Source organism: Caloenas nicobarica, chromosome 18 (genome assembly GCF_036013445.1).
Source record: "Caloenas nicobarica isolate bCalNic1 chromosome 18, bCalNic1.hap1, whole genome shotgun sequence".
NCBI classification, from domain to species: domain Eukaryota; kingdom Metazoa; phylum Chordata; class Aves; order Columbiformes; family Columbidae; genus Caloenas; species Caloenas nicobarica.
The window spans coordinates 7,682,898-7,735,568 of record NC_088262.1 but is presented as its reverse complement, the minus strand read 5'-3'; the positions used below and the strand labels follow the sequence as shown (position 1 = coordinate 7,735,568).

The 52,671-nt window shown below is 42.4% G+C and overlaps 1 protein-coding gene across 1 annotated transcript; it reads left to right on the top strand.

The window, feature by feature from the left end:
- Positions 1 to 5,655: 5,655 nt before the first annotated feature.
- Positions 5,656 to 48,133, top strand: SEC14L1 (SEC14 like lipid binding 1). The gene is made up of 17 exons (XM_065647816.1): positions 5,656 to 5,759; positions 7,381 to 7,471; positions 30,178 to 30,327; positions 30,418 to 30,549; positions 32,619 to 32,747; positions 32,992 to 33,226; positions 33,970 to 34,079; positions 34,721 to 34,910; positions 37,922 to 38,010; positions 38,970 to 39,040; positions 40,638 to 40,809; positions 41,113 to 41,247; positions 42,887 to 43,021; positions 43,478 to 43,729; positions 44,751 to 44,929; positions 45,501 to 45,602; positions 47,642 to 48,133. Exons 2-17 carry the CDS (start codon positions 7,409 to 7,411, stop codon positions 47,655 to 47,657), a joined length of 2,160 nt encoding a protein of 719 aa, XP_065503888.1. The 5' UTR covers positions 5,656 to 5,759; positions 7,381 to 7,408; the 3' UTR covers positions 47,658 to 48,133.
- The last annotated feature ends 4,538 nt before the right edge of the window (positions 48,134 to 52,671 follow it).

The window sequence follows — 52,671 nt, the reverse complement described above, 5'->3', positions numbered from 1 at the left end:
TTATTTTGAGATTGCTATTTGATTCTGCCCCCAGAAAAAAACTCCTCCACATCCCACTTGCACAGGGGTTGCAGAGCCAGTGCTTGGCTCAAAAGGCATCTCCACCTCTTCCTTCTCTGCTCAGGCTCCCCCTGCTCCGTGTTGACAGCTGTGAGAGCCGGGAGGTGTTCAATACATCATGTCTCATCCCAAGAGAGATGGAGCCGAACTCTCGGTGGGTATCCCTTCAGTGGAGCTCTGCTACCGGTCCACTTACGCAGGGACAGAGGATGCTATCAACCCCTGTTCAGTCTTGCCTAGCAAAGAGATTGCTTTCCATCATGCGGTACATTAGCCAAATTGATTCCAGGAGGGAGAGTCAGCCCGTGGTTCTCGAAGCCGAGACAGATTAATGCTGCGGCCATGACAAAATCAGCAGAGCAGCTGCTTGCAGCATGCCAGCTCCCGGGGTGCAGCCAGCCCTCCGCTCAGTGGTGATGCTCTCCGTCTCACGCTTTCCAGGAGCACTGAACTCCCTGGAATCAGTGGCACAGACAATTCAATCGGAAGGAACATCTGTCTCTAAACTGCGCTCCCCGTTCAGGCTGCCGTGGCTGCAAGTGGGTGACATTTTTAATGCGTCTTGCTTGCCTTCTTTAATCTCCCAGCCACAGGCACGCCTGTGGAGCACAGGAAGGTTCCTGCCCTGTGACGAGGAAAAAGAAATTAGCAAGCAGATTGAGCGTGGATAGCAAATAATGAGATTGCCTTGGATAACAGGACCAGAATTCATGCAAAGAATTCTGCTGATCAGATAAGCAGCATTTCTATGGCCTGCAAGTAGCCTCAAGAGACTTCTGTTTCTCAAATGTTTTCTAAGAGATCCTTGGATGAAGGCAGCCAGCACAGGTCCGATCCACAGATTTAAAAAATAAACCCTGAAATAGCTATCCTGGTAGTTATTTTGGTGTGCAAGTGCCTTGTAATGATACGCCTTATTTTCCTTCAGGCACAGGAATAAGCTGTACAGAAACACACGTTTTTCTGCTGGCAGAGCAGCCACAAAGGCGGCTTGTCCTGACGGAGCTCCGGGGAAAGGGTCCAGCGTTTGCCCACAGGGCACAGACCTAGGACTGGTGTGTACTTTAAAAGGAGCTGGATTCGTAGAATATTTTTAATACTAAGCAATTGGTGTGGGTTTTTTTTTATTCCTCTGCTAATATTAAAAAAAGAAAATCAACATTTTGCAGGCAAATAGGGACAAAGTCTATACCTCGTGAGCAAACCAACAGCTTGATGCAATGCTTGTTGAAGTAGATGAGAGTATTTGTACTGTCAGACTCATTAGAAAGAGGGATAGTAAACAGCCTTTGTTTTTATTTTCATAGGAAATTTACTCATCATTTCATTTGCTATGCCTCTTGGCTGAGACTGATATTTTGCTGAGGATTAAAAAGTGTCAACGACAAGCTGATTGGATCCGGGCAGCGCTTAAAATCACCTGCGGAGAGGACGGGTACAGGTTGTTTGCAGGTACCAGGCGGCTCCCAGGCAGCGCACAGGGGCACAAGGGGCATTTCCAAAGGCAATTGGGAAAGCTGAGCATTCCCAGCAGCCCAGTAAACCCTTCCTTGCTTGCAACTCCACCTCCCTGTATTATGAGTGTGACATTTCCAGCAACAGTAAACCACCCCAGTAAATAAGTTACCATCCAAGGGCTTTTCTCTTTATACTGGAAAAAAGCTGGTGGTGGGAGTTCCCTTTGACATTTTGCGCACCCCCTGCCCCCCGCCCCCATGCCACCTTCTGATGTCTGAGGGATAAAATAATTTCATGGGAGCCGCAAAGGGTGTTTCTCTCTCCTCATGCTCCCTCAAGAAGACTGTGCTATCAACCCCTTGGGTGTTACAAATATCCAACATGGGTATTGGGATGAGTATCGGATTTGCAGCTTCATCCAGAATATACACTGTGCTAGCTCCTCACGCTTTAATTATTTCTGTACCAGCAGCACCCCCTGCACCCTCTTTTGCTTTAGTACTGCACTGCTTGTGAGCGGTGACACCAAATTCAACACAAGAAGCCTCGTACGGTTACGGGCTCTGCAACGAGAGGATGCGAATAAGGGCTGGGATGCTTTCTGCATGCTCATCCCGCGTCACGTATTTTATGAATCGGGACTTGGTCCTATTTGCTAATGGTTGTCTACGTAACCTTTGCTATGTCAATGGTGCTCTGATGTCAGCTGCTGGAGTCCAGGCCCTGGCAGCTGGTGTCTCTGGCCAGCTCCCAACCTACAATTCAATTTTCCCATCAGTCTCTTGAAGAGAAGGGAAAAAAACACGTTCCTGACTGTTTGTGGCATCAAAACAGAAAGGGATCCAGGCTATAAGGTCATTTAAGGCTTTTCTACACTGTGACATACTGGACAGTTCAAATAAATAATAGTATAAAGTTAATAAAACTTGACTTATATTGTGCTAAACTGTGGCCAGTTTAATCCCGAATAAGAATCTCAGCCCACGAGTTTTATGCTTTCTAGGTTTTGTATGGTAATATCACTTCTCTGCAGATGGCCATTCTGGAGATGTTTTACCCTGTTCCCAAATCCTCGAATGGTGGAAAATTATTGCAGAGCTGCAAGGCAGCAGAGTTTGGGATCAGGGGATCGCCCTGGTCTGCTCTCTCATACTGACTTACTGTGTGACTTTCCCTACAGCCTTTTGTGAGCCTCAATATTTATATCTGCCTGTTGGGATTATTAGTATCTTCGCCTGCCATTACAAAGGGCTTTGAGATCTCCAGAGGTACATGGAGAGACGTCTCCTCCTGTGCACCATTTCCCCAGCATGGGCTGTACAGGGAGATTTTAAAAATATGTACAGCTGTTATAGACAAGCACATTCTGGTATGTGCCTGGAGGACTCAACTTGGGTGTCACAGCTACTTTGGTTTTAAGAGTAAAGAAATTCACACCACCTCATATCCAGCACCACCAGGTACTGGCTCCCTAGACTGACAAGGGAAAGGAAAAGTTGTGACATCTACTTAAGTAACTATAATGTGTTTAATAAGAACTGTGTGTAAACTGGAATCATATGTCCCCAGGGCACAGCCCTGTCTTCTTAGTAGTTTGTCAGTCATCATGTTTATTTTAGCTGGAAATGTTATCATTTGGAAACTTTTTTGTAGTTTTAAAGGTTTAGAAAGCGGGCGTTTATTTCAATGTATCCAGTGGTACATTAAAAATTCCACTGACTCAGACAGGACTGATTTATTAGGGAACGGCTCTTGAAGGACTTCAGTATATCTGAACTCAGGATTTCATCACTCTTTCACATACTGTTAATAAACATATAGCTTAGCAGCAAGACCTTGAACAAATGTGTGTTCTTTCTTTTTTGAGAACTCCTAAAAATCTCCTTAGTACAAAAGCTGTGAAGATGAGACCTGCTGGACATTAAGAAGCCAGGACCACTTCACTTTTATTCACTGCCTGGGATGCAAACGAAAGAAACCGGAGCAAGTCCCTGCCTGCTGGAATTCCATGGGCTTGCACTGAATTACAGCAAATCCTGGAGGCGTTTTGAATCTTTTCTTGTATACCTGCTCCCAGGCAATCGTGCCTTAAGTTAGTTATTATTAATAATAAAGGGTTGGCTACCAATAGTTCTCATTAATTTTCATGGCAATATTGCCTGAAACATGATAAATGGCTGGGTTGTGTAACCAAAGTTTGTAACGTGAAGGAATGCAATCCAGGAAAAGTGCTCACATGGTGGGGAGTGACCGACCTTGCATAACCTCCCTACGGCTCAACTTCCCATCGTATCGAGCAAGCCGCATTCCTAATTTTCTGAAAATACTGAATGGTTTGCACTTTCAGCCTCTGTCCTCCGGGCTCCAGTTTTCAGCATGCCTCACAGCATTTCTTCAACATTTCACCCACCCATTTATTCATGTATACTCATGTATATTCCCAATGCACTGTTGGAGCTTCCATAAGAGAAGATGTAACAGAAATCTAAACAATAATAGAAAAATTTTAAAACATACTACTTTCCTCCTCTGTGTCTATCTTGTTAATATTATTGTTTCTGCAGGAAACATGTAAGACACTTACCACCATTTATTTAGGCATTAAATTATGGACTTTCACCTTAATGCTTGCACTTTATCGATAAACTCCAAATACCCTTGAAAGTCCAAATAAAGCTTTTCTGCGTATACGGACATTTGTTTCAGTAGCACAGTGGCAGTCAGCAAGAATTAAAACATTTCTCAGAATCTGAAGAGAGAAATGTTATGAACAAAGAGGAATCCGAGTGGGCGTAAATTCCTCACCCTGCTATGCTGGTAGGATTGTATCTCGGGCTTTCAGAGCAGGGAAAGGATGTTACTGGCATAATGGCAGGGAATATCAATCAGATAACTAAATGTAATTACCGAGTTACTAGATTAACCAGTTAACTTCAGCTACATGAAAGCAACCGGCCAAGTTCCACAACAGAAATCAGATTTAGAGAAACACTGTCTCACACATTAAACAAATTCTTGTAAGGACTAGTTTTAGATTAGACAACAGACTATTCTCGACTTACTTTAAAAGACACATGGTTTGTGTAGGAAAGAACTGTAGCTGAACCATTCATTAACAGTAACCACAAATTCGGCTTTCTTAGAGAAAGAATTGCACCTAAAGGACAGGATAACAACCCTAAGTTTTAGTAGAAAGATTTCTTTTCTGAGGGAGTAAGCTGGTAATAAAGCATGTTCTGGGTGAAAGAATTGCCTTAATAGAGTCACTGAAGGGAACAAAGGCATGGGCCCCTCATTTTCAGGTCCTTATTTTAACACAGTTTGTGATACACTGGTGCTGTACAAAACATAATTGCATTTCTTGGGTTTAGTACATCATAGTTAAACCATGCTAGACATGGACTAAGACAGAATTCTTTCAGAATTCTTTCAACTCTCGCCACCCCTCCATGGTGTCCAGCCTGGGTGCCTCAGACCCAGCATTGCCACCCAACCTTGTCCCCTCTTTCCGACTGTACCCAACACCCCCTCAGAGCCCCTGGGACCCGAGGGAATGGCAGGAGGTTGTGTCAGGGGAGGTTCAAGTTGGACATGAGGAAAAGGTTCTTCACCCAGAGGGTGCTGGACACTGGAACAGGCTCCCCAGGGAGGTGTCACGGCCCCAAGCCTGACAGTGTTCAGGAAACATTTGGACAATGTCCTCAGACACACAGTGTGAATTTTGGGGTTGTCCTGTGCAGTGACAGGAGTTGGACTCCATGATCGTTGTGGGCCCAATTCAGGACAATCTATGACTTTCTATCCGCTGAACCCCGTCAGTGAGGGGAGCAACGAGGGGTTTATGGTCAAAGCGCTGCTCAAGGCGGCTGAGCGAAGGGCAGACGCCCACACAGGGGTGACCCCTCCCGCACTTGGGGTACCTGTGCCCGTGTGTGAGGGGGACGCGAGCACCCCCCCGGCGCTGCCCCGGGCTTCCCGCTCCCCACACCGCGCATGCGCGCCTCCGCCGGCCAGTGCGCAGGCGCAGGAGCAGCGCGGGGCGAACGCGCCCACAACCCCTCCGCCTCCCCACTGCGCCGTTACGCATGCGCGACGCCAGGCCGGTTGCCAGGCCCCGCCCCCGCCCTGTCACTACTAACAACAGGCGGCGGCGGCTGCTCGGTGCCTCCTCCCCGCCGGAACCGGCGCTGCCCCGCGCCGGCATGAGGCCAGAGCCCGGCCGGCCGTCGTGACGGGAGGCGGTAAGAGTCCCGCGCGGTGCTCGCCCGCGGCTTTCCCCTGCCCCCGGCTTTCCCCTGCCCCACACCCCCCGCCGCCCCCTTAGCCCCGCCGCTGCTGCCCCTCGAGGCGAGTTCCCCTCGGCCGCCCGCCCGCCCTCCGCCGGCTCCCCTCAGCGCTAGCGGCCCCCGCGGGGAGCGGTCCCCGTGAGGTGGTGCTGGGGCGGGGGTACCGGCTCTCGGGCGGGTCACGGCGGCGCAGCAGCCGCTGGGCTCTCGTGTCCCCCGGGGCGGGCGGCCCTGCCCGGGCCGGCCCCCCCCCCCAGCGCGGGGCTGTCACAGGTGTCCCGGCCCCTCCCGGAGTGTCCGCCGGCTCCCGGCCCCTCCCCGGAGCGTCCCCGGGCTGGCCCGACCCCACCGGGAAGGGGCTCGGCGGAGCGAAGCGTTGAGTTTATTTCTTGTGTAACTCTTTTTGTCCAAAGATTAGTAAGGTTTGTGGCTTTTTTTTTTTCATTTTAGCTGATTCAGGTAATTTTTTTTTTTTTTTTTTTAATTTTTGTAAAATGCAGGGTAGTTAGTCATGGGTAAATTCCTCTCTTGAATAGGATGTCGGGTGAACTTTCTTGTGACTCTTGAATTTATTGTTGGCAGCTTCTCGTGTCTGCGGTGCCCATCTGCCGTGCTCCGTGGCTGGAGTTGATAACGCTTTCCAGAAGCGCTGTAAATAATGCGAGAACACATTTTAAAAAGAAAAAAAAAAAACGAACTTATTGTGATAAAACAATTTCTCACTACAATGAGTCTGGCAAGCAGCCCGTCGTGTCATCGGCAAGTGCCGCTGCCAGGATTTTTTCAATAAACGTAATTGCATTCACGAGAGTTCGGGTCAAACACTTCGCTGTGGAAAGCAGATACAAAGCCATTGGAATAGCTCCTGTCTGCTTTTCTAGTGTTTGTTTTGGTGTGTTTGTGGGTTTTTTTGTGGTTGTTTTGGTTTTGTTTTGTTTTTCTGGCATTATGTTGGAATGTCTGCATTTTCTCCAAGTTTTTCCCCCCAGCTCTCTTTTAAGTTTCTCTCTCAAAGGTCTTAATTTGATTTGGCAATGATAAAGGCATATGTTATATTGGTGTGCTGCAGTGATCCATTTTTATCTATCTTTCTGAAAACAAGGATTTTTAACGCTTTGTATCTTTTTTTTTAACCTTTTTGTTTTGGTTTGTTTTTTTTAAACCAGTCCCAATTCAGCTTTAGCTATAAGTGAAGCAGCCTGCTTATGGTGCTTGGGGCCTGAGTGGTGCTTTTCTGCCTTTAGCTGGTATGTGTCAATGTTTAGTTCTCGGCAGCAGCACAGGAAGTCTCACCAGCCTGATGAAAGAGTCATAAAGTGTGTTGGCGATTTGTTACTAAAACTGGGCTGAAAAATGTGCTAATTTTGTGTCACCTTTGGAAGAAATGAGAAGTCATTTCTGACAAAAATATGCTTAGCTTTGCAGGGCCTTATTGCGTTTCTCCAAAAAAAATCATCAAGGAATTGCGAAGGATTTCCTGTAGAATTGCTAGCATGATATCACGCACAGAATAATTGTAAAAGATTGAAAATGGCTTCCTGCATCTGACAGATGGTTTTAAAAATGTCTTTTTCAGGTTTGAGTTGATCTTACAAACTGCAGCCATGGTGCAGAAGTATCAGTCGCCCGTACGGGTGTATAAACACCCTTTTGAGTTAATTATGGCTGTAAGTATTCGTTTTTGCTGTAATTTTCGTCCTTGATGGTCCCTTGTATTGCTATGTTGTTACTGGGCTCCACTTGATAGGTACTTTAGAACGTACAAATCTGAAACAATATACAAAATATGAGAGGTATGTGTTTTGATGGTTTCTTCTCTACCCAGAGTATGTTTTTACACAATGTGTTCTGCCAAAGTTAAGATAGAATTCATAGATTTATTTTAAAGTTAGAGCAAAAGTGGGCTCAAAGCATGTTTCCCAGTTAATTATTGAGAGCAATCTATTCTAGCATGGGAGAAGGTTTCAAGCACATTGATTACAAAAATTGTTCTGGTTGCTTCTTCGTCAGTATAGAGTTTATAGGACTAGAGAGTGCAGAGAAAGCCGTGCAAGCAAGGATAGGTCTGAACCAAAGAGGAGAAAGCATTCTGAGCATTGGTAATACTTTGGGGGATGAGGGTAGGGAAGAAAAAAGTTATGGAGACCAGAGAGAAGAACAAAAGGTCTTTTGGTGCATGGTTGCTAATTTGTGTGCTCATGTTACACATAGTAAACAAACAAACAAAAAGAAAATCCTAATTAGGTTCCCACTTTCTCTCTCCCCTTCTCCTTCGATGTTAGAAAACAGAAAGGAAGTTGATATTTGACATTTTTAAGTATGTTCAGCCAAAATCACAGCTGTGTGGTTCTCATGCGTTACAGAGAGCAGTCAGGTCAGCTTCTACCTGATAAGAACAGTTAAAACTAAATAATAATCTAAACAGTAATTGTTTTGTTTCACTTGCTGAAAATACTGTGTTTAATGGCTTCAGAGGAGAGTTTTAATAGTGTTCATAGTGTAAATATTTAGGTAGTTCATGTGGTTTGGAGTGCAGACTTCCTTACAGAAGTGATCCTTCGCCAGTCACAGGGCAAAAAAGGATTAGATCCCTCGAAGGGGAATCCTTCAGTTTCTTTTTATCTTATTCCTGACACTGCCTCATGTACTACACATGCGTGTCTTGCTCTTGCAAACCACTCAAGGCAGAGAGTGGTTATTTTCGTGAGTGGTGAAGAATCTGACTGATATGCTGAAGGTCTTTTAGGACCTTACTACTCTTACTGACAGCTGTGCTTCAGCTGATTTCTAATTTGAGTTTGATTGTGAGTGTAACTTTGGCCTTCTGTGTAGTGTACTGCTTCTTAGATCAGCCAACAAAAATGGGTTTCTTGGGCAAAATTCTTTGGCTGCTTGCTGAACTGATGAGTCTTTACTTTGCTGTTGAATTGAAGGCAAAAATTCTCTTAAGTTACTTCTTTGAGGATATTTTGCGTTAAAATGCTGACATCAGGATTTTTCACAATGCTTTATTAGGTGTAATTAGAAACACTTCTGACTGCTAATATTAACTTTGAGTTCCCAAACTGTTCTGTGGCTTGGGGGTAACATTTGAAGAATAATCTTTAACAAATATTAAGTCTTTTCTTACATGAAAGCTTTGCTCTCTTTTGGAAATAAAGAGCCATGCTACATATGCAACTAGGAGAAAACAATAGCTGAAAAAATAGAACAGTGAACTAAGAGGAGAGGAATGTTTATAAAAAGAAAGTCAGCTGAACAAGATGCTTTCTGAGACTAGAGGTTTAGATTAGCGATAATATGGTTTATTTTATCTATGTTAGTGCAGTGAGTTACCACCGGAACTTGTACAGAATGTGGTCATGGGATGAACATCCTTCTCCTGCCATGTTGCTTCTGTTATGTTACTGTTTTTTAAAGCATGTAAAGTTCCTGGTGGTGATCTATCAAAACTGGTCACACGTTTTCTGAAGTACATAGAGGAATGCCTCCATGAGCCAAATTCTTTAAAGAATATATACAGTATAAGATAACTTCGCGCCTTTTCTTACTGTTGTCCCTTGGTTGATGCATAAGTTGATGAAATATTTCTGGAAGGAATAGTCCTGTCAAGTTTTACGCTCGCTAAAGTGGAAGTACTATGTTGCATTTTCTCAACAAGAAAAGTGCTATAGTGTTATTTTAACTGTATCAGCAGCTGTTGTAAAATGAGGAATGCATCCTGGTATGTACCAAAGCTGAATTTAAGGCACCCAGCAAACAATTTTAACAATATGGGGTTTATGTTTTTTTTTTTTCTTCTCTGTCCCTCTCTTTTGTATGCGCCAAACCTTTGAGAGAATGTGTCCTCAAGTAGAGGTATAAACCCCCACACTGCTCAGCTCCCAGTGAAAAGTGTCTTGAAGAAACCTTTGGTCAAAGTGGCAGCAGTGTTCTTTATGCTGAGTTGTCTAATAAAAATCACTGTTTCTAGCTTGGGTGTTGTTGTGTGGGATCTCATTTTTGTCCTAAGGTGCTGAGTACTTTTAAAAAATGTATTTGGAAAGTTGTCTTCCATCCCCTGAGAGTGTCATGGAACTGAAGAGGTAATTAATTGTTTAGAGTAATAATGAAGATCACAAGTCTCAGCGAAGCCCATGTGGACTGTAATGATTTCCTGGATGATATATGTTCCAGATACAAATTGGAACTCATTAAGTCAAACTAGTATTTAGCTTTCAGATGGAGCAATCAGAATTAAATTCTTCTTTTCCAAAAGCAACCAAGTGAATGCCATTTGCAGAATGGGTCATTTACGCTACAGACTTCCTATTTGCCCACTTTGCCTTTCCTGGGTTTCAAAGAGGTACTTGAGGGAGAATAAAGTACAATCAGCATTCCATTTGTGCTGCTCCAGTGTGTTCTGAGAGAACTTTGCTCCATCTATGAAGGGTGAGTGCAACTATATTAAGACAAAAAAATGGGTTTAGTGTTTTGCAGATAATTATGAAGTTTTTAAAAATAGATGCAGTGAAAACTCTCTTTCTTACTAAGTTGAATTGGTGTTGAAAAGAAGTTTCTCTCTTATGCTTCTCCACTGAAATCTAAAAATCATCTATTGAATCCTGATGTATCTTTGTGACAAAATACTTCAAGGCACAATCACTTATCTCAATCTGCAAGAGAACTGGTGAAGTACTGTTGTAGGTAACGAGCTGGGAGATCCATTGCTGTGTGCTGCTTGCCTCCCTTTATCATTAAAGGCAAGCTACATAAAATCTAATATAAGGTAGTTCCCCTGAAGATTTCCTTTTACTGGTGAATTGTATGGTTCCAAATAATATCTGAGTTGCTTCGAAAACACTGAGAACTGGATGCAAATCTTTTAATGAAACAATCTCCTGAACGTGAAAAGATTCAAGGATTGTAGGCTAGAAATTATCATGTTTTAGTCTGACATGCTTAGCATGGGCGATATGATTTCACTCGATGGTTGCCAGTGCTGACATGATGACTTTTGGCTGCTTCGTGGCGTATCTGTCATAATCAACTTATTGAAAATTCTCTGTGTGTATATATATTTAAAAAAAAAACCCCACTGAAAACAACTTGCACAGCTGTTCATCAGGCTGAATAGAATCTCGCCTTGTTTTTCCTCCTGTTCATGTTGAAGTTTACGTAATGCTAGAAGCAGCTGAAATGTGGAAAAATGACTGTTTACTTAAACTCACTTGTCAAGTTACCAAGGCTAAATATATTGGAGAAAAACTGAGAAGCAGCTTTTATAAAACTTTTAAAGATTGCAGATTCAATTTTTCATATTAGCTTAAAGAGGTTTACATTTAAAGTAATATAGGGACTTGCTGAGTAAGTAGTTCTTAATGTTAAAAGGCAGTTAAGAACTTGAATCTTGAAGCTTTCTTAATGCACATGAGGCTAAAATTAACTTTGTAGATTCATAGCTCATTTTCAGTCTGACGTGCATTAGATAATTCCCCTTGAGTTTAATTTCCTAAGCAAATTTAAATAATGAATAATCAGCTAACATGGCATTCCAAGGATGGAATTTATGCAAATGGAAAATAAGATTTTTGAAAGAACTACATTGAATTGAACCATTGACCAGAGGGGTGTGTGTGTTAGCTTCTGGTAGCTCTGTGGAAAATGTATTGCTCTTCAGCCATTTTAGAAAATGTCCTATTTACAGCCACAAATTACTTGGTTTCAGTAATAAATATGAATAGTATCACAAGTGAACATGGCAGGTGTGCTCTAAACCTGTCAAACTAACATAGATTTTAAAAACTTGTGGCTTTGTGAAAACTAAGATTTTCAAATCTGCCTGTGAGGGGAGACAGACTTTCAGAGGTATTTTGCAGTTTTTTGGATACCTAAAATAGCGTTTCCACTTTGTTAAAGTTCCTGGCACTTATCAGCTTCCACTGGTGCCAAACAATGAACAGAAGTCTGTAGGTAAAGTAGCCATTGATGGCAGGAGCTTACAGTTGTGGAAATGGGGCATTTGATTTTTATTTTAAAATTAAAATAGCAATTAATCTTGGACTGCCTCGAGGCTGAAAACCACTTCCTTCCAAACTACATATTCTCATTGAAATCCTTTAAAAAAACCCTGGTCTCATGTTTTTCCTTCGTTCTGATAGAATATCTGAAGTATCTAAAGCATTGAATCTTTCTTCATAAGTATAATGTGTAGTGCCCTTTTGATTGTAATTTTGATGGTTTATTGCTTTTGGGCAACAGGCTGGCTGGCTTTCTTTGACTTTATAGATCCGAAAAAAGTGTTTAAGGTAAATCTTCCAGTAATTTAGGGATACTTTGAATCATGAAAGTAATAAGACTGTAGATGGCATAAATATGCTTCAATGGTAGAGTAGATTAGAAGAAAAAATGTTGTTTTGGGGTTTTTTGTTTTCAGATTGACAAATCGAAGTATAATCCTTTGATCTAGGTTGTAATGAGTTTCCTGATAAGGCAGTACATCATCTCTTCACTTTAAAGGTTACTACTTTAAAATGTCATTTTAAAAAATAACTGTGTATCAAGTAAAGCACCACACCTGCTCATAAATCCTCACCATTTTCATTCCTTCTAGTCTCATTTTCTTTTTCTTGGAAAAAAATCATTCCACACATCACGTGAAGAGGTGCTGAGAGGCCAGTGAGAAAAAGGAAGCTGTTTTCCAAGTGCTTTTGAAAGCACAAAGTAGGCTTTAAATGCATAGAGAAGTAATTTATTCCCCCGATGCGGGTGAACCTTCTTGAGGATTTGTCTTGGATGGTTAAAGCCTGGGGAAGGGAACAAACGGAGAGTTTGCCCTGAAACGGCTCACTGGTTTTCCCTTCTGTTGTATGACCCCCAGACTCTCATCTACGTCGTTTCCTGTCTTTGTTGAAAATTCAGGTTTATTTACTGTTGGAAGTGTGTTAGTAAAGCTGTGGTGGAACAGTGCCTTGTATGGATTGTCTTATTTTTGAATAAGTGTCTGCAGTTAAACTGCTGGTTTATGTTGTTGTTGATGAACTCTTGTGTTTGCAAGAACAAATGAATTTTTGGCCACTTGTTTGGAATGAGACATGGTTACCAAATGTAAAAGTTAAGTTGAGCATTAGGGAAAAATACCGACTTAGCAGCCTGCTTGCTGTGCAATTTTTGTGTTATTTCATGGTGTGCTTAGATATTTCCGTGGCTAGCTGTTTCCTATTTTTTGTGGGCAAACACATGACCTAACTGTAGCTGACAGCTGCAGTTCTCTTGTTCACCAAATGCTTTTAGTCAGTTTTTTTTAACGAGTCTTTTAGACTTTAAAAGCTAGACCACCACTACTTTCAAACTCTGAAAGGTGTCAATAGAAGAAAAATATGTATCAAAACATGTTCTTGTTGCATTGTTCTGAAAGCACTCCAAGCTTTTCACCCTTTGCAGGTATTTTAGCTCTGAGACTGGTGTGAAGTGCTGCTCTAGGATCAGCTAGGATCAGCCGAGTGATGTTGCCTTTGAGTTAAAAATCTCAAAGTTAAAACGTGTGGGAACCCGGCAGAAAGGAAGTGGTTACTGCGTTCCACAGAGTCCTAGACACCCCGATACTGCACTTACCATCTGGAAAAGGTATAGCCTCATGCTCGTAATTTAATGAGTGGTTAGCCATTGAGGATGTGTAAAAACCTTCAAAACCTCATGGGAAGGAGATATAGTATTTTTTTTGTTAATTCTAAAAGATGTGTCCAATGAGGAGCCAGAGGTTGCTTAGAGATTGGAGAGGGCTGCAGACGTAGACGGTGTTTCTGTGCGGTATGGCCAGTGACGTGCACCTCCAGCATGAGCAATCTGTTTCCTGTTCCTGGGGAGCTATTTCTGCCGCTTTACAGCAGAATATTTCAGCTGCTCTGCTTTTGGGAAACAAGCACACCATGGAAGAGGGAGCAGAAGGAGAGCCTGAGGGGTTGGGAGCAACCCCTGAGGTCTCTCTGTAAAGCTCATTCAATCAGAGTCCAGACTTTGGAACATAGAATTGAGGGGTATTCATTGTGATTTCTGTAACCAAGATCGGTTTTGCTTTGCCCTTGGTTTGAATTCAATCTGTTTCTGGAAGGAGGGCAGTGATGTGATCTTAAAACTGTCGTGTTCTGAACATAGAGTGAATCTTCTGATAATTTGCAAGGGAATTTGTTAATTAACTCAAGTTAAAATTAAAGGTTAGTCTTAAATGGTCTATTTTCTCACAAGTGAATTTGTCTTCAAATTTTTCCTGTAGTTTAAAATTACTGTGTATGTATTCTAAGTGAAAAACTAGGCTGCTAAGCTGAATTATTAACTCTTTTAATCTTATTTTTATGGTACAGTTGGGCCGGGTTAGCAGCTCAGGTAAAACTTAAGTAGGGCCTGTTACAGGTAATTTAATAATTTGGCTTTGTCCCAGCTGATTCGCATACAGCTCGTTTTGGTTGTAATCAGTCAGTGATGTTTGAGTCATGCCAAGAGCTTGTGCTGGTGGAAGATGAGGTGGCGACGTGGCTGGAAGGGCTGGCTGGCATCTGCGGGGCTCCTCTGCGGTGTGGGGCAGCACGGCCAAAAGAGTGCAGTGAGCAATGAGACACCAACATTGGAGATCAGGTCCCAGGGTCTTGGCTTTTCTCTGTTGCTTTTGCTCAAGCAATGCTGATTTTGGCCTAGTCCACAGAGGTTTTCAGCTTGTGGGCTCTCCCTTCTGAGGGTCGGAGAAACATAACTGAATACGTGTTTTCCCATTAAAGCGAAGCCTGTGTTCCAGCTTGCTCCTGTTGCTTTCTTGCAAAGACACGTTCATCAGCAAGCCAGTTTAGGGAGGTAGGCTGATCAAAAGCTGTCTTGGAAAAAAGAAAAATAAATAGCTCGTCAACCTGATTTCCTCACCAGGCTCATTGCAGGCTGATGAGCACCCTGCGGGAGCAGGTCCCTGTCCCCTCCGCACCGTGTGCCGATGGCAGCTGGCCACAAGAAAGAGCAAGTCAGGACATCTGTCAGTACAGGTTGCACTGCAGGAGCTCTCGATTCCATGGGAAAATAATTAGGGATCTGCAGTTTGAAATTGCTGAAGCCCGTTGCTGTAACACTAAATGAAGAGGCCATAAGAAACTTGATTCGGCGCTCTTCAGGCCTGGTGTTATTTAGCAGTTCAGTATTTGGAAATGGTGCTTAATGGCTTGGAGTTGTGGATTCTGAGTTGCTTTGGCATAAAAGGGATTCTGTCCTTATCTTAGAAAAACAAAATTAAAAAAAAAGCTATTTCATGATCTAATGGAGTAACGTACAAGCTGACTGGTTGGCTTTCTTGCTTTGTATTCCTGTATGAAACTTCAGATTTGAACATTTTCTGTCTTGAATTCCTCTTCAGTTTTGCTTTGTGATAGTTGGGTTTGGGGACTGCATATCAGTAAATTTGAAAATAAAAATATCACAGGTCTGTTGGAACCTAACAGCTTTAACTCTGGTGACAGCAGAGGGATCGTGGGAGGGAGCAAAGAGAAGTTACCCTTTTGTATTAAAAATGAATTTTTATTTAAACTGCTTTAATTCTTAATTAAAATGTTTGAGTTCTCTTAAATTAATATTTCAAGACTTTGTCATGGTCAGATTTATGATACTAAATCTCTAAATCTGTGGGGTTATGTACGTTTTGGATTCCTTGTTGGATAACTATACCTGTTTTCATTCTGACATTATTTATATTCTCAAAACTTGACTATAGATGCTTTTTGGAATATATGCAGATCAATCTGTGTAACTGAAAACTACGTTGCAAACCTGTTAACATTTCAGCCTCCCTGTGACTGATAACTATCTGCCTGCTGCTGCTGTAATATTATATCATATTACTTTGATAATAATAGATCTCATTTTATGAAAATGAATATTTCTCTGGTGATAGGATGACGGTGTGCTGTTAATGTTTGTTTATGCCACAACAGGAGGGGAACAGCTCATTTCCTGATGAGAACACTTCCTTTCTCCAGTGCATTGTGTCTCCTCATCTAGTGTGAAATGTGAATCCCATCGACATTAAGTCCAGTTCAGGAACATCAATCAGCAGAATCCTTTCCAGAGGACATTTTTCTGGCTATTTCCTTCAGTGTGTAAATTATACTACTTAATTTGCAAAACTCTTTCTTTGGTGTGTAATTCATTGGCCTGTGGATAAATACTTCATTACTGAATTCATGGCTCTATGAAATTACTTATTTCCATTGAAGTGGTTCATGGTCTGCATGGTGCAGCCACTGATGTTGTAATGAGCAGGATTTAAAGCAATTTCACTTCAACTTGTTTGTTCTGTGCTGACTAAAGTGATTCTTCATTTTGTTTGTCTGCCTATCTTTGCTGTAAAGGTGGGTAAAGAACAAATAACTGTCTATAGTCTATGATTTTAATAGCTCTTTAGAAAAAAATCAAAGGAGTCTTGACTGTTCTTTTTTTAATTGGTTTATCTTTTGAAGCTAGGTGATAGCTTTCTGTTTGTATTTTGAGGAGCAGATTCAGGAGGTGCAGAAGTTGTACCGCCTTAACCTGCCAGTGATGGCACCTAGCAGTGGTATTACCTGGTTGTTGATGTCTTAATGATGTATTTGGATGTAGGGAAAAGGGCTGTACTCTGTCTCTTAAGGAGAGCCACAGCACTGAATTGCACCACAAGGCCTATCTAGCTAGTGTGCTGTGTATCTGGCAGTGGCCAAGGGCAGTATCTGCCTCTAGAGAAGAGAGTAAGAGTGAGAAAAACATATGGTAACACTCTTGGGATGTTCTTCCATCCTGCAGTGATGTGTCATGACAGCCCTTCTGGTCCAGAATGTGCCCGTTGTCTATAATAGCACTGTATGTGCTTGCTTTCGTGTGCCTGCCCAATTCCTTTCTGGAGCCAAGTGAACTCTATCGTGACACGCTCCAGGAGGAGTTTGTGCTTCATGCCACGCTCTGTCAAGAGGTGTATCCTTCATCTAGAGCCTGGCTCCTGCTCGCTCAGCTTCACACCCACCTGCTCCTTATGTTGGAGGAGGCAGTAAAACCCTACTCATGTTCTTCATGCTGCGTGCCCTCTTAGATCTGTGAGATATCTCCCTCAGTTTTTAAATTATTCTCTTTCATGGTGATGAGTCTTAGTCTGTTTAATAGTATGATTCCATATGAGGAGCCACTGTTGTGTACTGTTAATCTTTCACCATAATCTTCTAAGCTTTTTGAGGCATCTCCTGGTACATCAGACATGTAAGGTTAAGATTTTTTTTAAATGTTAAGATTTTTTGAAATGCTTCATTAAACTTCCTAGCTTAAGAGGTAAATTGTCTGCAGGCTCTAGACTCTATCATGCCCTATTTTGATGACATTCCATTGACATTAGCAAATGGTCAAGATTTAATTGATGTACTTGAAGAATTTTAATTGGTTTGCTTAATAGAGCACAGCTGCTCTCTACCGGGAAGCTGGTATTTTGCTGGTCCAAAAGCCGAACCAAGACCTTTATGATTTAGCCATGCTACTTACCTTAAATTCTGCCCTTTTGTACTGATTATACTCTTGGCAGAGTGAAATCACTCTTGCAGTGCTTAGAGAGCAGTTGCCTCTGGGCCAAATTAAAAACCTGGTGGGTGCAGGTTGAGACAATGAAGTCAAACCTGTTTCGCTGAACCTTCTTGTTGGTGGGGGGGGTTGATTTGGATGGAGATCAGGAGATTTTGTTCTTTGTGGTAGTACAGGTCTTTAACCTTTCAGACAATGGTTTAATGAGGAATTCTGAGCCTACGCTGAAGCAATGCTGTAGTCGTCCTTTCCTCCCTCACTCATAATTAGGTTTTCGTATATACACTAATAATTTTATTTAAAACATACTAACATATTCCAGACGTTAAACATCTTTTAACAGACCTGCTTATTGAAAGCGTTTGTGATTTTAAGACCAAAAAAGTGATGAATACCAATTGTAGGACTCATAAAAGTGAGACTTAAGCATGGCACAATAGAGAAGTAAGGAGTATTTGACTGTTCCAAAAATAGATCCTCAGTGGACACAGTAGGATTGCAGCTGAATTCTAAAGTAAAACTGACTGCAGAGGAACCAGACATGCAATTTTAACTGGAAAGGAATGGGGAAGATAAGCACCTAATTCTGCTTTCAGTGTGACAGTGTCCTGTGCATTCCTGACATCCCCCTTAGCAATGCAGAACATAGTTGTCATTGTTCAGCTGCTGCAAGACAAGTAATAGTTATTTACAAGCAATGGTAAGACAAGCTTAATGGCTTACAGTCATTTTGATATGTGTATCTTTATAATTTCAAAGACTGGTATGTTCCTATGTTGTGTAAAGGTTTATGGTTTGCCATTTTTGCAGAGAAATAGGAAGTGGTTGAGAATAGCTCACGTTCCCTGGTAATCATGTTGATCTCCAAGCATTTAAGCTTTCACTGGCCTGTTACCAGCCTTTCCTGTGATGCTTTTCTGGACGTCAGCTTCTTCTCCATAGTACTTTAACCTTGGGCCAAAGCAGTCGTGTCCTGTGCAACTGGAGTCAGAAGCCAAGTTTCCCATCCTAGAAGCAACTGAAGGTGGTTCTAATTGCACGGCACGTTCTGTCAAACAAAGTAGCGTGCTCAGAGGTGCATGGCTTCTGGGCCAGAACTGATTTCCATCTGCCTTGCTTGGAATGTAGGCAGAGTAAACACTCATTTTCTCTGTAGAATAGTTTTGTACATGCATTTAATATAAACAATCAAAGTGAAATTGCAAGTCAATGTGCTATTGCTGTTCTCTCTACTAAGTCAGCTAAGGTGTGTGTATACTGAAGGACAGCCTATAGCAGGACAGCCTATAGCAGCACAGCTATAAAGTCTGTCCTTGATGTTCTACCTTAACCTAGACCAATGTCAGTTGCTTTTTTTTCTAACCAGCAATTTGACATTGGTCTCCCAGTCAGAAGCTAGCCTAACCTGAGTGATCAGGCTTTCCCAGCTTACTCCAGAGGAAAGGAAGATTAGAATTGTTTTATTTATATTCAGGATGTTTGGGTTTTCTGTCCTTAATCTTTTTTCTTGAGGAAGGAGTGATACTTGCCCAACATCTCTATTCTAGGTCCTCATTTTATAGGCTCATGTTTCAAGACTGTGCAGAGGCTGCAGTTGAAGTAGCCTCACTCACACTTTAGTGGAGTAGCACTATGTCTTGGCATCTTTTGGGCTCTCTGGACTTCCTGAAGGAAGGAAAAGAATTAACAATACTCCTGTGAGTGTCTGGGAGGCAAGCAGGTGTAATTCTTAAACTCTTACACTGGCCATTTGCTTTCTCCTCAAATCCCACCCTGATCATTCCTTTGGTCTCTGAAGATGGATGTTCAGGCTCCCATATAAGAACCAAGCATCACACAGTTCCAGCTGTGAAAATTTATTTAAGCAAACTACAGATGACTTGTATCTGTTTTAGAGAAACCACTTTTCCAATTGAAGTACCATTGAGGCATGCCTGTGGTTATTAAAGATAATCTTTTACAGATAAAAGATGGAATGTGAGCTGTTGTCTTCAGATCAGATTCTCCATCCCCTAACTGTTTTACCTGCTGAATCAGTATACCTTTAACACCAAGAACTTGAGTAAAGTTTCATTAAATCATCAAAGAGTTTTTGGTAAAAGATTGCATCTCTGCATGTAGCAGAATGGTTCTTAGGTGGTTAAGAGCCAGTCCCCTTCCAGTTTATTACATGCAGCTGTGTGCAACCGTCAGGCCACTATAGTTTTACTATTAAAGTTTCTCTATGTGGCCACTTTTCTGAAATGAAAATGCCCAGCTGTTGAATAGTGTCCATTGCAGGAAGGGTATACTGATCTGTATAGAAAGAGCCTATGTGGGTGGCTTGACTGGTGACATCCCTCATGATAACAGGGATTTCTGTGTCTGCTATTTCTTCTGGCGCAAGAAAGCAGAGGCTCTTTGCTCGGCCTGGTAAGTTGGTTACCACAGTTGCATAACTCAACAGTGAATTACCAGTGAAATTCCACTTATCTGGACGATTGCTTCATAGCCTGCTTTGAATCTCCTGCTTTATTTATAAGGTTTAAATAGTTTAAATGAAATATTAAAGTAACTTTATTCATGCTTGAAAGCTCTGGGTGCCAAAGCCGAGATTTGCTAGCTCTGTAACCTACACATTTACATTCCAGTACAGAGGAAGTTTTGCCTCAGACCTTCCTGTGCCCCAAGAACTCCTTGCTCCTGCTTTTTTCCTCCTATCTTCTACCTTGCAGTCTTAGGCAAATACACTGTGCTTTTTTTAGTATAACTCGAATTTGTCAAGAATGCTTTATGAATATGTATCATGAAGTATTTCCTTGGATAAGCTTAAAGTTTTACTGATATTTAGTTGTAGGTGCTGTCTAGATGGAGCATCCTTTCAATAAGCTGCCTGTGAAATCCTTCTGATTTCTGGTTTGTATGCTAGTAGAAAAATGAGCACTTCCTTGGTTCACATATACTTCACAGAGAATGTAAACTAAAACTCTGAAATGTTTGTAAACTTCTTAAATTACTACAAGAAAATTGACCTTTTTTCTGAAATTGTTACTGTCTTCTTGAGGCTGGCTTTGATGTCTTCTATAACTTAATAGCAGGAGAAGATGATTAGTTCTAAATCCTGTTAATGAAAAGTGATACTAGTATGTGTACCGAAGTTTTGGAATATGGTGCAGATGCTGTGATGAGATCTGTCCAGTTTCAGTGACTGCTTTTGCAAATGACCTGGATGTAAAATGAACAGGATGCTTGGGAAGTTTCGGACAGCTCTGTAGCATATTTCTGAGTGCACTATGCCTCATGGGGACTCGGAGTGAGCCTGCAGGGTAATTATTAGGGCTGTTTAAAATGCCAAGCTGTGCATTTGGTCTGCGTTTGGAATGTACTTAAAGCCAATAGTGATCAACACTGTAACCATGGAAATCCTGCCTGAACTAAAGAGATGAACAGAAATGCTGGTGCTTGTGTTAGTGCTATTGCATTCACTCAAAAGTGCTTTGTAGCAGTGTTAACAAATGAACAAAGGACCTCTTGTCAGAAATCCAGGGTGGTGTGTGGTATGTTGTTATGAGCAGCAGTCTGAGAATACCATTTCAGTGGTGGTTCATGATTTTTGTGATTGGTGGTGTGTATAAACTATTATGTCTGAAATTTAACAGGAAGCTGTTCCTTTTACACTGCAGAAGCCTTCAAAGCGGTTAAATAGGTGTGAAGTAGCCTGGGCTGTGTCTGCAGAGCTGCATGGAGATAAGTGTTGTAAGAGTTGATGCTTCCTGTTATGTGTAATAGAACTTTGTTCCTCGTCAAAAGCCACAGCATCTCTATTCTGAAAGGTTGTTTTGCCCCTCCCCCTGTGTACATTGTGTACATGTTTTGGGTGATTGGTAAGTGCTGTTTGGAGTGATGGTGATCCAGAAGGAAAAAACATTTTTCTAAATTTTTATGGTCTCCTGTAGAGTAACTTACTTGAGCTAAAGCACAAGAATAACTTCTGTGCAGTTCCCTGACTCCATAGAGATTTTTTAATTGATTGAATCAAACCTCTTTGTATAACATTAGGAAGTAGCTATTGAATTTGAGTTTAGTTTGTGTACTGGGTTATTTTGTAATCGTTGTAGGCAATGTCCTCGTTGCTTTCAGACGCTTTGTATTTCAGCAGTTTGCAGATGGATGTGAAGGTCAGAAGCTTTCTCGCTGTGTTTCTAGGATTTGAGCGGCAAATTGCTGTGCCTGCTTTGCATGTGGCAGGCCTGGTAACCTCTTTGGGAGAACAAATAGCTATTGTTTATTCTGTGGTGACATCCACAAGATTATTTTAAGAGGGTTTCATTAGCTCTGTTCATACCATCTAGGACTAGGGTATATTTGAAATGTGCAAGAGACCTAACTGGATACTTACCCTCAAAGTACTATGGGCTTCTAATGTAGCTAAATGTAAAAATGGGCGGAACAGTCTTGTTCTCTTCTTCATACAAAGTATTGAAGCCTAAGGCTTTAGTTAAGCTAAGGCGTGAATTTAAATGTATTGGAATAAATCTCTCTTCTTATCCTCCCGTCCTCTTTCTGTATGGATGTTTGCGAGATATAAGTGGGTCATTCATAGCAGTGTAGGGTCTGAAATCCTTTTCAATGAAACCTGATTAACTCAAGAGGACCCCTTTAAACAAGTACAAGCATCAAAAGACAACGAGGAGTGGGGATTATGCTCTTCTGTACATCTAATACAAGTTTTTCTTCCACGCAGACCTCAAGTGACAGAGGAGTTGTCAGTGGCAAGAATTTAATGATTTGGGTGAATGCCTGGGAAAAGAAATGTTTCCTTGTCCACCTCTGCTTATAGTTGGTTTCACTTCCCTCAACTTCTGGTTTCCTGGAGAATTTCTCAGGAATTTATTTCCATTTCACAAAAGGAGAGTTGAGCTGAGAAAGCTCAACTGGCTGGCTTGACGGGCTTTCAAATGCTTTTCTAGAGGCAAGGATACTGTAAACAAGAAGTCGTCTTACCACTTCATACTCTAACAAGAGCAAGTGAAGCTGTGAACAGAATCATAGAATCGTTTTGTTTGGAAGAGACCCTCAAGATCATAGAGTCTGCGCATTAGTTAGTGAATTAATGAAATGGTTTGTGTTGTGATCTTCAGTGTTCGTAAGGTCATATGTGCTGCTTAGAGCCTGGGTGGTTTAACACCTGTGGGTGTTTTAAGCACAGGGACTGCTTGAGACCTGTGAGCATCCAATGATGTCTGTATGGTCATGGATGATTCACTCTGTTTAGTCTGTCTTGAGTCAGTTGGGCCCTTCATCTTCCAAACAGAAGTGATGTAGAGCTGGGCTATAAATTTGCACACCACTTCAGTGCACTGTCGTAAATACAGCGTTATAAGAATCTGAATATTGTGCTGCAGTGAGTTCTTGAACCACTGACAATTTTTCTTTCCCAGATACTCTACCTGAAAACTCTGTTCACCACATTGGAGAACATCTGAGAGAGTTTTTCAAGCTTGCTTCTCTTGTTGAGAAATTAATTAGCCTTCAGTGAGAATTCATTAACAGAATCTGTGCAGAGTAGATTCCTCTTAGTACTTGTCTCATAACTTGTATAATATTGTGTATTTGTGTGTTCTATAGTTAAAAAACAACAACAACAACAACAACAAAATTATAAAAAGCAATTGTAGTTCAAAGATTTGATGCACAATTATATAGAACTTTAACAGCCCCCTTCATGAAAATCTTAGATTAACTCCATTTTGAGACTTTAAAGGTGGGGTGTATTGCTGCACAGTAAAAGCAATTGGGCCTTTTTGGGTAATTACTTGGGAATGCTTTGCTTTCGTAGACTGGATGTGAATAGTGCAGGCACTGCTCGTTCCCAGAGCTTTGAGCTTACACTCCAAATACACTGTGATCGTTTAATCAGAAAGTCCCAGGTCAATAATGCTTTGTACACTTGTATAGTAAACAAGAACTTTTTAGCTTCTAAAATGAAGCAGAATGCTTGTCTTACTGATATTGACTTGTCCTATTGATTTTTTTTTTTCTGTAACTTATAGAAGGATTATTTATTTTATCTTGGATATGTTTAATAGTCATCATTAACACTTAAGAGGCCAAACTGCATCTTGTGCCAGGGAATGGAGGGTGAAGACAGTATATCCTGTTCCTGAGTGACTCATGCAACAACAGGGTGAGATGTTTTTGGACTGTAATAGGGAGGACAGAAGAGGGACAAAGTAAAATAAGATGAGGATGCAATTACCACTGTGATGGGGAGAAAGGAGAGTTGTGCAATTTTTTTGCCTATAGCTCAGGGCAGGGGGCTACTCACATTTGCCAGATGAGCGTCAATGAGCTCTCGTTTGAAGAGATTCACCGGAATACGTCCCACCACGCGGTACAGCTGTCCCCTCAGAGCCATCTGTGCGGCTGTCGGATTGAAATGTTCTGCCAGTTCTTCTCTGCTATTCACACTCTTCTCAAGTATAGCTCAGTTTGTCAAGGCTGGATTTTCCTCTCATCAGTGAAATTCTGCTCTTCACAGACTGGAAGATATTTTCCTGTTCCAAAATTAATGTATTAAAATGAACGCATGTTGGAATATGGGGCATTGGGATTTGGTTTCTTTTTTTAAACAAGAAAAAATGGAACACGGAACTGTCCTTTTTAATAAACGCTCACTGCCTCCTTAATTTGATTCTTAAAATCTTTGAAGTAGCTCTCATTCAGGTGAAGGATTATCATTTTAAATTCAGATAAAGGGCTTCCACACAAAGTATTTCCTGATGTGTTTTCTTACTGCTAAAATCCAATTCAGTGATAAGTCATTATGCAAACATTTTGTTTGATCTTGCTGTGATAGCCAGCAGGTTAACAATTGGTCAATCTTGCTGGAAAAGCTTTGGAGGAGCATATTGTGTTCTAGTTCGGATTTGATTTTTTTTTTTAAAAAAACCCCACTTGTTTAGCAGAAACTGCGATTGAATGCTTAAGGTCTCATTTTTCCCTTGTAAAATAAAGTCATAGTGTTCTCTACACTGTTAAGAAAAGTAGTAGGAAAGGTCTCTTGCATCTGATATCCACTCTTACAAATACCAGTTGTGCAGAGGGTCATCATCCCAGTACTTTGCAAATCTGACTAGTCATATCTTGGTGGCATAGACTGGGCCAAGATGTACAGACAAATTAAAAAATAAGATGGGTTAAACTACCTCATAATTTGTCAAGGACCAGAAATGTGCATGTAGAAATTTTTTTGTTTCAGATGATATACAGCCATTCATTCACAGGTCTGAATCTGCCTCTTTCATGCTGGGTGGGTTGTCTTTAGTCCCCAAAAGCCTCATTTGTAGGCTTGTGTGACTAAAGCCTTCTTGGTCTTTTCTACAAAGAGAGAGTTCTTAGTACTGAGTCACTGCCAAGCAGCCTTTGTTTCCCAGCAATAAGAAAATAACTTCTCTCTTTGTAAATGAGAACATTTAATGAAGTGAAAACACAGTAGAGAGAAAAAGAGTCCACTTAAGGCTGCTTTGAACAAGGGCTGCTGTGGAGAGCCATGCTGATGGGAGGAGTTAACTGCAAAAAAAGCCAAGTTCAGCTGTGCAGCTTGTGTGGTGGCCAGGGTTTGACTTGTGGCAGTGAGGGTTTCCTTTTAGAAAACTTTGTCCTTCCAGAACTGGCTTCACACAAGTGCTCCTTTCCAAAGAGCTGACTGCCTGTATGTTAAAGATGTTTTTTGCTTCCCAAGCTGCAGTCAAGTTCACTTCCCCCTTCCTGGCGCATGGGAATGCCACTTCACCAAAATACCCTCTTTCTAAAGCTTTTGGAGGCATATCTGCTCTAACCATCAGCTTTCTTCCACACACAGACCCGGAGCTGGTTGTTAACACATGAACTAACCATAGAATCATTCTATGATTCTAACACATGAACTAACATCCATAAGATGCACTGGCACTGAAATATGCACTTCTTTGTAGAAATATAATGATTTGTAAACATATGTGTGTACTATAAAGAGAACGATGAAGAGAGATGAACAGCAGTGTATGGGGAATGAGAAGGTTATTTGCTGATTTGGGAGAGTTAATCCAGAATTGTTTCTTTCCCAATGCAGCTGCCAAGAATTTGACACCTCTTGGTTGACCTCCCTTGTGTCAGTGTTTTTTTTCTATTGATCTACAGTGCCCTAACGCAGGGAGAGGAGGGGGGATGTAGAGATAATTAGGAATGATCCAGCTGCCAGAATGCAGCCTGTCAAGCCAGGGTAGCATCCTGCTCGAGTGACCCTCCTTGTTTCTTGTGTGCTTATGAATAATTCAGAAATTCCCCACAGGAAAGTGTGGTGACTGTTGGTGTGCACTTGCAGATTAGTACGGAAACGTGGGCAGGTGTTGCAGGCAAAAATTAAAGTTTGGATGTGGCACACACAAAATGCAGCAGACTAGGTTTGATTGCCAGGATGAATCTCTTGAGGTGCCCTTGGAGAATATCGTGCTACTCTTAGGTTACTGTTCTAGCAGTTTTGAACAGAAAATGACAAAAAGAAATAAAACATCTTAACAGCTTGTTTCATGCAATTAAGCTATTAAGAAAGCACTCAATATGCTTCATTTTCTGAACGGTGACTAAAATTCCTACTTATTTCACCAGAAGTTCTATTTGGAGGATTCGGCTGCTGTAAGAATAACAGCACAGTGTAAGATTGCAAGTTCTGCCAGATCTTTTTTCTTCTTGTAAGCATTGAAGTTAGTTTTGAGTCACGTAATGGCAATACTGAACAGTCCCTGTCCTTTAAGGCATGAGACTGGGAATAATTAATCTGACCAGAGAAGCAAGGTAATTTATTTATGTAAATGACTGACTTCCTCCACTGAGGACTGAGCACATGCTTATTATCAAAGTATTTTAATAGCCCTAGGCATAGTTTGAGAAGGAAAAAGCCAGAACAGAGTCTTTTGGCCCTCCTGAAAATTGGTTTGGGGTTTTACCTAAATGTTCTTCCGAAGGTGATATTTTGAAAGGATCCGATTATTGCTGATATTAGAATCCCAAAATCTAAGGGCAGTGGCAGCACGTATAATTCCCTTGGGTATGAAAAATGACTGCAATGGATTTAAAATAGTCTCACTTCTGATTTGCTTTCATGTCTTTAAACACAGCTGAAACAGTAGCAAAGATAAAAGTAAAGTAAATCCTGTTATTTTGACTCCACTCTGAATATGAGTTGCTAAGGGAAGCAGTTGGAAAAGAAGCATTAATACAGTGCTATTTTGGTTGAAATTATGCTTGTCAGTGTTCTTACTGTTCACGTGCATTAAGAAAGCAAAGGGTTTATGTAATGAGTCCATTACATTCGAAGTTCAAGCTGCTTCACCATACTGTGTTTTTCTTGATGCCCAATGCCAGCTTCTGATATATCGGAGTACACAAATGTTCCAGAGGCTGGTGGTAAATTGTGCAGGTACATTGTTAGGGAATGACAGAATTGCAGTCGTAAAGTCAGTTTTTTCAAAGGTCTCTACACAGATGTCTCTCTTAGCCAAAGAGACGTTGCGACTTTTCACGTCAAGGCCAGCACCAGTCATGGAGGTTTTGAGGATGAACGTGCCTGCGCTTTTTACTTGTGTTACATGTCGGAATCTCCACACACTGTATTTTTCAAATGTGACAGAAGAAAATGATTAAACTTACAGCCTTGCAACATCCTTCTTAGATGCAGTTAGTCCTACGGCAACAGTACTTCACTCTTGCACTGAGTCCATCAGGATTTACTGCAGCTTTTGAGGAAATAATTCTTTTGTGATTGTATCTATACAGTAAGATTGAAATCTTGAGACAAAGGCGTGTAATATCTAATGATTTTATTTGTAAAGAGACACCCATCATACAGGAAAAATGTGTAGCTTTTTATAATATGCTCTGCTTGATCAGGGTGCTAAAGGAATATTGGATAATGCAGTTCATTCATTTCCTGGCTGCAAAGCTGGACTTGAGACAAAATTTCTGGTTCTAAACACCTCAATAACACAGTCCATTCAATTCTATTGTTAGAAAAGACAAAGCTGTGTTTGATCTATCTTTAATCTTCTCATGCTCTTTAGAAAGCTCCGGTCTTGGCGATGCATGTGCTGCTTTGACTCGTGTCTCTCCTTGTGTTGTACCACAAATGACAGGTTTTCTTGCTGGGTTGCGTCGATCTGTGGTGAAGCGAGACCTTTGTGTCCTGTACTCTTGAGCAGATTTGCCTCCCTCCTCCGCAATGCGAAACGCAACTGTTTGCCACGTGTGGAAGAGACAGCTATGCTGAAATCACATTGAATATTTTCACGTGGCTATGGTTTATTATAATCACTTTTTCTTCAAACAAGGCTGTGCTGAGAAATGATGCGTTACAAGAACGTATTGGCAATGGTACATAAAGAAACAAAACCAGCCTAATTTAAGAGCCCAATAAAATTGACTGTGAACAGTTTTCAATGTTCTGTGTGCATGTTCTTCAGGAAGAAAGGACCCTGTGTAGCTGTTAATCTCTTTGAAACCTTCAAGTGCTTTGTTGCTGTAAGCACTGAGCTTGCCAACTTTTGGCAAGATAATTATTTTGTTCTCTTCCAAATTGAACACATTCAATTCAGACCTCCTGTTCAGAACAACAAATTCTTTTAGAGCATTTTCTCACAGTTCAAAAAACCGCTTCTGAGCAGGTAATGTTGTGATTTGCAAGTGTTTACAGGGCAAATGGGAAGCATTTTGAGAACTAAGATGAGCAATGCATCAATATGTGCAGTGAAGGAGATTTGAAAAGGCTTGGTATAGAGGAGGCTACTCAGATGGGGAAAATTCATTGTGATTCAGAAGTAAAAATACTTTGAACATAGTGAGAAACATTACAGGTATCTACTTCCACTTCTGTCTATGAAATAATTATTGTAACATAAAGGCTTCAAAATAAAATAAGTGAAGCAATCTGAAAACCGAAGTACTTCTGAATTCTGCTTCTTCTGGAAGTCTTTTTCCCTGCCCTGACTTAGGGCAGCATGTAATTGCAGTCAATATAGTTAAAATAGTGATCAGTTTAGAAAAAACACTGAGCCTTATTCAGTGAGAGGGCTGTGATATTCTTGAATGGCTGTAAAATGTACAGCCTTCTGTCCACAAGAAGAGCCTCATAAAAGAAATAAGAAACTTGTTATACCATACTAAATCCTCCCTTTCTCTTGGAGCTGTGAAAGGGTTTTTCCCACTGCTTGCTCTTCTTTTACAACATTAGTGCCTTGTCACTTCTATTGTGTGCCCATCTCTGAACCCAGGAATTATTTCTATTCTTAACTTTAAACAAAACCAGCTGTGCACAGATGAAAAGTCTGAAAAAAAGGAGCGTGTGCACTCACTGGTTGTGCTGCTGGTGCGTTACAGAGGAGCTTTATGAACTCAGGGCAGTCGTGCTGCAAAAATGGTTTAAAAATATGCACAAGGGGAAAAAAGCTGACACTGTTTTAGTGCATTGCACCACTGTCACCATAGTAACACTATGTTCTAACTGGGTTTGAGTACTGGTAACAAACTAAGTATTTTAATTCTTGTAAAAGGAGAATTCAGAGACCTTTTCCAGTGCCACCATCACATACTTGCTGCAGCTGCTGCTTATTTTCTTCCACACCCTCTCCCTGTTGGTGCTGTTCTGTGCAGCAGCCCAGCTATATCCACAGCTGTTAAAATCATCTAAAAGTACAGAGTGGATATTTTAGCTCATTTAAAGAATTGTTACATGTTCTGCTTTCAGATTTACTTAATGTTACTGAAGTTTTGTTCTGCATTGGGACACCTTGCAAATCCTACCTTTCTCCAAAGGTTCTGATAATAGCAAAAAATGAAAGAATTCAGAATGTGGGAAGAAAGCTAGAGAATTAGTTACTTTATTGCTACCCCATGAAGAGAAAAAAACCAAAGAGAAGTGGAGGGACACTAGTGACTATGAAAGAAAAGGAAACAAACATTCTCCAGCCACAGAGCTTCTAAAACTAGAATTCAAGTTTACTAATGGACATAACTCCCATTTTCCTCTTACCTGTTTAACTGATCCCAGATTCTTAACCTTTCCAAGTGTGTCTGATTTAATGTCGTGTGTGTGTGTCAAGTATTTAAGAGATCAGCTTACTTGCATGACTATATTCTTTAACTGGAATCAAAGCTATTACTAGCTCTGCATTATTGCCAAAAGTTTAAATTTTCTGAGGTATGAAGTGGCCTCATTGTGTTGAAAACACTTAACTGTATGTCGTTGGACAAAACTGTAAACTGATAAACTGCAGTGAAATTATTATGAATACGCTGCACAGGGAGCTTGAGTGCTCTATTAGCTTAAGAAATAGGTTTTGAAATGTTTTTATTAGACCTTTGGGAGCTGTATGGAAAACCCTCTAGACAGCTTGGGGAAACACGGATAATTAGCATGTGGGGTTATTTTAATCCAACGCACAATTGTTTTGTCTTGTGGTATTTTAGAACTAGAGGGTCTTGTTTTCCTGTTATTGCTGACAGGAAGATTGTCATTGCACATATGAACAATTTCCTTCTTGGAGGGAGGGGAGAAATGGGGCATTTCATGTGTTTTAAAAACTGTTTTACCTGGAAAGGGCTATGCTTGGAACATATTAATAAATGGATTGTCTGGAATGCACTGTGACCTTTTCTTCAGCTATAATGTGGACTTCAGGAAGGCTCAATCCCTTCTACGAAAGGTATGAAGGGCATCACACCTCCAAATGCTGCTGATGTCAACAAAGGAGCCCTACGCACACCCTTGGGAATTGTGATAATAGTTTGTTTTCTTCTCTTTCTCTCTGTATAGGCATATGAAAGGAGGTTTCCTACGTGTCCTCTGATCCCTATGTTTGTAGCCAGTGACACTGTCAATGAATACAAGAGCGAGGATGAGTCCATCCACGTGATTGAACGGCGCTGTAAGCTCGATATAGATGCACCACGGCTATTGAAAAAGGTGATTAGGTTTGAAGTGCCGGTTTTGTACTTTTGGATGTCCTTTCATGTGAATATTGTATCTGAACAGAATCTATGTCATCTTCCTCAGATTGCAGGAGTGGATTATGTCTATTTTATCCAGAAGAATTCTTTGAACAGACGAGAAAGGACATTGCACATAGAAGCCTACAATGAAACCTTCTCTAATAGAGTCATTATTAACGAACACTGCTCTTACACAGTGAGTAACAGGCTCTCCATGATGCTACAGATGGAGCTAAGTCAGTGTTTAGATTTCAGGACTCGTAAACAGAAGTTGGGTTGTTCTTGACTTTTGCTTTCCAAGAAAAAATAACCAACACACCACTGTGAGTGATAATTGTTGTTAGTGTTAAATGTAACACGCTTGTGTGAAGAACAGAAACAAGTTTGGCACCCTCTTGCTTGAGTATCTTCCCTGAGAGCAGAACACAACATAATCTGCTGTGTTTGACAGCTCTGTTCAGGCAAATCTGTGGTCTGTAATAGTGTGGGACTCAGCAGGGCTGATGATAACCTGACAGAACTGTTAAAGCAAAGTTCAGCGCGGCTTATTTGCCTTCTGCTGAGCTTAAACAAACGTTCAAGTCATCTATGTTTTAACCTGATTCTTTCCATCGTTCTTGGTCTTCAGTGCAGACTTTTTTGATACGGAAGAGTCTGGTGCTGCGCTCGCTGCTGTAAGCATGTCGCGCTTTTTTCTGAATGGCGTAGCCAATGCTCCTAGGCTCATACAGCACACGTATATAGCAGTAAAACTTCAAATCAACGTTAAAGGTCAAATCAAAGCTAGCAAATGTAACCCATTTGTTGGTATTGTAGCATTCTTTTTACTGTGGGTGATAAGAGTTTCTGTTGTGTAAATAACCATGGTTAAAAGGTCGCTGGATGTCAAACCCACTTGACACTGTTATCTGATATCTTTTTATTCTTATTTCTGCAATTATTTCCAAGGCACATTTAAAAATACTTTTCCACATGCATTTTTTTTGTAAAAGCTCTGCTTAAACAAGGGAAATGTTATACAGAAAGGTGCATGTGATAAATATGTACAAAACACAACACTTTTTATTGTCCTTGCTCTACTCAATCAAGAAATTAGTAGATAAAAAAACAATTTAAATTCAACAATAAATTGTTTTTAAAAGCTCATTCTTATTGAAGTTATTTTATAATTGAATTTATGAAAAGACAGGAAGATTCTTAAATGTTGGTATTATGATTTATACTTATTTAGGCTGCACAAACTATTCTTGTACCCCACATTCCCTAATGCAGAAGAAGCAAAGTAAGGGAAATTTGTTTTCTGTAGTCGTCTTGTTATGAAGTATTGATGCTGTTCCCAGCCAATTTTAGTATGTTTTGAGGGGGAAGGGAACTTCAAGACCTGAGGGCAGTTGCATGCTCAGAAATCCAGCCTTTTGTGATGTTTGTATAACTACAAATCCAGAGCCCAGCTTAGAATTTCCTGACAGGTCTTTTTCAGCTGAAGAGAGTTCAGAAAACAGCTTTTCCATCAGAGTATCATCGTCAATCATAGAATCATTTAGGTTGGAAAACACTTTTAAGATTGAGTCCAGCCACAAGTAGTAACACCTCTGTTCCAGGATCATCCCTCAGCAAACTAAGATATAAGTTAACAAGAAAACTGAGTGTTCTGCAATAACTTATTCAGCTGTCAACCAAATGCAAAGTTTACACTTCTTTCTGTAGTGTTATCATAGAACACAGTAAAATAGTTTTTAGTCTACAACATACTGAGGTACTTTGTAGGTCATTGAGGGAACAATCTGTTGCAAACAGGTCTAGACTGCAGTGCCTGGAAATGCTTACGCTGTACTTGCTGCAGCCCTCAGGCTACCTGGCCATGGGCTGCTAGTCTAACCTGCAGCAGCAGAAAGTTCACTGTGGAGTATTTTCCCCCGTTCCACAGATACGCTACAGTCACAGCCAGTATCTAGAATGAGATAGTGTTAATTGTACAAATGTGCTAGTCCTCTGGCTCTTGGCTGGTGCGCTAGTATTTCCCCACCCTTCCTTTTCTTGTTAAGAAAAAAATGTGCTGTGCTGGCCATGGGGCTTCTCAGCTTTTTGTTATTTAGTGCTACCTTTTCTGAACTATGTTTTGCAAATGCAGCAAAAGACTGCAAATTCCACTTGAATGTTTTTAATTATGTGAACCTGTAAACCAAGAAACAGTCATTTCATATATTGTGAGGAAAAAAATATTAAATGGGTAACTAAGCTGTCTGACCTCCTTTTAACTAATAGGTTCATCCTGACAATGAAGACTGGACGTGTTTTGAACAGTCAGCAAGTCTGGATATCAAATCTTTTTTTGGTTTTGAAAGCACAGTGGAAAAGATTGCCATGAAGCAGTACACCAGCAATATTAAAAAGGTGAGCTTGCGATCATGAAGGAGGTGCCTGGCTCCAAGTTACCAAAAGACTGTGTGGCTGCTGTTAAGTAACAGGCTGCTGTGCTCCAAAAGCTGGGCTGTTTATCCTTTAGCATGTGTGTGTAGGTCTGTATTTTCAAGCGGAAGCTCTAGAGATGTCTGGCCACTTAATGGATTTTCAGCCCAATCCTTTCTGTGTCTAAATGGGTGGTTTTAGTAGCTAACATAAATTTTCCTTTTTGAAGGGTAAAGAAATAATAGAATACTACCTGAAGCAGCTGGAGGAGGAAGGAATAACTTTTGTTCCTCGTTGGACTCCTCCTGTTGCATGTCGGTTGGAGAGCAGTACATCCCACACAAGACGACCAGTTTCACCTGCTGTTACTATACCAGACTCTGCCACAAAGGAGGGTTTGAGCAATAAGGAGATCCTCAACACCTCGAGCAGCCCCGTGGAACCCACAGCAGGAACACCTGATGGTATGTTGGTCCAACTCAGTTTGGTGGGATTCTTTGTACTGTAGAGGCTCTCAGCACTGCACTGCTTCTTGCAGGCAGCTGAAAATCTTCACGTTGGCTCTTTGTTTGGTAACATGCAATGTTAAAGTGCTGACTTACAAAGCAGTAACATGTGGGATAGCTTGGGATAGCTGTCACAGGCTGATCTTACTAAATGAAGATCAGGTATGGGTGGAAAAGTTCCTCACTTTGCTGTTCATTAGGTTGCAAATGAATGGCTGCCTTCTTGCCCCGAAATTCAGGGATGGGTATAACTGTAGGAATAACGGGGAGAAAAGGGCTGAAGTTTCCCTGGACACAGTCTTCTGTTGTATCTTCCTTCCTCTGTTAATAAAGGAATTTGGGAAAATTCTTGGACTGGGAGGTTTAGGTCAGAGTTTCTCAAAGTATTTCCAGAAGAAGCAAGCCCTGTGGTGCTGTGGATTGATAAATTTGAATATGCTGGCAAAATGCTTTTATAAATATCTGGTTTTACTCCTTTCTTGGTTGCAGAAGGAGAATTAATCTTCCAGATTTACCATTAAGATTACTGTGTATCTCGTCTTGCTCATCTTTGCATTGATTCAAATGAACTTTATTCAATTCTGACTGCACAGAACACAGAGCAGCTTGGTCTGTGCCTCAGATATCATCTTTCAAGATCACTTGCTACTTTGGCTGGGTTGATCCAGGACCACTGTAATCACACGTACTTCTCCTTTTAGACAAGCTGGACGCAGACTACATCAAGCGGTATCTGGGTGACTTGACACCGATGCAGGAAAGCTGCCTCATTCGACTGAGACAGTGGCTTCAGGAGACGCACAAAGGCAAAGTAAGTTGGTCATCCATGATCAAAACCGAAATTAAGTCTGTACAGTGGCAACAGAAGTTAATTGTGACTGTCTGGCTGAGGTACTTAAATGATTAGCGTGACTACCTCTCAGAACGTCAGTAAACCAGCACAGGGGAATAACATCAGTTTTATAAGTCTTCCTGGTTGTATAATAACCTTATTTTTACATTTGTTTGTTTTGGCCAAACATCATATTCTCAAATCTGTGTCCCTAAGCACAGTACTGAAAGGTCAGTTAAATCACTGATAGCAAGGCTGGGGGTTTTCCAGTGGCTTATGATTTACATGTGTGTCTCAGCTTCCTTTAACCTCACAATGAAATACAGTCTGTGTTTTGTCCCTAGATTCGTTTAAATTGGACTGACTTATACAGGTGTAAATGATTACATTAGAGTTCATGACATTTTTATATCCCTTATGTGAAGGTACCTGCAGTACCTGACAGGGCTCATGTTTTTGTTGCAAACAAAGACTGATTTGCTTGAGTAACTGCCAGTGTTACGTACCATCCTCTTGCATTAGTGCAGGGCTGTGTGGTTTTTTACCTTCTGTTGTTTCGGGTTTTTTTTGTTCTTGTTTCAAACCTTGAATACAAAATTGCTTTTGGGTTTTTTTAATAGATCCCAAAGGATGAGCACATTTTAAGATTCCTGCGTGCCCGGGACTTCAACATTGATAAAGCAAGAGAGATCCTTTGCCAGTCGCTGACGTGGCGTAAGCAGCACCAGATAGACTATATTCTAGACACCTGGAACCCTCCTCAAGTACTCCAAGATTACTATGCAGGAGGCTGGCATCACCATGACAAAGGTATGCTCTATAGTGTCGATATTGAACAACCTTTTTATGTTCTGATTTAAAGGTGATAGTTGTCCATCTGTTAACAAGAGAAGACTGGAAAGATGGTTAGAACTTCTCAGCTGTTGTGTACTAAATGCATTTAAATTGATGTTGCCAGCTGCTTAGTCGGTGGAGGTGCACTCTTAGGTCCTAATCTTTCTGACTTATGCAGACATATTTAACTGTCTAGAGAGCTCTGCTTTGTCAGTAGTTTAAAAAAAAGTTATTAATTGCACTTCTGTAGTGCTGTGAGATGCTTAGAAGGGTGTATGCAAATGCTGAGTATTCTCTTTCAGTGATTAAAATATGTTTGTAAATAAGTATATCTTTCTAATCAACTTATTTCTGATGTTGTAAAAGTCTGCTGATGGCATAAATGAATACTTATTTGGCATTACAATTAGCTTAATGATGAGAAGTGGGAAGTTGCAAAAACATCGGATAGAGCAGGTTTATTTAAGAAGGGAGGAAGCTTTGGCTGAATTCTCTTTGGGTGACGAGCCGTGGCCAGGTCTTTACAACACAGACGACTATGCCTGACACGCTCCCTATCTCTCCACTCGCTTTATCGTGCACTGATCTTGTTGCTAATACATCCATAGAAATGAAATGTTTTGGAATTTGTTGCTTGAGGCAAGCTGGTCTCTTTAGATAAGGAAATGATCTCTTACTGTGAGCTCTCTGTGTTCTGATTTAGTTTTTTCCCAGCTAGGCACCATTGTTTCTGCTGGCTTTTCCTGTTCCATGAAGCAGGATGGGATGCCGTCAGCATCCAGGAGACAGGGAGGGCACAGCAGCAGTTTAATCACTGTGAAGCTGAAGAGCTCAAATGGCTCTCCCCTGCAGTTTTGGGTTTGACAGACCTCAAACCGAGAAAATGGAAAATGAGTATATGCTTGTAAAGATTGTAGGGAAACAGACCTGTGGATAAGTTCTCTCTTTCTCTCAGTTCCTTGTCCTTGCTTTGCAAAGCCTTCCTCTGTCAATAGCACAGAACTGGCTCCTGCCAGTGAGTAGGAAGGTACAGAATGCAGCAAAGGGTGGTTTAATGTTTTTCTGAGAAGTTCTTCAGTCTTGTGGTGAACTTTATGCCCTCCTCCCTTCCCCTCCAGCTCCTTTGATCTCTTCGGCAGCGTGCCCACAAGTACAGCGTGGGTTTGTCAATAATGGAAAGAGAATTTCAAAACTAAGCACTTGTCTATAATTTAAAACTTTACGGTGGTATGTTCTTTTTTTAAACCCTCTTTTCTAGTATTGCTTCTTTCTTTCTACATATGCTCAGTGTGCCAGACTTCAGCTAGCTGAATTCTGTATAGCTTTTAGCTCTAAAGCAAAGGCAGGAATCATGAAGCATGCTGTCTAGAATGAGCTATTAGTGTAAAAGAATAAAAGTTATTATTTTGCCTTGCAATTAGCACAGTTTTCTGTACATCTGAGTGGCTTTTATTTTGACAGGAATGCTTCAATCAAATAGTTTTTTAAATCACAAAGCTCTAATGGAACCTAAAATACACAGTGATAATACAGCACTGTGAGTTGAGACTTTCCTTCATGTGTCATTTGGGTGGACCAGGGTTAGTAATCTAGTAGTTTGGGTTTGGATGCATCTGTGAGGGAGGGAGACTTGCTATGAAGCTTAATAGCACTTTTTGTTTAGTGTTTAGTTCAAAAGCTAAAGTACATTCCAAGATAAGTGTGTGCTGCTGTTAAAATAACATTTTCTTCTAGACCATCTGATAAAATACAAAATACTGTGAACTTTCATGGGAGTAGTGTCTTTGTCAAATAAATAACTTGCCTTGACTCTGCCATTTTGGTTGGGGTTTGTTTGGTTGGTTGTGGATTTTGTTGTTGTTTTGGGTGTGGGGTTTTTTTTGTTGTTGTTCGTTGGTTGGTTGTTTTTAATAGCATATCTTGACAGTTTCTTTCCTTGTTTCCTAAAAGACTTAATGATAATTTGATACCTCTCTTTGCATTTGTTGAGGGGTAGTGAAGCTAAACAGACAACAGGACTTCAGGGAGATTTTTATGTAGAAAGCTCTTTTTAATTTTGTGTCCTAGCATATTCAGTTTTCTGAGTTGGTGACTATTTACCATGTGTACTAGAATACATGGAGCAAAGCTTAAAAAATGCATGACAGCTTTGGGAGGAGGATGGAAGCTGTTTCAGACAGCCAGCTCCTGCTGTGATGAGCCAGAAACGCGAGCTTCGATTCTCAAATCCAGCCAATGCACTTGTTAAGCTTCACACCTTTGTACCCTGGACAGCATCAGGATGCCCCAGTCCACAAGTTGACCGTGAAAAGGCTTTGAGTGCAGAGGATCTGTGCAGAGCTGCTCTCTAGAACAGCTTCTGTTCTCGCCAGGCTTGCAGAAGCGAGGCTGTGTGCCAGTTCTGCATAACGGGTAATGACAGAGCTGGAAGGTGTGACTTCAGCAAATACTGCAGAATGCAAGGCTCTGGGTTAACATTTTGTTTCATTAATTCCCAGAACTCGGTGCAGCTACTTTTTCAAAAAGGTAAGCTGTCCAGGGCAGTGTTGTGTCATGTGTGGCGGAAGCCTCACAGCCTTCACTGCGGCTCTTCAGTTGCAATAATGGACTAAAGTTTTAAAGTATCTCAGCTGTTGTGGACCCTGATAACAGTCCTGTCTCTTTAATTGTGCTTACCAGGATCTGGTAAGTAGGAGTGCACTCGTTGAAGTCCTTTGGACTTTCCTTGCAGATAGTGGAGCTATTTTTGTATCAAGACATCTTCATGAAATGTTGCAGTTCATTTACAGGCAATCCTTTAGTGTAGCTGGACAGGGTAAAGTTTTATATTGCCATCTGCTCCAGGTTCTCCCTCTTCCAACTGTACAACAAAGTTTGAACTAGCTGGCTTCTTTCCACTTGGATTTTTAGCATAAAAATTGCTCGCTCAAAGAGTCTGCTGCTGTAAAAATAAGGATTATGCTGATATATTTGTTCTCGTTATTCAGATGGTCGCCCGCTGTATGTGCTGAGATTGGGACAGATGGATACTAAAGGCTTAGTGCGAGCTCTTGGGGAAGAGGCTTTGCTTCGATATGTAAGTATTTTTGAAGCCAGCAAGTTGCTAACAATGTGATATTTTCATTTAGAAATTTCCTTCTCTGCCAGAACATTCATCAAACTGGGTATTTTGATGTACTCTCTGGCGTCTGTTTTTGGTTTGAGTACATCTGAAAGCTCCTGGTAGCTGGTCTTCTGCGTTCTTTCCAACTGCAAACTGATGACGGAAAGGCGTAGTTCTTGGCAGCTCCTGTAGTTATTTGTTAGCGTTTTCACAGGTTCTTCTGCAGTTTGTGCAGTGCTTCAAGTCTCTGCATTTGTACAGAAGAGAAAATGCCATGCTCATATTTTGTCAAGCCTGTATTCCAAGGATGCGAATAATTTATTTTTAAAGAAAAAGTACTTGCTTGTAATTTTGCCTTCTCTAAAGGCATCACTCAGACTGTGTTATTGTGGACCTGCTCAGTTTCCAAGCAGAAAGCTGGCAGAATTCCAGGTTTGCAATAATTTTTTTTTTCATTCCTAGTATTGACAGTCATGGCCATAGTAACCACTAGAAGCAGGGTCTGGATTTTACTTTTTTTCTTCCAGTGGCATTTCCAGCCACATACTAAATTTGTTTGTTTGCCCTAGTTCTGTTTCGAGGTTACTTAAAAAGGGACTTTAATTTCTAAGTAAATAGGAAATCAATGCTTTAAAGGGACAGAACTAGAAGTGTAGGGAGACTTCTTGACTATGTCACTCCTGCGTCTTAGTTTTCTAGAGAATCCTGTTTACATTTTACTGCTTTTATGGAAAGACATGTTTATTTTTCAACAAGATCAACCAATAGGGTAAATGTAGTGACTTCTAGTTCATTCTTTGGGGGAAAAAAAAGTTTATGCTGGTTTGAGCTTGTAGTTTTAATTAGTCTTTGGATATAAACTTTTCATTTTAATTTATCCCGTCTACTGAATTTAAGACTGTCTTCTCTAAACAACATGTTTTCTTGTACAGGTTCTTTCAATAAATGAAGAGGGACTGAGGCGATGTGAGGAGAATACAAAAGTATTTGGCAGGCCAATAAGGTAAAATGCAAGAAGCAGATCAGCTCTTTTGGAATTACCTGATGTCATGGTGTGTGTGGGGGAACAATGTGGTGCTGCTGAGCAAAGTTTATTAAATGGAACAAGTGCAGGGTAGAGTGTGTGTCGCACACACATACAAGCACAGTTCCGGTTAACTGAGAACCTCCCCAGTTCCCTCTAGAGTGAATCTGCATGGTCAGGCCTGAAGGAAGCACCACACCTGCTCCAGCAATCTCATGGTTCTACTTGGCTGTTAAGCTTCTACTCTCTTTTACTGTTGGATGTCTGAAAGCAATGCAGCCGAACTCCCGTTTCTGCTTCTGGGGGATTTTACAGCCAGATGTTGGTACAGGCTGCCAAAAAAGACCATGGTAATATCACAGATAACCTTTCCAGTAGTTTTAGGAATTGTTTTCATGTCACTTGTTTGTCCACAGTCCATACCAAGGCTCGTTACACTCAGTTCTTGTTTGCTTTCTCTATTTATTACATGTGGTTACTCAGCTCTTGATCCAAGATAAGGTCATGAGGCTCCTGATAAATCCGAGATCTAGTTTTCCAAGTTCTAGCATGAATTCTTGTGAACTTCAGTCAGAAATGGCTTGCTAGCCAATCTTTCATTCATTGTAGGGGTCACTTAGGAAAGTGTTAACTGCAAAATGGATTTAAGGGTGTGGAATGAATGCAGGACTGGCCCTGAAAAGAAACAGTGTTTCTTGGACTCTCTTCAATTTCCCACTCCTTCCCTTAATCTGTAAAGGTTCAGGGCTGCCTGGTATGTCTGCTTATCTTCTCCTTGTTAAAGAACTTGCTGTCCTAGCTCGCAGTGGGAGGTCAAATCCAAGAGATGGGTTTCATCTGTGTAACTGTGAAATTGTGCTGCCTATGGATCCTCGTTTGTAGAAGTAATTCTAAGGGACTACATATTATACATTTAAAGTGAAACAAAGAAGTGTTTGCTGTTTCATAGAAGCCTTATGCATAATTGAATGGATGCTAGCTGGTGCAGCACAGCTGTAAATCTTGAATTCATGCCCAAGGCAAGACCTGAACTTGGAAAGTAACCAAAGCATATCCTGAAGCTCAGTATTTAGTATTAAGAACATATTGCTTCCTATAGAAAAATCTTCCCTCCCTGAGATCTGACAACACAATTAGCTTTGATGTGTAATGGCACTGTTATTGTACTGTGTTAGTAGGAAATATGCACCGTGAGCATTAAATTGTTTCATAGAAGCAGTGTGGCCACTTAATTGGTTTCCCAGTAACAGCAGTGGTTTAACATTTGGGCTGGCTGTTGACAGGATCTTTTTTGGCTTCATATTAACCTTCACCTGGAGTCTGAAATGTCTGTGGGGAGATATGTGTGATGTGCAGCATGATCCTTGCACGTACTCTAATCGTGCTTGGAATGCTCTGAGGCATTTCCGTTCTAAGGACCTTGAACTCCAGCATCTGCGGGTGCAAAGCAAGGAGGTAAAATAGAAGAAAACAAAACATGAGTAGGGTCTGCACATTTCAGTACATTGCACACTTGCATGAGAAAGGAGAATTTTGATGCCACTGAGATTCTTCTTTTTGTTTTTCCCGAATTCAGCTCTTGGACCTGTCTAGTAGATCTAGAAGGCTTGAACATGCGGCACTTATGGAGACCTGGTGTCAAAGCATTGCTAAGAATCATTGAGGTGGTTGAAGCTAATTACCCTGAGACTTTGGGTCGTCTTCTTATCCTCAGAGCACCTCGAGTATTCCCAGTTCTTTGGACGCTGGTATGTTTTTAATTCAAGGTATTCCTTGAATCTGTCAGTACACTGCTGCACACTTGTAGTTCATACAAGCACTTTAGAAATCAGGTTTTATAAGCAGGAAATGTTACCATTTGGAAACATCTCTTTTATAGGATTCCTAGAATGGTATAAAAAATGCTACCTAAGAACCTGCTTACAGAGTTGGTTAATTTAGCTTCTTTGCATAACAAGGGTGGTAAAACTAATACAATCAAACTGATTCCTTCAAAATTAACTCAAGAAAAATGCAGGAGTCTGATCTATTCTGTTTTTCTCTGTTTGTAGGTTAGTCCATTCATTGATGACAACACTAGAAAGAAATTCCTTATTTATGCAGGAAACGACTACCAGGGTCCTGGGGGACTGCTGGATTACATCGATAGAGAAATTATCCCGGACTTTCTTGGTGGAGAGTGCATGGTATGAATATAAACTAGTGCATGTAGCAATTTGTGGGTTTTTTTTTAATTTCCCCACTCCTCTGAACAAAGAATCCGACAAGAACAGAATGATTCTGGTGTAGTTTGGGGTGGGGGGAGACTGTGGTGATTCTAGGCTTAGTGTTTTCTTCTGGATCCACTTTAAAAAAAGAAGTACAATATTTCTTTACAATGAGTATCAAATAACTTATTAAAGTAGCCAGGCACAGCTAAAAGCCATAGCCTCTGTTACCTGTCAAGTTCAAGCAGACATGTTAGCACAGCACTGAGCAAGAGCTGTCACCGTCAGCTGATCAGAAGAGTCTGTGTCACCTGAAGAGCTTGCTGATACCACAGGGAGCCCTAGGAAATATGTGGCACATCTGCTAGCAGGGCTTAACAAACAGCCAGGTCTCCTAATGCAATATGCGCCTTCACCACACCAAACCAAAAAAATGGTTCTACTGTGATTTCTCACTCCCTTGTGTGCCTTAATAGCTGCTTTCTGCCTAGACTGTGGGTGTCAATCAAATCTGTCATTTTAACATCCCAAGGATACTGTAAGGTTTGTTTTCTGATAACACAAGCTCATTGGTGTGACTGAGATGTAGGAGTGCAGCTCAGGCATTTTCTGGAGCCTTCATCACAGTAACAATTAGATGATATTTTTTTTTCCCTGAACTTGGCTGTGTTAAAATATAATTTCAGGCTTGCTTTTTAAGCCCCTGTACACTTTCTAGATTAATTTCTGTACTGTTCTTGAAAATTTGTCTGGCTCTGTTCAAATCTCAAATTATAATGAAATACCGTTAGATGTGTTGGAGTGGAGCATGTGTTTGTCTTCAGTGGCTGCTTTTTGCTGCAGCAGTAGCTTTCAGTGGAGAGAGTTTGTGCTATCAAATTTGGAGCTTGAGAAGCTGGCAAAATCCACTGCCTAAGTAAGCAAAAGTAAATGTTACCAGAAAGCAAATTGCTATGATACTTCCTGCTGGTCACAGATGGGAATAGAGTCTCTTTCTTCTTTACTTTTAAAAATGACTTCTCAAAGATCCTTTCAATTCTCTGTTGTAATTCAGTTATTGAACACTTCCACTGCCCCAGACACTTCTATGGAACATATTCCTGATTGGATAGTTCTCTAACTTGATTACTGGAGACTTCTTAAAAAAAAAGGTTGCTTCGGGAAGTTGTATAATCAGTTCCATTACTGAGCTGTCAAGACAGTCGTAATTTCAAAACGGTCACCTTCCTGACTGCAAGATCCTTTTACCTGTCTGGAAATGTACTGTATCTGCCCACCATCCTTCATCCTTAAATTTAGGTACCGCATTTTTTTCAGGTCTCCGTAGGCTACAGTTTTTAGACTAAGTCGCTACTGCCACTTTGCTCAGGATTCTTAAGTGGCTCACACCTTTCTTCAGTACAAGGCAGTATAAGTGATAACGACAGCGTTTGCACAGTTATTTTCTGTGGTGGTGGCTATTGTGTATATACAAATCTATTCCTCTGGAGTCTAGTTCTGCAAACTGTCCTAAACTTATGTATGTGTGAGGTTTTGTTTCTGAAGCTAGCAGTCAGAGTGCATGACGGAGTGTGGATGTATGGAGGGGATCGCTTTTAACAGTTCTTTATGCTTTTAGTGTGAAGTACCAGAGGGTGGGCTGGTTCCCAAGTCCCTTTACCGGACAGCAGAAGAGTTAGAAAATGAAGACATAAAGCTTTGGACTGAAACAATCTACCAGTCTGCAAGTGTCTTCAAAGGAGCTCCACATGAGGTACGGTTGCAGCCCACGCTGCTTTTCTTTCATCTCAACCCTCTGCTCTGGACTCTGTCTCTTGGACTGAAAATGGTTTAGAACTTGATTATTTAGTTGCCTTGCTTCTAGCTTGTTCTTCTGGAGTTTTGGTGTATAATGATGCTTTAGTATCTGAAGTTGGTGACTATTCCTGGTATCACTTGGTTGCCATTTAGAAAATATCATTGTTTTTCGTTTTATTCAAAGCAGTGTCCTTCTAAGCAAAGACAAATTATATTCTCAGAAGCTACTTGAGAGCTTCTGAAAGTCATGCGTCAAAATAAGGATACTCTATCAGAAGAGAAGTTGTATCTACACTGTCTTTTCTATAGTCTAAGTTAAGCCCAGCAACAAGAGCTCTGCTCTTTGTCGTCTTTTCTAGCAGGAGTTTGCTGAGCAAATTGCCATTGTCTAATAATGACTTTTCTGTTTCAGGTTCTCATTCAGATTGTGGATGCCTCATCTGTGATCACATGGGATTTTGATGTGTGCAAGGGCGACATTGTTTTTAACATCTTTCATTCCAAAAGAGCCCCACAGCCTCCTAAAAAGGACTCTCTGGGAGCTCACAGTATTACATCTCCTGGTGGGAACAACGTCCAGTTGATAGACAAAGTCTGGCAGCTGGGCCGTGATTACAGTATGGTGGAATCTCCCCTTATCTGCAAAGAAGGGGAGAGTGTGCAGGTAAGAGAGTTGAAGCCTCCTGTGGGAGCAGATGGAAGCTCGCTCCAAAACAAGATGTTCTAATTCACAATCGTTATTGATAACTGAGTGGTGATTCAGCTCCAGACTGTCTGCTCACTTCTGGCCGACATTTCAGCTTATGTCCCTCACTGCATGCTGCGGGGAACGGGGATTGTATTTACGTGAGATCTGCTGCGAGGGGAGGTTGCATCGGTCCAGTATTGGTCGGCAAGGAATATAGGAAAGCTACCTAGAAAGTAGTGCACATCCAGAAAGTATCAATGCGTGCTTCATGCTGTAATTTGGACCATTATTTTCTGAAGTATACAGTCTGTGAAGAATATTGTAGTGTCTTATCTCGGTAATGAGAGTCTGGAAATGAAGACTGAGTTTGCGTGTGTTTGTCCCTCTAACAGGCAGCATAAGGAGCTCCCTACGGCCAAGGTTCCTGAAGGTTTTTTTTTTCACATTTGCAACCTGTCCTTTAATTACCAAGTTTGAGAATACATGCAGCATGTTTACAGTTGCACTCTGCCACTGCTATTCCTTTTGACTTGAAATGAGAGTTGAGCAGCCTTTGAAAAAGGAGCCCCTTAAGTCATCTAATTGGAAGTGTTGAACTGGAAATTGGACAGTGACTGCTTGAACTGCATTTTCTATGAGTCAGGAGCTTTGCCTGCTTTTCTCAGAGTCTCAAAGGACAGCCATTAATAAAAATTAATGGAAAAATTGATGTTGTTTTAGACAACATCTTTGTCCTTTCACTGTATCTAAATCCTAAGCCTTTGACACTGACAAAAAGCAGGAGGAACCGCTGGCATTCTGTCATAACTTTTATAAGCATGCTGTGTGGGGAAAGCTGACCGGCATTGCTGGTTGGCTGAGGAGCTGAAATATCAGCATTGGGGAAAAAGTGCTGAGCATGTAGGCAGTTTTTCTAAGCTTGGAAAAAAAAATTTTGAGCCTACAAATCTTTGTGTTCCCAAAGTTAATTTTCAATTTTTGCTGCGGCTGCTTCCAGGGATCGCATGTGACCAGGTGGCCTGGCTTCTATATTCTCCAGTGGAAATTTCATAGCATGCCTGCCTGTGCTACAACCAACCTGCCTCGTGTGGATGATGTTCTAGCATCTCTACAGGTCTCCTCTCACAAATGTAAAGTCATGTACTATACAGAAGTAATAGGATCTGAAGATTTCAGGTATGTCTGGCCAAGGTTCATGAAGGTCAGCGGATGTCAAACCCTTCTGATACTTAGATGATCAAGCCAGTGTCAAGTTCACTTAAATACAAATAAGTTGTGAGGACTTGTCTCCTTTTAGGCCTCAAAAAAAAAAAAAAAATTCAACCAGTACTGGCACTGGGAGCAACTAATGTGTAAAGGGGGTTAATTAGTTATCTCATTGTAATCATCACTGGTCACTTTGCTCTGCTTTGAAAGTGTGTAAGTTGTTGGAGTTGGCAGGTTGTCATGTAGATGTGGGTGCAACTCAGAATGTAATCGAGTCAGTTCAGTTGCCAGTCAGTTCAGTTGCCTGTCAGTTGATGCGCTTGACTGAAACCAGTTCTCAGCCTCTTTGAACAGCAGCTGGTTTTTGCAAGGTGTTCGCTGTCCCCATGTGGTGAGGCAGAGAAGCTTTTGAGTATCTTCACCAAAACAGTTACTTGGTTTTTTTTTATTCAGTGTGCAAACAAATACAATATCAATACACAGCAGAAATCAAAACCTTTGTATTTTCTGAAGCTTAAAACTGCTTTATTTTATGTTGCAGGGGATCTATGACCAGCCTTGAATCGAGCCACAGTGGATTCTCCCAGCTCAGTGCTGCCACCACCTCTTCTAGCCAGTCCCATTCCAGCTCCATGATTTCCAGGTAGTGCCACAACAGATGAAAAGCAAATGGATGAGATGGCTGGACCCTCGCCTGTGGCAGCTGACTGCAATACAGCGTATTCAACTGGCAATTGCGCAAAAAATCCCCACCCCACAAAAGCCTCTTATATATAGTAAAGTAGCTGTTTGAATTTTAAACTTAGTGGTTTTGGTCCTTGTTAGATCCAACAGCTTGTCTCTTAAATTTAACCCTTTTTCCTAACTCAGCCATAAGTATTTTTGCAAGTGTGCTTGCACAAATCCTAACTCCGAACACAAGGGCTCTCAAGAAAGGAAAAATAACCAGTGTATCGGTTAAGAATTTTTTTTAACTGTGTAAATGTTTAAAAGCAAAAAAGAGAAAAACCCTACCAAAAATGCTCCATAGTGCATTAGAAATCAACTGCGAGTCTCCTATCAGGACATTCCTTGCCATCTTAGGAACTCCCCTGTGATCTTCCAGTGCTGCAAACCCTTTGCCACCCAGTGATGTCCGAGACAAAAGCAGTTGCCAGCTACTTGACTTTGTGAGTCCATATTTTTCAAAGCACGCCCAGAGAGCTGTGGCCAGGCTGTAAACACTAATACCTTTTTATGAGCACATTTTTGGGGAATTTGAGCTCGGGGTCTCGATGGGTTAAAGCAATTTTTTCTTTCCTTGGGTGTGCGCTTGAAGCTCTGTGGAGAGAGGCAGAGAGCAGGCTCTCCCTCACTGCGTCATGCTGGGCTGATCCAGAATTGATCTGAGGATTTGTTCCCAGCTCAGAGCTGGAGCTTCACTCCACTTCCTTAGGCCACTCCACGTGAATTGATTTTACTGACACACTGTTCTTATCAGGAATTTATACAGAGCTAAAGCTTGCTTCTTAAATCAGCCTAAAGGAGGTATGGCTTACATCCTTCCTGTGCTTTTCAGTCCCTCTTGCCTCCTGTCCTTCCCTGTGTGTGTCAGAAATCGAGCACTTTATTCTGAGCAGCAGCAGCTTTAGTGCAGGCAGGGAGCACAGGGATCTTTGCTCCGAGTGATACAGTAGAGGATGCTCTAAGCGGTGCCTGCTCGACCGTTTTCACTGTTGCTACTGCCAGTGGTGAATTGCCATTTTGGATTTTGTCCCTATTCTACCCAGCCCCAAGCAATCCTGCTTGAACTCTTTATTAAAATCTGTTCAGGTATTCTTCCACTTGGAGCCCTGTCTCCCACATGCAAAAGGCACAAAAGACTAAAGTGCTGAGCAAAGGGCTGTCAGCAGGCAATGACAGACCCAGCAGTGGAACAGGGAACATTTCAATCTGAAATGCAGCAGGATTTGCATAGTTAGACCCTGCTTGGTCTGTCCTTGCCCTCTTAGAGCTCAGCTGTCCATCTGGGCACAAGGAGCTACTGCGCTGGCTGCAGTCCTGCTGGAGAGCCTGGCAGGCTCTGTGATGTTTTGGGGAGGCAGCACTGGTGTGGGGAAGCAGCGAGGAGCTCGCGGAGGTCTTGCACTTCCAAAGCAGAACTCACTTAAGATACTGGGTGCCCTGCCTGAGGAAAGCTGGTTCTGAACTCAGCGTAAATCTGTTTTTGTGACTGCAGAGTTTGAGAGGCAGGTGGTACTAACCTCGAACTAGGAGCATCTCCTCCTGTGGACTAGTTCTGGCTGTGGAATGCGGCAGACAGAGCTGACAAATAAGTATTTTAGTAACATATTGAGAGACCAGTCTCCTTAAACTGAACCAAACAGGTCCATTTTGGTTTTTTTGGGCTTGGAAACTGAGGATGGAAACTAGAGTGTCACTTAGGCTGCCGAAGCGTGCTGTTGTGCGAGTCAGGCCACCGCTCTGGTGTCATGCAGCTCCCCCACCCACTGCCTGCTCGTATGAGCTGTCTGCCCGGGAGGAACCCGGCCTGCTGAGAGGTGGTTTGATTCTTGACGTGCAGGAACCAGTGTTCCCAGTGCACCAGGAGGCACGGGGAGCTTTGCAAATGCTCCTTTCCATTTACCAGGCTGTAAGGGTTGAAGATGGTCCCCTTTCTTTCTCTCTCTCTCTTTCTCTCAGATGGCGGTTTTGCTGACAACTGTAAAGAAACTGCTTCATTCGACACTCCACATCTGTCCAGAGGTGTCTGGCTTTGTAGACCTTTTTGAGTTGCAGTCACTTTGCAAGTCCGAAGATCTATATTTTGGTTTTTTTTTTCACTTGAGCTGGCTCAAAAGTGGCACTTTGGGTTTTTCCTGCTGTTAATCTTAACACATCTTTTAGAGCTCAAAGCACATGACAGCACAAACAGCTGGGGAGATAAAATTCCAGAAACACAATACTTAATCCTCCTCTAAGCAAAGTGCTGTGGCAATATGACTTGATCACTGCAGTCTGACTAATTAGTTTCCCATACCCTGCTCTTTCTTTGTGTGATATTATTGCTCTTCTTCCTTCTCTCAGCCAATGACTCTTCTGTTGGCTTTTTTCCTGTTATCAGTGTCCTCCTGCACTTTCCTGTCAGTACTCATGAACCGCATATCAAATTCTGTAAATGTTTTGTATACATAATACCTCATTCTTGGTAAGAAAATACAGATAGTCTTTAAAAGATTTTTTTATCGTTATCAATAAATGTGAACTGTTTGGAAAAAAAAAAAAGGGTCAGCCTCTTTATTTCACTCATCTAGTGTGAAGCTTCCAGGTTATTTGATGTGCTAAATTCCAGTCTGCCGGAGTTGCTCTGGGGCGATGTTGTTATGGGGGATGCAGAAGGTCCTTCAGTTCTCGCCCTCGTGGAGAAGATTCGGCAAAGCAGAGTCTGTTGTGGGGAGCGGCAGCCTGAGCAGGTACAAGGGATGAGGAACATGGTTTGAGAAGGAAAGGCCACGCTGAGCACTTCCTTGTCACGTAACAAAATCCTGTCGTCCCCACAGTACGTATACACAGGGTTTTTCACTAGTCTGTGACCACACAAAAGGAAAAAAGTACTGTGCTGAGAAAGCCTGCAGGTAGCCCTAAAAAGAAAATAGTTGCTTTTGTGGATTTTATGGTGACTTTATACTTTTTAATCACAGTTTGAGAGGGAGCTTCAGCCTCAGCAGTTCAGCTGCCTGCAGCAGCATCCCTCGTGGCGTGTATTATGTGTGTTATCTAAAAGGCTTGTGCTGGCAAGCAGAGCACAGCAGGGGAGTAGAGAAATGTTTCTCTCTTGCCCCTGTGCAGGCTGAATTGTGCCTGGCCACCTGAACTAGCAAGTGCAAGCACTGGTTTCTTTTTCCACCAGCTTGCTTCTTTTCACCCAGTGGCCCTGCCGTGGGCTTTCTGGTGGAATAAAGGCTGAGCAAGTGTTGTCCTGGGAACACCTGAGGGGTCTTAGTGCAGGCACAGCTGCCTGAGCAATAAAACTGTGCCTAAATCCTGGTCTTTCCAGTCACCCCTTGGTGTGGTGCTTGGCAGGAGCTGCTCTGTTCCCTGGGGAGCAGTGTGGACTTGGGGGGAGGATGTTGAGCTGTGTGACTCTCGTTTAGTTTGGTGGATGCAGCCGCAGTTGCAGGTTTTTAAACTGAAACCGAACAATAAAAAGGTACAATAACTTTCCCTCATTCAAGAATACGAGAGCCCTGTGGGGTGGAGGAGGAGGAGGTGGGAGCCTCAGCTGCCCCCCTCACCGATACCTTCTTGGGTGGGAGGCTGAGACAGTTACTTTTGGGGAATTAATATTTTTGTAGTAGTAGTAGTAGCAGTAGTGCACAAAGCTTTAGGTATTTTTAAAATGGTTTTTCTAACCCCTGCAGTTAGAGCAGTGGCTGAAACATCCATCTATGGTTGATCTTCTCGATTTTATCCAAGCTGTAAAGTTTCTAAAATGAGACTCTTTTAGCTATGGTTGTGGAAGTCTGTCAGCAAGACCAGATGGCTGCCTGACCTACTTCACATTTTCACATGTGGCCAATGTTTTTATGCCAGCACATAATTATAATGCACTGGTGTAAGCTGCCACAGACGTTACTAAATACAAAAGCCCTTGAAAAGACGCTGTACAAGGAGGTGGCTTTGGCTGCTGGGCCGTGCCCAGGGCAGCAGAGGGAAAGCTGTGTTCCCCGGCCGGTGCTCCTCGTTTGAAATAGCAATTAAAACCGAGAGCCTCAGGCCTTCTTTGAGCCAAGCAGGTGACAATGGCTTGGGACATTGCTGCGCAGTGCCCATGTCCCATCAGGACCTGACCCACAGCCTCCCGTCCCACGCTGACCCCTCTGACCCCCGCACTGGGGTCACCGGTCCCTGCGGCTGCCAGCCCTGGGCTGAGCAGGGTGAGAGTGGCTGAGCCGGGCTCTGCTGTGCCCAGGGGGGATGCTGAGCTGGCGCTGAGGGACCCCAGCTTTACGGGCAGCCTCTGTACCCCCAAACACCCCCTTAGTGCCGCGGGGCGTCACCAGAGGGTTAAAGCACAAACCCCACCAGCCTGAGCCCATGTACAGGGGCACAGACCCACGAGTGGGGCAGCGGGGAGAGGGCACCGAAATTGGGGTGGCTGCAGCACGGCACTGGCAGAAACCCCACTAGATGGTGCCAGCAGCCCAGGCACGGCTGCATCTGTCCCTGTCCCCTCCGGGCTCTGCTGCCCCACCAGCACAAGGCACTGGTCCCTACTGGGAGCTGAAAACAGGGCATCCCCCGTGCCACCCCCTCAGCAAAGGGAAAGCTTTTTGCAAGGGAGCAGCTGCCTCTCTGGCCGCAGGCTGGGGTCTTCACCCAGATCTTCACCCTGTGCTCTGTGTCCTGTCCAAGCCCCAAACCGCCTGGCCTGTGATGAAAGGATGCTCGGCTGTCCCTCAGCCTGTCTTTTGTTTTGCTCTCCTGCTACTAGGGATCTTCCAAAACAGCCATTATTTCACAAGAGTACTGAGAAAGTTAATCAACGTTGGAGAAAACCCTTGAGGAGCTCGTGGGAGAAATCCTGTAGAAGCGAACAAATATTCTGTTTAATGCTACGGCCTCAGTAAGAATTAGGCCACGAGCTCCAACAAGCTGTAACCAAACATTTAAGTTTAATTATGTGCAAGACTCAACCAGGGAAAGGGAGATGAAAAGAGGAGGAACAGCGCAGAGAACTGAAAATAGAGTATCGTTCCTCACAACAGTATCCTGAACAGACCCCGGGTGGTTATCGGTTATCGACCACACCGTTTTGTCCCATGGCACTGCAGGTGTGAACATCGCTTCGGGTCCCACCCTGGGGCTTTGGGGACACAGGTAGGAGCTGGGCAGGGAACAGGGTCCCTGGCCAGAGCCATCACAGCCCCTCTGCTGTTCTCCAGGGCCACCTGGTCTGTCTCCAGCAGCCGTCCCAAGCTGAAAAGGACAAGAACAAGGTAAATGCATAAAACCCCTTTCTCCGAGTCTGTCTGTGTTTGTGTGCATTCACTCCCGCAAGGTGTGTCCCCCCCAGGTGCTGGCCCCCTGCCCTCCCTCCCAGCGCACCCCTCAACACCTCCTTCGGTTACTTAGCCCCCACCATCCTCCATGGAGCCAGCACCTCCAACAGGCTGGATTCTGCAAGTCGGAATTTGTCACAAATTGGGAAATCCAGGCTTTTGTCCATTCCAGTGGCAAAGAAAGCACAGAAAGAGGTAAAAGCATAAATGAATAAGCATCAGGAAGCCAAGGGTACAACTGCGTTTGGCTAAGGCCGTCGAGGAGCAGGAGATGCCGAAGGCACGTGCATTTTGATAGTCCCTGTAATAACACGACTGTGTGGTCCTTGTCCCTCCTTGGGCTGCCTGCAGGTGTGGGATCTGATCGGGAAATGAGGCACTGGGCAGGAGGTGAGAAAGAGGGGAAAGCCGGGTACCAGGACATTTCCTTTTTTAAGCATTCAAATAAATAACTGTCCACACGTCCTCATCACAGGGCTCACCAGGATCAGCCCTAAAGATCTTAATTAGCACTCTTTCCAATAAATGAATTTCTGTGGTTTATAGCAAGCAAAGCTGTTTAGCAGAGGCCAACCGGCCTGTGCCAATTAATGCTGGTGGTTTGTGCCAGCCAAACCCTATGGCCCTTGGCTGGTGCTACAACTCCTGCATGGTGACGCATGATTATCAGCAGAAAACCAGCCCCCAATCAGGGCCGGGTCCCTGATTATTCCCAGCCCCACGGCAGGACCAGACATCACTGGTACAGGAGGCGGCAGTTTGGATGTGCTCATGTCCACACAAGACCGGGGCGGGTAGCAACCTGTGTCCTGGTTTGAAATGGCTGGATTCAGCCCGAACTTGACCAAAAAGAGCCTCAACCACTCCATCTCTGACCACAGCTCTGCTTGAGCCGCAGAGCCCAGCTGCTGTGGCGGCGGCGAACGTGCGCTACTGTAAATACAGGCGGTTAATTGATTGCTCTTGCTCCAGCGGATTTCCCCGAAATCCCTCATCGGTCGGGGATGGAACTGTTTCATAACAGCTCCCGGAAACCTTCTCCCATTGCGGCTTGTGCCAGCAGAGCATCGCTGGGCTCGCTTGCATCCCCTGCATTGCACACCTGGCACGGGGGGGCCAAGGGCTGCCTGGGGGGCAGGGACCCATGGGGACGAGGTTTCTAGGCTGGGTCTTGGTGGTGCTGCTTGGCCATCAGCACCAGCCCGACCCTGTGCTGCCCACTCTGGGCTCAGCATCCTGCATGGAGCTGACACAGCCGTGGCGGGTGGTCCTGTGGGACCACAGCACCCATTGCCACCCAAACCAGACCCAGAGCAAGCAACCAGAGATATTTTTCTTACCAGACATGGGCCAGTTGGGGAGTGAAAGCTCCTGGGGCAGCTCTGGCCCTGGGGAGGGGCCAGCTGCAGAGGGGGTCTCTGCGGGAGCCCTTCCTCTGCTTTTTTTTTTCCTAACAAACCCCTGTTTTCCCAAGCAAGGGAAGGGCCCCTCGGGCTGTTCCATCAGCCCCTCTGCGGCAGTCTTGCCCAGGAGCTCACGATGCGCATGGTCTCAGCAGATGAACTAGGACACACTTCCATAATAACACTGATGCCCTGAGCCAGCTCTGGGCAGCTGTGACGGTGCGTGTTTATTCATCCTTCACAAGAATTTGACAAGAGAAGAAGCAGG

What these genes read in the sequence shown, in the direction of transcription:
- SEC14L1 (XM_065647816.1), top strand. Translation starts at nt 7,409, where the DNA reads ATGGTGCAGAAGTATCAGTCGCCCGTACGGGTGTATAAACACCCTTTT. An exon ending in AAGAGGCTTTGCTTCGATAT is followed by an intron (nt 38,011 to 38,969) that starts GTAAGTATTTTT and finishes TTTCTTGTACAG; the next exon opens with GTTCTTTCAATAAATGAAGA. An exon ending in ATAGGATCTGAAGATTTCAG is followed by an intron (nt 44,930 to 45,500) that starts GTATGTCTGGCC and finishes TTTATGTTGCAG; the next exon opens with GGGATCTATGACCAGCCTTG.